General features: G+C 39.1%; 5 protein-coding genes across 9 annotated transcripts; 3 read left to right on the top strand and 2 right to left on the bottom strand.

Annotated features, from left to right (window-relative positions):
• Positions 1 to 16,015: 16,015 nt before the first annotated feature.
• Positions 16,016 to 21,756, top strand: slc10a1 (solute carrier family 10 member 1). 2 transcript variants are annotated; one of them, XM_057352375.1, is made up of 6 exons: positions 16,016 to 17,039; positions 17,244 to 17,650; positions 18,716 to 18,920; positions 19,010 to 19,188; positions 19,276 to 19,475; positions 19,720 to 21,756. In XM_057352375.1, exons 2-6 carry the CDS (start codon positions 17,274 to 17,276, stop codon positions 19,785 to 19,787), a joined length of 1,029 nt encoding a protein of 342 aa, XP_057208358.1. In that variant the 5' UTR covers positions 16,016 to 17,039; positions 17,244 to 17,273; the 3' UTR covers positions 19,788 to 21,756. The 2 variants fall into 2 exon arrangements, with proteins under 2 accessions (XP_057208358.1, XP_057208357.1); XM_057352374.1 differs by having other exon boundaries at positions 16,017 to 17,039; positions 17,239 to 17,650.
• On the bottom strand, positions 21,133 to 27,774 carry srsf5b (serine and arginine rich splicing factor 5b). The gene is made up of 8 exons (XM_057352376.1): positions 27,661 to 27,774; positions 27,288 to 27,416; positions 26,544 to 26,614; positions 26,212 to 26,373; positions 25,627 to 25,696; positions 24,160 to 24,233; positions 22,328 to 22,435; positions 21,133 to 22,244 (listed from the first exon to the last, which is right to left on the bottom strand). Exons 2-8 carry the CDS (start codon positions 27,411 to 27,413, stop codon positions 21,986 to 21,988), a joined length of 870 nt encoding a protein of 289 aa, XP_057208359.1. The 5' UTR covers positions 27,414 to 27,416; positions 27,661 to 27,774; the 3' UTR covers positions 21,133 to 21,985.
• A 569-nt stretch (positions 27,775 to 28,343) lies between these two features.
• On the bottom strand, positions 28,344 to 50,895 carry susd6 (sushi domain containing 6). Of its 4 annotated transcripts, none has more exons than XM_057352465.1 (7): positions 50,642 to 50,895; positions 47,099 to 47,256; positions 35,241 to 35,432; positions 32,248 to 32,445; positions 32,031 to 32,169; positions 31,297 to 31,706; positions 28,344 to 30,427 (listed from the first exon to the last, which is right to left on the bottom strand). In XM_057352465.1, exons 2-7 carry the CDS (start codon positions 47,211 to 47,213, stop codon positions 30,402 to 30,404), a joined length of 1,080 nt encoding a protein of 359 aa, XP_057208448.1. In that variant the 5' UTR covers positions 47,214 to 47,256; positions 50,642 to 50,895; the 3' UTR covers positions 28,344 to 30,401. The 4 variants fall into 4 exon arrangements, with proteins under 4 accessions (XP_057208448.1, XP_057208450.1, XP_057208449.1 ...); XM_057352467.1 differs by having other exon boundaries at positions 31,297 to 31,703; XM_057352466.1 differs by having other exon boundaries at positions 32,248 to 32,442.
• A 333-nt stretch (positions 50,896 to 51,228) lies between these two features.
• acot20 (acyl-CoA thioesterase 20) lies at positions 51,229 to 55,146 on the top strand. Its single transcript, XM_057352464.1, has 3 exons — positions 51,229 to 51,795; positions 52,148 to 52,350; positions 52,494 to 55,146. Exons 1-3 carry the CDS (start codon positions 51,282 to 51,284, stop codon positions 53,091 to 53,093), a joined length of 1,317 nt encoding a protein of 438 aa, XP_057208447.1. The 5' UTR covers positions 51,229 to 51,281; the 3' UTR covers positions 53,094 to 55,146.
• Positions 55,147 to 59,795: 4,649 nt separating this feature from the next.
• gpr176 (G protein-coupled receptor 176) lies at positions 59,796 to 66,734 on the top strand. Its single transcript, XM_057353085.1, has 3 exons — positions 59,796 to 60,803; positions 63,628 to 63,883; positions 65,228 to 66,734. Exons 1-3 carry the CDS (start codon positions 60,569 to 60,571, stop codon positions 66,381 to 66,383), a joined length of 1,647 nt encoding a protein of 548 aa, XP_057209068.1. The 5' UTR covers positions 59,796 to 60,568; the 3' UTR covers positions 66,384 to 66,734.
• Positions 66,735 to 71,600: the final 4,866 nt, after the last annotated feature.

The following is a 71,600-nucleotide window of genomic DNA, read 5'->3' as shown; positions in this document are numbered from 1 at the left end:
GAGGTGGAGGAGGAGGAGGAGGAGGAGGAGGAGGAGGAGGAGGAGGAGGAAGCAGCTTTCCACAACCCACCTCAACAAAGAGATGGGCGACCTCAGTGAAGAGAGCTGGTGAAGGTTGAAAAAGAGAAGCTTGTAGTTCTGCGGGGAATCGAGCAAGGGCTACAAGAGGCAAACAACCTCGCTCGGGACACACTGGAGGTGATATCCACAACGATTGGTTAATCGTTTAATATAACTGTAATTGTGTTCGACTGAAGAAAGAAAGGCATTTAAACCGGATGGCATGAGAGGAAATAAAATATGGGGTAATTTTTATTTTGGAGTGAACTATTCCTTTAAACAGTAGCAAATGAGTGTAATAGAGTTACATGCATAACTGACTGGAGAATATAAAAAATAAAGGCTTAAAAAAATAGCAAAATGTCAGAAATCCACTGGCTTACCCCTCGTTGAGCTTTGGGCGATGGGCATCTGCAAAAGTAACTTCCCCGGCCTGTCTCATGAAATCCTTCAAATCCTACACACAGCACAGCAGAACTTTGATTTAACTCGGTAACGTTGATCATTGTTTTTGCACGTGCTATAAAAATCAAGTCTTAAATTGACTGTAAAAGTTGGGGTCCGAGAACCTCTCAGCTCACGTTTCAGGCCCGGTCCTTGTGTATATCAGAATATTAAACGTTACATTGAAGGTTAACCTAACAACTTGGCCACACTGATATTTTGTAGACATCTACGTTTGGTAACAAAAAAATCTGGAGGCCGAAAAAGCTTTAAAAATGTTGCCTTATTTTAAGATGTTTTGAAACAGTGACAAAAGATTCTTTAAAAAAAATCAAAAATCACCCTGGACCTCTCACATCCAAGCCATCAGCTCTTCACAATGCTGCTGTCTGGTCGGCACTAAAGAGCACTGAGCACCAAAACAACCAGACACAAAAACAGCTTCTTCGCTCAGGCCATCTACCAGTTAAATGTTTTTACACACCGTGCAATTAATAACTCTGTGCAATAATAATTAAGTGCAATATTAATTATATTCTCCAGATACACTATCTATTTTTTATACAACTTTTTCTGTAAATTATATTTCATTCATTCTGCTGTATGTAGCACATACCTTGTACTACAATAGTCTATTCTTATTTTTTACTTACATTTACTTACATACATACATAGCTTTACTCTCTATATCTTTATCTTATGTTTATTGTATTGTATTTTTTAATTGTTTATACCCATAGGCCCTTATTTAAATCATTGTGTACTGTATTCTATTGTGTTATGGTCTCTGTGTACTGTTGTTGCTGTTTCTGTGTTCTGGATGCTCCTGTCACCAAAGCAAATTCCTTGTATGTGCAAATATACTTGGCAATAAAGCTCTTTGTGATTCTGATAAAGCTCTTTGTGATTTAGATCTGGATTCTGAAAAACGCTTAACAAAGACTCCCTTTGTGTCATCGGCCAAGTGTGCTAATGTGGTAGCAAATCGCAGTGGGGAACAGGGCACCTTGTGAAGCTTTGACATTCTTGGATCCCCTTAGAGCACAGATCTAGCAGACAAAATATGTGGAACAATTGTAAAGTGGTGTGGAACCACCAGGGAGCAGGGTGGGCGAGTATACCGATTGAAGCCTCTCAAATTATCGAACCCCTCGATTGATCGAGATTCTCTCTCTCTCTCTCTCTCTCTCTCTCTCTCTCTCTCTCTCTCTCTCTCTCTCTGTCTCTCTCTTTCTGTCTCTGTCTCTCTCTCAGTTTCATTCTCTCTCATTCACTCTCTGCCTCTCTCTCTCTCTCTCTCTTTGGCTCGGCAAAGCCAAATGACTTGCAAATGACTTTGCAAACTTCTTCACTGATAAAGTGGAGACCATCAGCAGGCAATTCTCTGCTCAACGCATCCCTGATCTCTCTCTTACCTCTTGCCATACTCACCTCCCTTCTTTCTCTCCCCTTTCTGAGACTGATGTTCCAAAATTCTCCTTTTCACCTGGCCTACTACATACTACCAATCCCTCCCACCTCCTACAGTCTATCTCTTTGTCTTTACTGCATCAAGTCGCACACATTATAAACACCTCCATCACCACTGGTACTGTCCCCACCTCATTTAAACAAGCCCTGGTAACACCTTTTCTCAAGAAACCAACACTTGACCCCTCAGTGGTCAGTAACTACAGACCAATCTCACTCCTGCCTTTCCTTTCCAAGGCCCCCGAAAGGGTAGTATTTAACCAACTCTCTGCCTATCTTTCACAGCAGGACCTTCTGGACAATCAACAATCCGGCTTCGAGAAAGGACATTCTATGGAGACCGCTCTCCTGTCTGTTGGCAAAAACCTACGGTAGGCAAGGGCTAAATCCTTGTCATCTGTCCTTATTCTGCTTGATCTCTCTGCTGCATTTGACACTGTGAACCACCAGATCCTGTTGTCCACTCTCTCCAAACTGGGCATCTCTGGAACAGCACTTAACTGGTTTGACTCTTATCTCACAGGCAGATCTTTTTAAGGTATCCTGGAGAGGCAAGACATCCAGATCTCACCAGCTGACAACTGGAGTTCCTCAGGATCAGTTTCTTGCTCCTCTCCTCTTTTCTATATATGCCACCTCCCTGGGTCCATATATTAAAGGTGCAGAGAACTGGCCGTTTTTATTGTTTTATACTATTGTCCAATGTATACTTATGACGTTCGCATGTTTTTTACATTAGAATACATCAAAATCAATAAGTAATAGGCTATTTTCTACCCTGGTTTTGAGGCCGGCTGTCGGAATCCGAAGGAAGGTAATGCAGCGACTGTGTTCTTCCACAACCAGGCACTGCACAATATTTTGCGATCTTTAACAGCATGATGCTTACACTCGCTCTATCTGGTTCCGTGCAGCTTGTGTTCAGTACTGTCATGCGCGAACCAGTGGGTTCCAGGGCTCGAGAAGTAGGCGTTGATATTCTTCTGTGGAGGCGGTGTTCAACCTGTCATAGATAGGTTGTTATGACCTTGAGAAAGTCTATCGATCTGAAATTGTTTGTTTGTATTTTTGCTCTCTCTCTCTCTTTTCTCGTGAGATATATTATTGTGTTCCAGGTGGGTGTGGTCTCCTTTAACCAGTTGGTGATCATGAAAGCACCTACTACGGATATAAGGACTGCCCCAAACATTCGTCCATTGCCTTGGTGCCATTGTGCTATAGTGTCTAGTGTCTTCGAGCTTCTTGTTTCTATAGTTACTTTCGTGATTCACTTTGGGTTGTAAAAATCGGATTTGTGAGATTGTTCATACGTACAACACAACTTGTTTACACCCGTTTGTCCCAGAGAGTTATTAGCGTTAAAGCTTTAGAGTGTTTTATTATAGTAACTTAAATCCAGGATCTTTCGTATAAGAGCTTTATGATTTGGATTTTAAGATTGTTGTGTATACACTCTTTAACTTTGTAAATATTTATTGCTTAAATTATTGTACATATCATTGCCAAACTTAAGAGAGGTAGGGGGTCAGACGCCATTTTGTTTATATGCCTTTTTCACTTTGTTTATGATTAAGGGAGATAGTTAAGTTGATTTGTAATTTTGTTTTCTTACTTTCATTCTTAAAAAGGGTTATTTAGGTTCTAAAAGAAGATCATTTTGTTTATTGTTTTGGCCTTGTCTGCCCCTGAAGAGATTCCCTGTATAAATACAATTATTTATTTGGCAAAAACTCTCTGTGTCAACAGAACTTTTTTTATTTTATTTTCTGTTACGACTTACCTCTAGAGGTCATAACATAGGTGCATTCCAGGACCTGCCGTTCGCTGAGCCTCGTGTCAATAACAGTTGTTATTTCAGTAACAAGAGCGTTTTCAGGTCTGACACTTACAGGATGTTCGCTTGAATACGATTCCCTCTTATATAACAAAAGCTTGGGTTAAAATTGTGGTGCTAGTTCACTGCACCTTTAAGGCACATGGGTTCTCATACCATTTTTAAGCAAATGATACACAGCTTTATTTCTCTTTTCAGCCAGATGACCACCATCTCCGCCTGTGTCTTTGCCTGCCTTCTGGACATCTCTTCTCTGATGAAAGAGCATCAACTACAACTCAACCTCTCCAAGACAGAACTCCTGGTTATACCGGCCCACCCATCAATTGAACACCACCTTACCTTACATTCAGCACGGATCCTCAACTATAACACTCACCAAGTCTGCGAGGAACCTGGGGATGATGCTCGACGACCAGCTGAAATTCACCTCTCACATTGCAGCAACCACTCGAACTTGCAGGTATGTGCTCTACAACATCAGGAAAATAAGGCAGTTCCTGTCGGAGCATGCCTCTCAACAGCTAGTCCAAGTGGTCATATCAAGACTAGACTACTGCAATTCTCTACTGGCCGGCCATCCAACCAATGCAGTCAAGCCCTTGCAAATGATCCAGAATGCAGCTGCACATCTAGTTTTAAATCAGCCTAAAAGAACCCATGTAACACCCCTCCTGATTTCAGTTCACTGGCTGCCAGTTGCCGCCCACATCAAATTCACAAAAAGATTGTGTCATGGTTCTGCCCCACCTTGTCTTGCTTCTCTTGACCTAGTGGCAGAACCATGATAGAACCTCTTGTTTTATGTGAAGAGTGACGTTTTGTCCCTGTTGGTCTTCCACTCTCCGGTGTGGCGTCTCTGTTCCCGCCCTTTCGTCTCCTCGTTATTGTTTGTTAATTAGTTCAAGCCCCGCACCTGCTTCCTCTTGATTTGTCCCCTTTATAAGGTCCCTGTGTTTTCTGTCCTGTGCTGGATCATTGTTCTGTTGCGTCGTGTTTGTCTTTGTGGTGAGTTCTTGTTGTGTAGTTAGTTTAGTTTACAGTGGTCATGTCAAATGTTATTATTTCTAGTCTAGTTAGTCCCTGTCCGTGTTGCTATGTTTTGTTATGTTCCCCCACGTGGGTCTTTGTTTTGTATTTTTTAATTATTATTAAAATCTGTTTTGTTAACCCCTTACCCGCTGTCTGCACTTGGGTCCTCTGTCTCGTGACAGATTGGCTCAGCTTGACCAATCAGAGCATTTCGGAAGGAGGGACTTCATAGAACCAGGAATTCAACAGCCTGTTTTCTGAGAATCGAGATGACGGTATAAAAACACAGGTAAAATATGTAATATATAAAGCATTTTTTGAAAATCGACACAAGAACACCGATTGTTTAGCAAATCATAATAAAGCAGTTTCTTAAAGTGGTTTGTCTATGATTTTCTTTTTCTTCCTTTCTATGATTACAAGCCAATGAACCATGTTATATTATATTATTATAAAAGTAAACAAATAGTAAAATGACAAAAGCATTTAACAAAATAGCTATAGATCTAACTAAAATTAATATGAAAAATAAATAAAAATATAAAAAAACGATTATCAAAACATAATCAAAAACACAAAACTAATTCTGCAAACCGTAGGCGATTATGGCTGATTAAAACTCCAGAGAAAACATCAAACCATATGTTGAATTTACCTCATACCAATACTGTGTTCCTGCTGTGGGTCCTCTTTCTCCTGAAGGATATGTTGTATCAAAACCTAAAGAGGGCAATTCAGTCTGGACAATCTACAAATATTGATGATCTCAAAGCGATTCGTAGGAAGGAGCTGTCCAAAATTTCATCATAAATGCCGTGGATTGCTTGCTGATAGATTTTTTTTTGTTGGTTGAAGAGCCTTGGCATTAGGCCTGCACAATTATGACAAAAATCATAATTGTCGATTATTCACCTTGATATTGTAATTGCGAGTGCGATTATTAGTGTCGATTTTACTTTGAAGATTTGAAATGTTTTATAACTGTCTGTGACGCAGCTGCGTGCATATTCTTTCTGTAAACATGCAAAACTAAATTATTAATATATTGTAAATAACAAATAATTATGGGAGTTATGTTGTCAATTAATAATACAAAAACGAATAGCAAAAGGACACGTCAATGTATTTATTCTCTGATTCGCTACTGTATCTGGTCCCAAACCGACTGCCGAAACGCATAGAAATTGGCGCAAACGGACAGCTATAATTGAGGCTTTTGGTGACTATGTAATTGTTTCACCCGTAGGGGAGAGCGGGGTACAATGTAACGCTTTTTGGATGTAGCAATCACTCATAAAATATTTAAGCTTGATTGATCAGATTTTTACACAAGCAACATACACATCATGGCTACAAATGAACACTTAAAAGTTTGTTTTTCTTTGTTTGTTCTTGTACAGTTACAGCAAAAGTGACAGAAGTGCACATGTTACAACTTACCCCATGCGTGGGGTTCATGGTAACAGACAGAGCATTAGTTGTAACACTTGCTTGAAAATTCTGTTTCAAGCTTGATTAATCAGATTTTTACACAAGCAACATACACACATCATGGCTACAAATGAACACTTTAAGTTTGTTTCACGAGTTTGCCTCGCATATAATAACTACAGATAGGGGACGGATATTATGCTTATTTGGTGTGCTGTCCCGTGTAAAGGGCTCCGAGCTCGGTGGTTCCGCCGAACTCAGAGCGTTCACCCCTTGTCTGGGGAGAGGGCCCCGGGGCCGGTGTGTGCCCGGACTCAGGTCAATCCCCCCAAAAAGATGCAATTGGCGTGGGACAGCAAATCCCCAAAAGAGGCTGGCTTGAGGTTGATAGCCCTTTGCTAGTCTGTGAGACATAAGCGAGCACTGCTGTGGCAGTGAGGAAGGAAGATGTGGAGTGTAGAAAAGGCTCCAGTGGGAGCGACACTACTGCAGTAGTGCTGAGTAAAGAAGAAGGCTCCTGAAGGAGCGAAGGTAGGAGAAGCTGCAGCGGAGAACTGGGCTCCTTGGGAGTGAGCACTACTGCGGCAGTTTAGGAAGGAAGGTAAGGCTCTTGTGGAGCGGGGCACTACTGCGGTAGTGTGGAGTATAGAAAAGGCTCCTGCGGGAGCGACACTACTGTGGTAGTGATGAGTAAAGAAGAAGGCTCCTGAAGGAGCGAAGGTAGGAGAAGCTGCAGCGGAGGACTGGGCTCCTGGGGGAGCGAGCGCTGCTGCGGCAGTTTAGGAAGGAAGGTAAGGCTCTTGTGGAGCGGGGCACTACTGTGGCAGTGCGGAGTATAGAAAAGGCTCCTGCGGGAGCGACACTACTGCGGTAGTGCTGAGTACAGATAAGGCTCCGTGGGAGCGAGTGGGTGAGAGATACTGTTCTGCCTCTGAGGAGAGGGTTGGGCTCCTGGGGGAGCAGGTACTGCAGCGGCAGTGGAATATGGATAGAAAGGTTCTCGAGGAGCGGGGCACTACTGCGGCAGTGTGGAGTATAGAAAAGGCTCCTGCGGGAGCGACTCTACTGGGGCAGTGCTGAGTAAAGAAGAAGGCTCCTGGGGGAGCGAAGTTAGGAGAAGCTGCAGCGGCCTCGGAGAAAGAGGACTGGGCTCAGTTGGAGCAAGCGCTGCTGCAGCAGTTTAGGAAGGAAGGTAAGGCTCTTGATGAGAGGGCCACTACTGCGGCAGTGCAGAGTATAGAAAAGGCTCCTGCAGGAGTGACACTACTGCGGTAGTGTTGCATAAAGTTAGTCACCTGCAGGAGCTGTAATTACTGATGCTGTAATTCTTGTGTAGGTGATACCTAAGCTTTGCAGGTGGAGTGCAACCAGCGTGTGCATAGTACCTGACTGTATGCGTGAGCAGAGAGACGCAGAGAGTGAGCATGTCATCGTCACCCAAAACGTTCTCAAGTATGCAATAGAATGCTGGTATATCTTCAAATTGCTGAGCGCGTCTGTATGTGTCAAACACAGTTTACATAACATAACATAATATTTATGTCTGGGGTAATAAACGAGATGCAGTTGTGATCGGGTTGTGGAGACAAGAGACGAATGAGATCTTGCACTTAAAGCACTGGTCAGAAATAGGCTACTGATACATTCTGCTGTTAACATTTACTTAGATGTAACGACTGTGTGAGTTATTTTGAACAAGACGTGAGTTGGAAAGGCACGCTAGACGCTATGTAGAAAACGTACGCACGCTGAATACATGATACAGACAGGTTGTAGTTAACCAGTAGTCACTCTTGGAAGCGCCATTTTTATTTACTATTCTCCAGTAAGCTTACGGTCGTTATAACATACGTCTGCCCTGTACCGACAAAAAAAATGTAGGGAGAATGAGGGTAAGGCGTCTTGTCTATTTGTAGGAGGTTTTCTCCCGGGTTAAAAGATGATTGGTGAGATTAGTTATAGGAAGCCAGCTGGGTTAATTATCTGATTGTGAGATTGGTCATAGCAAGCCAGCCGGGTTAGTTATCTGCACGTGCTCCTCCCGAACTTTGTTAATAAAACATAATTTCTAGAAACTACTGTTCTTGTACAATTACAGCAAAAGTGACAGAAGTGCAAACGTTACAACTTACCCCATGCGTGGGGTTCATTGTAACAGACAGAGTATTAGTTGTAACACTTGCTAGAAATTTCTGTTTCAACACAAATAACTCAATATTATTCTGTCTATAAACTAAAAGTGGATATTGTTTGTACATCTGTCTATAACAGACAGATATCTGCATCTATCATCAGGGGCGTATCTAGGATATAAAACCATCAGGGGCTGAGCCAAAAACATTAGGGGCTAATGTAGGGAATTTGGATTAGGTTGGTGGGGGTATTCTTTCCAAGGAAAATATGCTTTGCATTAACCTTTTTATGCAATATAGTTGACACGATAGATGTGGAAGAACCCAATTGTAGGCAGCGTTCAGGGGTAACAACAAGAATATTTATTACAAAAAACGCAAAAACAAAGACCCACAATGGGGTATAACAACTCAACAAGAATAATAACAGGACGTAGACTAACTAACAATAAACTGGTATAAACACACTAGACATAAACTAAACTAAACACTTACTAGACTGACAAGAACTTCAAGAACAGGAACAGGAAAACAGGAATCACACTCAGGGTACGGGACACGATGATACACAAGGTAGCACTCCAACAAGCGCAATGACTGAGCCCAGGACAGAAGACACACGAGCATTATAAAGGGAGATACAAACGAGGGATAAACAAGGACCAGGTGTCGGGGATTAAACACTGAAGAGAAGCTAATGAGGAACGAAAGGGCGGGAACAAAAACGCGGACCGGAGAGAAAGTATATAAGGCCGAAAGGGTCAAAATCTCTCTACCCACATATAACCTCATGACAATGACATGACAATAGTTTATTAGCAAATGCAAAATAATCAGATAAATGTTCATTTATTCTTCTCAAGGAAAATATAAAATATGCTTTGCATGAACACATTTATGCAATACAGTATATTATCAAACACATAATCATCATTTGTAACTTTATACATCTGAACCGTCGTTTATCTCTCTCTAGCGTATGTCTCCTCTATTTCATTCTCTTGATCTCGTTGCAGGGACCAGCCTGAGGAAGTCTGTTTGTCTGCGGGGATCTTATCCTATCCTCATTGTGTGGTGGCGTGAGGTGGTCTTCACTGCATGGGTTATTTGTAGCGTGGTTAGTGTGAAGTGAATGGTTGACTGCACTGATCTATTTTGTAGTGGTGTGTGCGCACATACTGGCGTGAGACCTAGTGATCTGCGCTTTCATTTCTCCTCCTCCCAGGTCTGGTTCCTCCCGGGATTTACGTGTCATTTAACTACGCTTGATCTGTACGAGTTTTAAATGCTTTTATTATGAAGTTCCCTCTGAAGTGTCTTTTAACAAAGTGTCTCTGAATTAAAGATATATTTCATACTGATCTTAATTGTCATTGTTATAAGGTTGGTAAATAAAACTATGAACTTGAAGGTCACGCCTCTGTTGTCATTTCCAACACCAAGCTGTCGAACCTGTGTGTCCTAGGGTTGCACGGTGTACCGGTGCTACGGTAGCATCGTGATGCTGAAGCTTTAAAATACCAGCGATGCCTCTCTGTTTTTGAAATGGTAGTACCATAGGTAATGTTGCATATGCGCATTAATATTCATTTGAACACTTACATCTGCCTTTTTACGGTGTTTATCTCCTAAATGAATGTGTGTTTTGAATGACTCAGACGAGATAATGATTCAAATTAGCGTTTTGAACGAATTGGTTAAATGATTCACTAACTTAGCGGAAAATTGACACCACCTACTGGCCATCTTAGTTCTTCATTTAAAGTAAGCCTAATATTTCCCTTTATAAAGACTGCTGTATCAAGTTAAATTTGTCCCACATTTGAATTAGTTCCCACGTGAAAAATGATCTAGTGTACTTTAGTATTTACAGTAAACTACTAAAACTCATAGACACTAGTGTTTTTGAGTCTTACCATAGTAAATATTTAAGTATACTACAGTATTTGCTACAATTTATCCAATTACTACAGTTAATACGACAAAATATTCTAGTGCAAAGTATAATACAGTTTACTATAGTAAATACAAAATGTTTCATCTAAGGCCCAATCCCAATTCTATTTTCTACCCCTTCGCCTACCCAAAAATAAAAAAATTGTCATAAAAATCTTTATTAATGGCAAAAATTAGCTTTGCTCGAGTGAGCAGCCATGTTGGAAATTAAGTGAGGTCCCGAAAAATCTTTGTTTGAAGGGCTATCTGGCCCTTCCCCTTCCCCATACCCCTCCAACCAAAAGGAGAATTGAAACAAATTGAGTTGTGTAGGGGTAAGGGGTAGAATTGGGATTGGGCCTTAGTCTTGTGATTTTTTGTATAGATTTGAATTATGAACATGGCACAGCATCGTGGTACTACTTGGTATCGAGATACTTCAGCATGGTATAGTATAAAAGGCATGTTTATGGTACAGTGACAACCCTAGTGTGTCCTATTAAGAGTTTCTAATTTATGTCTGTGGGTGATTGACCCCGGAGGCATAGTCGGTTATTTTGGCCTGTTACTGGGCCCGGTTACACATTGTTTAACTGGAGAAGAGATGGGAGCTGGATGCACTATGGGAAGAAGGCAGCAGTTCTACGCTTGGGACAATTTATATGCATAGTGATCTTCAAGTTGTTAATCCACAAAATGCTGCGCAAATAGGCTGTGATTTATTTACTATGCTGATTCAAGAGTTAAGTATTTACAATAAATTGGAGCATAAAGCCTTGTCTTACACCCTGTCTACACCGGACGCGATTCTACAGACCGGCATTTGACAAAGGTTGCCATATTATACCTTTAAGGAGTGAGCCTGACGTCAATAAAAAGACACGATTGTGCTGTCATTATGATGACATAAACTGATATAGGAATAACTAAAATAAATTGGCTAATAAAGAATAGTTCAATTTAACACCTTTATTTGCTGTGTTTTACACAACGGAAGTGTTGTAATCAGGTTGTTTACCTCTCTAAGGTGCCAGTTAATCTGACAGATCATGACTAGTGTATATACACTCACCTAAAGGATTATTAGGAACACCTGTTCAATTTCTCATTAATGCAATTATCTAATCAACCAATCACATGGCAGTTGCTTCAATGCATTTAGGGGTGTGGTCCTGGTCAAGACAATCTCCTGAACTCCAAACTGAATGTCAGAATGGGAAAGAAAGGTGATTTAAGCAATTTTGAGCGTGGCATGGTTGTTGGTGCCAGACGGGCCGGTCTGAGTATTTCACAATCTGCTCAGTTACTGGGATTTTCACGCACAACCATTTCTAGGGTTTACAAAGAATGGTGTGAAAAGGGAAAAACATCCAGTATGCGGCAGTCCTGTGGGCGAAAATGCCTTGTTGATGCTAGAGGTCAGAGGAGAATGGGCCGACTGATTCAAGCTGATAGAAGAGCAACTTTGACTGAAATAACCACTCGTTACAACCGAGGTATGCAGCAAAGCATTTGTGAAGCCACAACACGCACAACCTTGAGGCAGATGGGCTACAACAGCAGAAGACCCCACCGGGTACCACTCATCTCCACTACAAATAGGAAAAAGAGGCTACAATTTGCACGAGCTCACCAAAATTGGACAGTTGAAGACTGGAAAAATGTTGCCTGGTCTGATGAGTCTCGATTTCTGTTGAGACATTCAAATGGTAGAGTCAGAATTTGGCGTAAACAGAATGAGAACATGGATCCATCATGCCTTGTTACCACTGTGCAGGCTGGTGGTGGTGGTGTAATGGTGTGGGGGATGTTTTCTTGGCACACTTTAGGCCCCTTAGTGCCAATTGGGCATCGTTTAAATGCCACGGCCTACCTGAGCATTGTTTCTGACCATGTCCATCCCTTTATGACCACCATGTACCCATCCTCTAATGGCTACTTCCAGCAGGATAATGCACCATGTCACAAAGCTCGAATCATTTCAAATTGGTTTCTTGAACATGACAATGAGTTCACTGTACTAGAATGGCCCCCACAGTCACCAGATCTCAACCCGATAGAACATCTTTGGGATGTGGTGGAACGGGAGCTTCGTGCCCTGGATGTGCATCCCACAAATCTCCATCAACTGCAAGATGCTATCCTATCAATATGGGCCAACATTTCTAAAGAATGCTTTCAGCACCTTGTTGAATCAATGCCACGTAGAATTAAGGCAGTTCTGAAGGCGAAAGGGGGTCAAACACCGTATTAGTATGGTGTTCCTAATAATCCTTTAGGTGAGTGTATATATATACTGTATATATGTATTGTGGCACTATGAGAGCCCGAGGATCGTTTATTGGTGTCGTTCTTCAGAAAAATACAACGTGAGAGTTTCTCCAGTAAGCAGGTTCGGTTAATGATCAACATAAAAGGTCCTTGAATTACAACTTAAGTCTCTTCAGCATCAAAAAAGGTCAACTTAAAGTTCTCTACTGCCACACGACTGCTCTTCTTTCACACCAAACAATGGGTGCATATCAATTCTTATTTGTGCATCCTCCTTTCCTTTCCTCGCGTCTTAGCTCCACCCCTTCAGGATGCGAGGGAACGGAACAAAGAAAAGAAGCAAGGACCGAGGAATTAAAAGAAGTGAAATGGCATATCCTCGCTCCCTTTAGCGTCACTTCAAAGCGTCGTCAATTAATGATGACTGTACACATTGCACATTGAAAATATAAAAAATAAAAAGTTAAATACATACTTTAGGCAGATTTCATAATCTCCACTACAATAAAATAAGTTAAAAACATGCTTAAAAGTGGTCAGAAATGTATATAAGGTTTATCAAATATATGTTATACATAAATATTAATTATATTAATATATTAACTTTATGAATATTGACTATACTGTCTATAGGGATACATTTACAAAAAAGCGTAATTATCACATTTATGCATGTTTGAATATGATCTAAAGATGTAACGATGTGCAGGGGGAGGAGAATAATGCGCGCATCAGGTTTAGTGGATAAAACACTACCGCAAAGGAAACACGTGTATCCTCGCTCATGACTCCTCAGAAAGCCTCCTCTCTCCTCGATCCTCGCCTCCTCACAGTGCAATTAGAGAATTGAGACGTCCTTAAAGATGGCTGAGCTCGATCAGTTTCCGGGTCATAGGATGGAGGACGGAGGAGCGAACGAGGAGGCATATTGAGAAGCACCCCCTGTCTCTCGTTAGTTGCAACTGTCCTCTCCTTTTAGCAGTCTGGGCTTTGTAGTTCTTAACAGGCGGCCATCTTGCCTCCCAGCTTTCGATGTGGCGACCTGGGAGTTGTAGTTCTTTCCCAGAAGGCCCCTTGTTCCAGCCATTTTAGGGGAATGTATTTTCCCTCTAACACACACCCTCTCATGATGCCACAGTATATTGGCCTATGTCGTCTTCTGAAATAACTCTTTTACCTGTGCTGTGCTATTTTGTGCTTTTAAAAACAGGGTTTTGTGATTTTTGGAATAAGGTTATAAATATTTGACTAAATTTGAACTTTATGAATGTTGCTGCAGTGTTGTGCACTCGTTGCATCGAGGAGGATGTGGTTGGCATACAAAGTGCGGACCCGTCTGGTCACCCCTCGGAGAAAAAAACCAAGACCCGCAAATCCGTGGCCACAGTTTTGTAATTCGTTCCCACAGTTTACAAAACCGTGCTCTCGGATTAATAAACTGTACCCACGAGTTTACAATCCGTGCTCATAAAGTTGGCATAAAGTTCACAATCACTGGCATAAAGTTGGTTTGACATTAAACGTTCGTGAATTTAGGGACCATCTCTAAAGTACACATTAAAATACCCTTTTCCAACTTCAAAAGCATTTAAAGGGAATGATTTATAGCCACAAAACTAACTGTACAGTGTTCGTGTGTGTGTCAGCTATTATGCACAACTTTTAGATTATTGAGTATTACAATAAACCATCAAATAATATGCACATATTCCTATACGAATTGCTATTGAGCTTTAAATAATGGTATATTTGTGTATGAGACCATTATACACATAGGAATGTTTGCATGTGATTTGAAAGTTTATTTGAATACATATCAATAATATAAAAGGTGTGCATTCTATCTAACACACACATGAACACTTTTAGTTAGTCAGGGATGTCATTCCCTTTAAATGCTATTGAGCTTTAAAATTTGTATATTTTTATATGAGCCCATACAGCAGTGAAACCCATAGGAATATTTGCATTTGATTTAACGGTTTATCAGAATCAGAAAGAGCTTTATTGCCAAGTATGTTTGCACATACAAGGAATTTGCTTTGGTGACAGGAGCATCCAGAACACAGAAACAGCAACAACCTTACACAGAGACCATAACACAATAGAATACAGTACACAGTGATTTAAATAAGGGCCTATGGGTATACAAAATTAAGAAATACAATACAATAAACATAAGATAAAGATATAGAGAGTAAAGCTATGTATGTATGTAAATATGTACAAGTAAAAAATAAGAATAGACTATTGTAGTACAAGGTATGTGCTATATACAGCAGAATGAATGAAATATAATTTACAGAAAAAGTTGTATAAAAATAGATTTATCTGGAGAATATAATTAATATTGCACTTAATTATTATTGCACAGAGTTATTAATTGCACGGTGTGTAAAAACATTTAACTGTTCAAGAGGTAGATGGCCTGAGGGAAGAAGCTGTTTTTGTGTCTGGTTGTTTTGGTGCTCAGTGATCTGTAGCGCCGACCAGACGGCACTCACTAAATCCTTGGTGTTTCGAGTCAGACGTGATCACCCAAACGTGTTTTTTCGTCGATTTTAACAATCATAGGTAGTTTAGATGGTTAGAGTAAGGTTAGGGTTAGGGTTAGGGTGTGGGTTAGGGTAAAGGTTTCGTAAGACTTGAAACACCAAAGATTTAGTCAAAACCAACAAGCCACGCCCACGGATCTGACTCGAAACACCAAGGATTAAGTGAGTGCCCCGACAAGACGGCAGCATTGTGAAGAGATGATGGCTTGGATGTGAGAGGTCCAGGGTGATTTTCTGAGCCCTTTTCCTCACTCTGGATGTATAGAGTTCTTGGAGGGTGGGCAGGGGAGCACCAATGATCTTCTCAGCAGTCCGAACCGTCCTCTGTAGTCTTCTGATGTCTGACTTTGTGGCTGAGCCAAACCAGACAGTGATGGATGTGCAGAGGACAGACTCAATGACAGCTGAGTAAAACTGTTTTAACAGAGTTTGTGGTAGGTTGAACTTCTTCAGCTGATGTAAGAAGTACAACCTTTGCTGGGCTTTTTTTAGCAATGGAGCCAATGTGATTGTCCCAGTTCAGGTTCTGAGAGATGGTGGTGCCCAGGAACCTGAATAACTCCACTGCTGCCACAGTGCTGTATTATAATAAATATAAACAATCTAAAAGGTGTGCATTATATCTGACACACACATGAACACTGTACAGTTAGTCTTGTGGGTATAAGTCATTCCCTTTAAATGCCATTGAAGTTGGAAACATGTATTATAATGTGTATATAACTTTAGAGACGGTCCCTAAATTCACGAATAGCGAATGTTTAATGTCAAACCAACTTTATGCCAGTGAAACGCGTCAATGAACGCATGCTTTATATGCGACACGCTCGTGTGTAAACACATTAGGACAATTTATATATAAAACAGTATACAATATTCGTTAATGTTCCTGTAGGAAGGAGCTTGTTCTGTTGACAGACAGAGGCTTCAATTCCGCGAGTAGGCTTGCAAAACTGTGCGAACGGATTGCGAAAGCGTGGGCACAGATTATGAATTTGTGGGTACAGATTTCAAAAACTGAGGCGACGGTTTACAAAACCGAGAGCACGGATTGTAAACTCGTTTATTAAACAGTTTATTAATCCGAGAGCACGGTTTTGTAAACTGAAGGAACGAATTACAAAACTGTGGACACGGATTTGCGGGTCTTGGTTTTTTTTCTCCGAGGGGTGACCAGAAAGGCTCCGTAGCAAAGACCAACAATCTTGCAAAAATGCAAAACTCTGAGTCAAACTGCCATGTGTGCAGTGATTTAACAAAACAATGCTGACTGCACTGGTCGATGAATTGCTTATCAAACGGTATACAGATTCGCATTTGAGCTTGTTAAACCATTGGAGGTCTTGCACTCAAACAAAGATGTGTTTGTTTTAAAGACACATTCCGAGAACATGATGCTTCTGGAAAGCTTAAATAGGGACTTTTTAACCTTGTTTTTGTAGACTTATTGCAAATTTTGCATTTTGGATGTATTTGATACAGGGAAAACAGTCCTAATCAGCTCAGTTAGAAAAATACATTCACAAAGTGGGAACGTTTTTCAAAGTGTGCCAGAAACCTTTGGACTAGACAATTATTTTTAAGTAAAATATATTTTTTAATCTCTCATCAACACTACGTTGTGTGTAGTGCAATCTACACATCAGCTAAAAGCAGGTATGTGAATATTTGTATGTAAAGTGATTCCACATGATCAAAGTGAAGTAGTAAAATAGCTAGCACTGGCTTGGATCATAAAGGGTTAAGGGGAAACAAACAAGATAAAAAGTGTCCCGCAACTGCAGTACACATAGAAAACCACTATTTTCTCTCACTTGCTCTCATAAGCATTCTTGCCTTCAGAGAATATCCCACGCCATTCACTAACAGCTTCAGGTAAGTTTGATATTCATGACAATGAAGAAACTTATATTACTTTAATATGCTTAAAATGTTACATTTTTATGGTATTTTTAATGACATATTGTAAAAAAAACATGTGTTTATGTTTTATTGTTTATATACTTTGTAGTTTATTACTGACTTTAAAGTAATCTTTATGGTTATTTATAGCTAATCTTTTTCTGTCTTACAGTTTAGGACAATTTTGAAACAAATCCTCATGTAAAAATGTTCTCGATCAACACAACCACTGAATACAACTTAACAGTTTTTGACAACACCACCAGCCGATACGACAATGCATTTGTTGAAAAGATGAATCATGTCATCAGTTTGAGCTTAATCGTTGTGACCTTCATCGCCATGATGTCTCTTGGTTGCACAATGGAGGTGTCCAAAATCAAGAAATATCTCATCAAACCCAAAGGGGTGGCGATTGCAGCCGTGGCTCAGTATGGAATAATGCCCCTAACAGCTTTCTGTTTGGCAAAACTGTTACAATTAGGTCCTTTAGAAAGCATCACCGTGTTAATTTGTGGATGCTGCCCAGGGGGAAACCTATCAAACTTCTTTGCTCTTGCGCTCCAGGGAGACATAAATCTCAGGTAATTCTTGAAACTAGAAATAGTAAAATAATTACTTTTATATTGTGTTTATATTGTGACATTCTCTGACTCTACTTGAAGAATAACGAGTAAAAGGGGACAAGAACAGAACATGAATCAATTCTTACGCATTGAAAATCAATAATGCTAATTATTAACATGTTGATCTTAACATGTCATGTCCTGTATGATTTAAGTAACACTGAAATAAATATTTTTTATCCTTATGAGGAAATCAAATGAGTTTATGAAGCAGGATTCTTGAATTGGTTGAAAACCTTGATACTTTCAATACAAACACTGGTAAGAATTTATCATTGAATGTGCTGTTTGGTCTTTTTCGATGAGTGCTCCTGAAACTTTGGAATTTTTAAACTGTGAAAAACAAATTCAAAGTACTGCAATAAGTAATCAAACATAATTGCAAACAAAACCACCCATCCCATAGGCAAAACCTGCAGGGAGCAAACACCAAAAACCTTTTTTTAGCAATTTAATCAGCAAACATTTAATTGCAAACAAAACCACCCATCCCATAGGCAAAACCTGCAGGGAGCAAAGACCAAAAACGTTTTGAGCAATTTAATGAGAAACATTTGCTACCTTTTTATTAACTGATATATCAAATAATCTTTAACACCTATTAACTACCAAAGTTCAGCAACCAGAGACCATCAGACTCAAGCCTTGTCAACACCTTATAGGCATGACCCGGTTGTCTGTTTGAATGAATGGGATCCTACTGACAACTTCATGAAATAATGCATGAAACCAAACCATAATATTAATTAATGGACATTTGAAAATGGTTTATTGGGCTGTGGAAGTGGACCAAATATTGAAAAGCACAAATTTAGAAAGTTTCGTGCTCATATTGCACAGGGACACAAACACAAAAAACAAGCAACAGCATTATGTGATTATATGCAAAACACTACATGTTAGATTAAGATCACCTCTATCTCAGATGTGTGATTTTGTTTGCAAAACCAAAAGCCAATTCTTTTAAATGCTGACATTTCTTACCATGACATCTAACAAATTCGCATTGTTCCTCTTTCTCAGTATTGTGATGACAACCTGTTCCACCGTTATGGGCTTGGGTTTGATGCCCCTCATGATCTACCTGTACTGCCAGGGTTTCTCCAATCTGGAAAGAGCTGTTCCTTACACTAGCATCATTATATCTATGATTTTAATCCTGGTGCCTTGCGGTGTTGGCATACTGATAAACTACCACTTTCCCAAATATTCAAAAATTATAACCAAGGTGGAAAATCCAAGACTTTGAACATAGATAGTGTCACATATAAACGTCTGTTCTGCATCTTTAAGCATGGTCCTGTTTTATGTTTCTAGGTTGGGATTTCTGTCATGCTGATCTTATTTGTTGTCATTGGTGTTGTGGCTGGTGTGATTGATGGAAACAGAGTTTTTCGGGTGACAGCTCCTCCACTTTTAGCCACAGCTGCACTGATGCCAATGATCGGATACATATGTGGGTACATCCTCTCGACTCTGTTCAAGATGAACGCATCGTATGTATTGTTTTCTGCCACGCTGTTATAAAATCAAATACAAAACTGACATTAGACACATTTTTAATATGTCTGCTTTGCCCACAGTTGCAGACGGACTATTGCTATCGAGACAGGTTGTCAGAACATCCAGCTGTGTACCACAATCTTAAAGGTGGCCTTCCCTGCCGAGGTCATTGGTCAGCTGTATCTCTTTCCCGTCGTGTACATTGTGTTCCAGGTAGTCGAGGCGCTTTTCTTGGTAGTCCTGTTCAGATGCCACCAGATGCTGAGACCATCTGACCAAGGTAAATGGACTCCATGAACATTATTGTTTTATCTATCGTGATATGATGAATTATATGATAATATGGTCATTTTATATTTTATTTGTATCAGTTTATCAGTTGATCTACCATGTGTGATTTATCTTACCGGATATCAATAACATTTACAATTCACATGATTGGCTGTTCTTTTTAAATGCCACATAAGTATAATACGTAAAATTTCTAAAATGTGTAATTTTTTTTCTTTCTCATTTCTACACAGAAACCGAAATGTACAAAGCAGTAAAAGGAGCAGCTGAAGAAACTAATGCAGCTCATATGATCACATAGGGTCATTATCATTAAATTGAAAAGATTTGATGAATTTCAGAACAAATATGATCAAAACAAGAAGTATTTTACAGCTATATGCTTTAGAAATGTGTAGGGGTCATTTTATTGTTAATAGTGAAGTGACCTATTAGTCAGATATGGTGACGCATACCCGAAATGTGACCTCTGCATTTAACCTATCCAGAGAGTAGTGAACACACGTACACCCGGAGCAGTGGGCAGCTATCACTGCAGTGCCCAGGGAACAAGTAGGGTTAAGGTGCCTAATAAGGTGTTAATTTGACCTTTTTAACACTGGCGATTTTACTGTGTACAATTGTGTGCTTATAATGTTGCATGATTAAAATGTTACAGATTTGTTTTTGGTGATAACATAACTAAAATACACTGGAATCAAACCGTTTGAATGGTCATGGTTTTGTGAAACCAAATATTAAACTTGCGACAAAAGTCAACCTTTATTGCATCTCATTCCAGATGTACACACACCTGACACTTTAATCAATCAACCATGATTCATTGTATTTTTAGGAGTGGCGTAATCAGGTTTTAGTAACCTGCTTCATCATAATGCTTAGAATATTAATGATAAAACATTACAATGAAACTAGATGCCTACGGGTTTATGCAAAGGTCACATCAGAGAAATATCACAAAAAGTTGTATAATATTCAAATAAGCCCTAGTTCAAGTTGGTGAAAACATCATCAGTTTAGGGAGGCTAACTCGTTTTTTATTTTTGAATGATTTTAATGTTATAAAATAGATTCAAATCTAGCATGGTAACGGTTGAAATAATTAATTCATTACCATTTAAATAATTGCCATTCAGATGGAATGAAGTGACACCCGCTAAAGGGATAGTTCATCCAAAAATAATAATTCTGTCATCATTTACTTATCCTCTTGTCATTTCTGCAGAGCACAAAAGAAGATATTTTGAAGAATGTTGGTAACCGAACACTGGCGGTACCCATTGACTTCTATTGTATGGACACAAAACCAATGTAAGTGAGTGGGTACCGCCGTTATTCAGGTACCAACATTCTTCAAAATACCTTTTGTGTTCAGCAGAAGAAATTTATAGATTTAAAATGAGTAAATGATGACAGAACTTTTTTTAATAACTGTGACAAATTCATTAACAAAAATTATTTTCAGGTAATATGAACATCACTTTACATGCATTTAAACGTGTAGACACAACTGGATGTTGATTCAAAATTCCACATAAAATGAAATGAGAGCAATTTCAGCATGTGATGGCTTAAACCACAGCATATTATAATCTTATTCACGAAACGTGTGGTGCAGAAAATTTACTCGCATCTAAATTCAACATTTAATTGTGCATATTCAATCAGAATATATGAAAAGGGTTGTTTATGATACAAGAGTTTTCACAAATATCAAAATGTGTACTCATGCAGCAACAGTTGATAAGTGAGATTATATCTTGTGCATTCATGTTACAAACAATTCTCGGGTAGGATAACAAAAGTGAAAGAAAAACAAATGAATGCTTCTGAACATGCACTTAGCTAACCTGAATGGCATAAACTGTAAAATGACAAAGATGTTAAGTGCCAGTCAATGTACTGGAAATGGCTGTCATCACTTTGTGTTTGCATGGTAACAGTTGTAAAAAATGACTAAATGTACACTAAATGTAAATACATGAATGTGCTCAACCTAGTAGCTCTTCTGTCACCAGAAATTGACATTTTGGGCCATGAAGTTTGATGTTAACAATGTTCAGAAACACACTTTTATTTATTCCAAAATCCCCAAATAAACAACATAAATTTCAGCCAAGCTTACTTGAAACAATCCAAAACCACATTTACCAGCTTACCCATAAATATGTTTAGACAATTTAAAGGACCTCACTCAGTAATGAAAAATAACAAACAACCCATTTCAACCATTTAAACACAACTTTTAGAGAAAAGAAAAGAAAAAACAAGACAGCTGTACATTTTAGAGTGGTGACAAACACCATCTGTCAAATGCCTTAAAATTTTCAACAGAGCCTGTTTTGTGAACTTCCACCTAATTCTATCATGGAGAGAGGCTGACCCTCAACCTTTAGGACTTAAATGGACCATAGATCGGACAATATGGCTGCAATAACCTTTTCCAATCTCTCGCAGAGCTTAATCTAACATATCTCTAAGCTCAAAGCACATCACCGCCTAATGTCGACTGTCGGTGGAAGGGGAACGAGACGGTGGTGGCCGCGGCACCGGAGTGGGTGGCGATGCAGATTCGGCACGTGATCCACCCTTGACTTCTTTGGGCCGCACAGGAGAAGTGCTGGGGGATCGGGAGCGACTTCTGGAGCGATTACGTGATTTGGGACTGTGTGATCGGGAGCGACTACGGGATCGCGATGGGGAGCGTCCACGAGAACGAGAGCGGGATGAGCTGTTTGAACGGGAGCGACTCCTGGATCTGCAGGATGAGAAAAGCACATTCAAGTCAAAAAATGTTAACATTTATGGTTTAAGTGTCGATCACAATAACAAGTTACATACTTCTTCTTGGTTGCCTCAACAAGCTTGATTTTCCTGCCGTTGATCTCCTTCCCAGATAACTTCTCCAGAGCATTTTTTAGATCACTATGGGAAGCAAACTCGACCACACTAAAGAGTAAGATAAATTTATTAAAAAACATTACACAGCCTAGAACCTGATTCAACGCATCAATCAATGACATATGAATTCATGCTTTATGCGTTTTAGTCATTTCTTATGACATAACGAATAAAATAATTAACTTAAGATAGAAATTATACATTTATATGTTACATAATATGTTGAAACTTTTTTATTCTGTGTTGATGTTTCTATTTAAAGGGGTCATATGACACGGCTAAAACGAATATTATCGTTTGTTTTAGATTTAATGCATTGTGTGTACACGATTTAAGGTTCAAAAACGCTGTATTTTCCACATACCGTGCATGTTTGTATCTCATATTTGCCCCGCCTCTCTGAAACACGTGGATTTTTTACAAAGCTCATCGCTCTGAAAAGCGAGGTGTGCTATGATTGGTCAGTTAACCAGTGCGCAGTGATTGGTCAAATACTGCAAGCGTGCGGCGGAAATGTAACGTCTCTTACCATAATTGGAACATTACTTGCATACACATTTGGGCGGTCTTTGTCAAATCATACCACGAACTGACGTAGATTTGTGGGGGTGTGGTAGGTCTTTTTCAGGTATGTCTGAGTGAGCATTCGCTTCTAGATAGAATGCATCTTTTGATCCGACACTTTAATTTTTGTATAATACATGCATGGGCAACTTATAACGCACCAAAGACACAGAAAAACACGTATTCGTGCCATATGACCCCTCTTTAAGCTATTTAAACCACAGGTTCTCAACAGGGATCTGACCCAGTTCTGGGTGTCTGCCAATTTTGTTTGATCTCAAACTAAGTTATATAAAAACACAAGTAAGTGATTAATCAACATACAAGCACCTTTAACACAAAAAGTAAAATGTAATGTAAAAGACTATAGTTGAATGAACCTGATCAACCCCATGCCATCTAGATGTCTTCTGAAGTGAAACAATATGTTTGTGAGAGAAAATGTTAAATATTTTAAACTTATTAAGCAATCGTTGTGTCCCATACCTATATGTATGTGTGTGTGACCTAAAATTAGCAGACAGCCCTGCATGGTATGTTCAAATATGCCACTACATTGAAACTAATTTGTTGTCGTGACTTATCATATACGTGTTTCTTCATGTTGCGTGTTTTCCCAATTGAATTTTTTCATTTCAGAAGACATTTTTAACCCTATAAAGTTGTGTACATGATTTTTATAATATATGAATGGATGTGGTTCTTAAAATTTCAACCTCAGCCCCCATTTGATGACATCACAATAAGATAAAAAGAACCAGTGACCAGTTGCATAAAATGCTTAGACTAGTCTTTCCAGTTAGTCATTTATATTTTTTTCTTCAAGATTGGTCATAACTTCTATGAATCAGTGACATAAAAAGGTAGAATGGTCTAATCTGACAAGTAAGACGTATTAGTCCTAACTAGTTGCTAGTCAGTGAGACTAGTCAGTTAAGACACAGTCTTAACTTAGCGGCTAAGTTTATGAAACTGGCCCCAGGATATTGTTTAATATAACTGTAATTGTGTTCGACTGAAGAAAGAAAGGCATTTAAACCAGATGGCATGAGAGGAAATAAAATATGGGGTAATTTTTATTTTGGAGTGAACTATTCCTTTAAACAGTAGCAAATGAGTGTAATAGAGTTACATGCATAACTGACTGGAGAATATAAAAAATAAAGGCTTAAACAAATTGTCTAAATGTCAGAAATCCACTGGCTTACCCCTCATTGAGCTTTGGGCGATGGGCATCTGCAAAAGTAACTTCCCCGGCCTGTCTCATGAAATCCTTCAAATCCTACACACAGCACAGCAGAACTTTGATTTAACTCGGTAACGTTGATCATTGTTTTTGCACGTGCTATAAAAATCAAGTCTTAAATTGACTGTAAAAGTTGGGGTCCGAGAACCTCTCAGCTCACGTTTCAGGCCCGGTCCTTGTGTATATCAGAATATTAAACGTTACATTGAAGGTTAACCTAACAACTTGGCCACACTGATCAATTTGAACTGATAAGATATCTACGTTTGGTAACAAAAAAATCAGGAGGCTGAAAAAGCTTTGAAAATGTTGCCTTATTTAAGATGTTTTGAAACAGTGACAAAAGATTCTTTAGATCTGGATTCTGAAAAACGCTTAACAAAGACTCCCTTTGTGTCATCGGCCAAGTGTGCTAATGTGGTAGCAAATCGCAGTGGGGAACAGGGCACCTTGTGAAGCTTTGACATTCTTGGATCCCCTTAGAGCACAGATCTAGCAGACAAAATACGTGGAACAGCTTGTAAAGAGCCCCACTTCCAGTAAATTGTACATTTAAATGTGTTCACATTAGAGAGATGCATTCTTACCACAGTGACAACAAGTGAAAACAGAATATGTGTGGCGGAGCTTCTCTCCATACTCTATTCGTGCCCCCCCTCAAGGGCACTGAGAGTGAACAGGGAGGAAGAGATTAGACTAATACCTGGGAACGTACCCATCGGTCTGAGGCCATAACCTGGAGATTTTATCCTCGGCCACGTGTGTGGAACCACCAGAGAGCAGGGTGGGCGAGTATACCGATTGAAGCCTCTCAAATTATCGAACCCCTCGATTGATCGAGATTCGCTCTCTTTCACTCTCTTTCTCTTTCTGTCTCTGTCCCTCTCTCAGTTTCGTTCTCTCTCATTCACTCTCTGCCTCTCTCTCTCTCTTTTGGCTCGGCACCGTCACAAATCGGGCTTTGTAGCGGCCGCCGTCGCTCCTAGAGCGAGAGGAGAGCTTTCATGCGATCAGCGGAGGTCAACTAGGCGTGGGACACAGGGGGAGTGGCTTAACCAGAGAGAGGGACCCTGTAGGGCTTAACTCCACCATTAGCGAGCTCTTCCATACGACACAACAGTCAGGCTGGCAAATAGAGGGGTGAACAATTGGTTAAAACAGAGGCAAAGTGACTCAACCGTAGTCTTTCCTCTTCTCTAGTTCATTTGCAAAAAATATATTTTACCTTAAACTTGCAAATAATTTCAGAATGATGCTTGGTGTGCCTTTTTGTCATTGGTTTACATTTAAAGCTAGTTTTGGCATAATAACAAATTTACATAACTAGATTATCAATGAAGAAATCCTCTTGTTTTTGGCATTCGCCATGCTTGGGAAAATAGCTTACTGTCTCACCAAATATGAAAAGAAATTGCGAAACATTACTCACCTGCCAGCTGACTCGAGAGGACAAATTCTCCACGATGAGACGGTTCTCAGTGCGCATTGGGGGAGGATTCCTGATGGGTGACAGAATTTAGAGGAAACTAGTTTTTTTACGTTTTTGGTAAGATATATTTATATTTTCATATATATAAAAAGATAAAAGCACATACTGATTATATCTCAACAGTTTTTTGCCTTACCTGCTCCTTTACACAGTCAATTCAAATGTATATAGTGATTTTCACAGTTTTGCATTGTTGCAAAGTAACTTTATATAGAATTAGTAACAAATACATGGTATTGTTGAAATTTTCTCAATAAAATGTATATTTACAAAACTCAAATTATCCACGCTTGTATTCATAGTGCTAGTAAGCACAATATGTGTCCAAGTTCAAGCAGCTCACAACAAATATTACTTTTTATTACATTTTTGCTTTGACACTCTAGCTGTAGTAAAGTTTAGTTATACAATCCTATTTACACAAACACGGTTTGTTTAATATTTACTCAGGGCACATGTGATTCAACGTTTGCATGCAATTTTAAAAAGAGTAGGAAAGTGTACTGAACAAAGATCGAGACCTACCTTCGGCTGTCCTGAGAGCCACGACTGTACCGGCCAGGGAAACGTCCTCCTCCTCCTCCTCCTCCTCCTCCTCCACCACCACCACCACCACCACCACCACTACTACTACCACCACGACCCCGCCCCCCACGTAGACGGACACGGGCATGTTCAATGGTCACCCTGCAAACAAAACAACAGATCCCTGATACACGTGTTTGATGCGTAACTACTAGTTACCCGTTTACACTTATCAAGTTATGCTGCATGAGTATTTTGAATCCCATGCCAGTGCACCAAACAAATATCTGTACTATGATAACAAAAATATACAATGATTAAACATAGCCTACCTCTCATTGCAGAGCTCTTTTCCATCAAGGTCATAGACAGCATCTTCGGCGTCTCTCGGATCGTCAAATTCCTTTAAAAAGACAATATTAAAATGTGGTTGTGTCTTAAATTCAGAAAACAACCCATCTAGATATGATTTTTGTATAGACATGCGTAAAGGAGAATGTGAAGCTGACGTCACGCCGCCATCTTGGGAGGATAATACTCCACTACTATTAATGTTTTGAAATGTACCGTTACTTGTATTGCTTGATATATGGAGAAATCGAAAGTGAAAGAACCATGGGCTTTCCTGAACGACTCCGCGTAATGCTATTACAGTTTTTAACACAGCAAGACCGACCTAGCATAGTTATATTTCCTAATCAAACAAGAAAAACAAAACACTGCATTGAACGCACTAGCAGCCATCCTCCCAAGATGGCGCAACATTCAACGTGGCGTGACGTCGATAAACAAGCTCTATATGTACACAGATGGCCGAACAAGCTGTATAGGTAGGCAGCTTACTACTAGACATTTATTCGCCGCTGCGCAACCGATCATCGATAGACACCAAGTACCGCGATAACTGGTTTTTCGACTCGCTCTCGCGGTTCTTTGATGACATAGGTGGATCGGTTTGCGCAGCGCCTCATGAAGTCGAACAAAGCTTAGTTATCGAGGGTAGGGATACACACAGCCAATAGTTAACTTACAAATGATCATCAAATTATTTAAAAAAAATAAATGTTTAAACTTACCACAAAACCAAAGCCTCGTTTCAGGTCAATGTCTCTGATTTTTCCGTAACCCTTGAAGAAACGCTCGACGTCCTTCTCTCGAGCGGAGGGGTTTAACCGACCGATGAAAATACGACAACCGCTCATCGTCTTGAAAAACAAACGTTAAACTATCAGGATTTAAAATAACTGTCAATTCGCAACAGCCAACGCATTTCTGCATCAGTAAGCAACAGAGGCCCTTACGAAACACATCCAGGGAGAGCGAATTACATTGACAATGGCTACACGAAACGTACGACCGTTTTCACAAGATATTATAAAAACACATTTCCGGTTTATAAACGAACTGTTTCACACCTATAAATAGATATATAGATAGATACAAACAAACCTCTGTATAATGTTTCTCTGGTGAAGATTTCACGTCTACGCAAACAACAGCCTCGCTCAAAATGGAGTCATTCAGAATAAGAGCGGGGGTTGAGCGCTGATCTGAGATCAGCTCTCAGATTTTGATAGGCACATCGTTTAAGTTTAAAAAAAATTATAATACGAGTATGTAGATAATATAGTTAATGCAATTAATTTTGACAATGATTAAAAGTCAAATTTAAGGTTTCACGTGGCAAAATGCAATTTTAACACATTTTTAAATTTTGTGTCTTGTGAGCGTTGCCATTTATTTTATTTTTACTTATTTAATTTAAATGAGGTCTTTATGTACATTTTTATCATGCTATTAAAATATATACGTTCATACTGTGTACGCTCTAAGAATATTAACCTTGGTTTTATTATAGTAAAAGTGTTTTTTTTGTCAGATTGATTACCGATTGTATTACTCATTTTACTACAAATATCACGGTTATTGTGCTGAGACCATACGCAATTTGTGGTTACTGTGGTTTTGCTACAAATAAAACCAAAAACCCAACTAAAAACCATCACGGTAATTTGCGTAGGTCGCATGTGCGTTCATACCGAGATTCATCGCTAGATGTCGATAAAGTAAAGGATTCAAATGAACTACCGATAAAAATGCCCTTTAACCTCAACAATAAATGATTCACAGTGTGCACTTCAAATGAAAGCTTTAATTAGAAATAGTTATATACACACTGTAGAATTAAATTAAACTTTATACAAATATTAAAATACTATCTTCACACCCACAGCAATGTACAGAAGAAAAAAAGTGTAATGGGGGCTGGGTGGATGAGTCAAATTATATTACGCTTTAATGCAGAAAACACCGTACAACAGTGTTTCAATATCACTTCCTTGCTTAAAAAACATCCTTTGAGTGATTTTGGTAAAAGGAAATAAAAACAAAAACATAATTTCACGTTCACTGATAAGCTTCTAGCAGAAGCGAGAGCTGCCAGTCTTACAACTGAACCTAGACAATATTTATGCATAGAAAACGAAAAGTAAGGCCATATAGACACTGAAGACAAATTACCAAAAAAAAAACCCAGTGAAACCGAAGAAACGTAATTACAAAGTGAGCAGTGTATGAAATGTACAAGTTTTTAAGGCAGCAGTAATATTTTGCCTTCAATCTGCATGACAAATGTAGATCTAATTAAAAAAACGAGCCAGAAGAACAAAACTGAGGATCTGCAGATCGGCAAACCGCCCTCTCTCTCCAAAGTCAGACACATAAAATATACATGTATTTGATGCATGATGACACACATTTGGGTGTCACGTCAACAAAAGGGGATATACACATAATGTGGCTGGGTGTAAGGGAAGTGAATCATAAATAAACCAACTCAAAGGAAACGTTCATTGGTTTTGTCAAATGTCTTCTTGTCAAAAGAACACACTGAGTGACGAGGAGGCCATTTTCTGGAACTGCATTTATATAACAGACGTCTGTACTAGGACATTAAGTATGTATATATGTGTATGTGTACCTGTTTAGAAAAATTGCTATACAATGCATTTAATCAATGCACCACCTATCTGATCTGACAGATTTAATCTATTTTTCTCAATACCAATTTATTAAGATCATTTAGTAAATTCTATCTTTGATAGTCATCGATTCAACCTTCGAACTGTAGCTACAGTAACTATTACGCAAACGCAAATGTTGGATTTGCATAAAGTCTTTTATGGGGGTAAGGTAAAAAATTATATAACCAATGTACAGCCCAGTAAATAACCTCAGTCCACACCCATCAAGAACATTGAAGTTAAGGGAAAAAAAATGTTTTCTTGTGCGTGCAACACATAAACATGAGAGAGAGTAGCTCATACTTTGAAACGTGGGGGGAAAGTGAGGTTGGGTTATTTCTCTTTATGAGAAAAGACTTTCAGGGGCATGACCTCACAGCCACTTCACAAAATGTATCTCTCTCACTTTAGACGAACAGAGATGTAGACAACGAACATCCATTCTATTTAAATAACGTCTCGATTAGAAAATGGAGGTATTGAAAACGTTTCTTACTTTGGAGAAAAGAAGCCTGGATGACACTTAAGCCCTCTTCAAATCACAACAACCACAGTCACACAGGCATCAGAAACACACGCACACAGAGCACAGCACGGACAATTCTTGACAAATAAAAAGGTTTTTAAGTACAGTACAATGTAAATCAGTTCAACCCTGCCTCGCATAAGGGATCAAGCGTTGAGATGGTGTGTGCCGGTGCTATGCGTCATGCTTCGGCTGTGCCGTGCTCCTGTGCGTATGCGCGTACAACGAAACAGAAATTGCACAGAACATGCAGCATCAGCGAGAAAGGGGTGTGGCTTAGCGAATGCTAGCTGAACCCTCCCCTTCACAAAGGTGATCACAGTCATTGACGGAGCAGAGGTCCACGAATCGTTTTGTAATCTGAATGCATTCATCTTTTATTGGTGAGTTTTTGCCATTACACGTTGAAATTAAGAGCGTTTGCGCATCTCTTTACAGGTCATCTGGTCTGAGGTTGTTCCCGGGAAGCCAGACTCCGCAGAGGTCACGCAGCTTGCAGACTCCAGGGCAGGCGGTATGTTGGCAGAGGGACAGCTGACGGACGTCTTGTTTTACTGCTCTGGGGTAAGAGTTTGGCGAGAAGCTTTAGGGGTTAAGATCCCGGTCAGCAATGACAGAGAGAGGGGGGATTGCTTGCAAACTCAAGCCTCTTTTAGCAATGGAATATCTGCAGAAAAAACAAGAAGGCATGAGGTCTGGTAAATGCAAAATAGGCACAGAAATAAAAAATTGACATGATACTTACACACTAAAGCCATGAACACACTTGACGTCTTTTTTGACAAGCAAAAGTTGACGAGCGCTTTTTAGTAAAAAGAAAAGCTGGCAGCGTTTGTGCTTGAAGGCAGCTCAGCACACAAGATTCATATAGGCAGAGTAACGGAAATCTATTTGAATTATAAACAGAGATCGTCTTTGCAAAAACCAGCTATATATTTTAAAACTACAGTACTAATTTCTCGCTAGAAATGCAATCGAAAGTTATTAAAGGTGAATATAAAAATATGTTCAAAGCAGCGCTTTGGCCGCCATTTTATTTTTTTGAGCTTGATCCTGCTCGACCAATCACCTCCCTCACATGTTGTTATGGAACCGCCACACTACTCGCTTGTCATTGGTTAGCTGTGAAAAGGAGCTTGACGTAGGGCGTTTTTTTCAGAAAAGTTTAACTTTTTTCAACTTAAAAAGACGTTTTTTGAAAACACGCTTTACTCCATAGGATTATAATGTAAAACAGACGCTAGCAGCTTCGAAAAAGAAGTCAGGTCTGAACACGGCCTAAGTAGTTAAAAATTCTGAACCTACTTATGAAACGCTTCTATACAGCATTCTTCTCATTTCTTTGTCATTTTAAATGATTTTATATACGGTATAACACTCCCCCAAACAGACAGCCCCACCCCTAAAACCCACATCACTCATGCTCAAACAAACAGAAATGTTTTGCTAGCGCTACAGCACCACAATGTTTACACTTTTCACGGAATTCAAAAGTGGTGAGCCGTCACTTTAAATGTGGATTTCGACCTGACTCACCATCGCTGTAGTCTTCAGCTGAAGCGACTGAAAGCAGGCTGTGCTGATCGCTGCTCTCGCTGCTCTGTCTGCGGTTGAGGCGTGTGGCTGCGCCGGGCTGCTCAGCGGCCCAGGAAGAAGAGGATTCTGAGGAAGAGGGCATCTGGTGAACCAATACGGTCTCTGCGTGACTCGAGGATGCAGCCGTCGAAGCAGAGGTAAAACCGTATCCTGCCTGAGCCTGTTCAAGAGATGTGCTCAAACTGTCAGCCTGGGGGCCCTCCGACAGCACGATCTGAACACGGGACTCGGTGGGCGGTGCGGAATTGCCATCAGCGCCGTATACGGCTTCTTCGTAAGATGGCAGCGTTACCTGAACGCCCTCCACCATGATGGAAGCAGGCTGTCCTGACACACCCTGTTCCCGGCTGCTTTGGAAGACAGACAAAGAGAAAGAGAGAGAAAGAGATTAAATCCTGACCTGTGGCTTACATCACAGGGAAACGATTACGCAACTGCAAGTTACTGGAACAAGAGCGCCGTAGGGAAGGTGCCATATTTGTTCATGTCCAGCTGTTGGAATTAGGATTGACTTTATCTTTGTGTGCTGCTAAATTTAGTACGCTGCCAAACACATGAATAAACACTAAGAGACTAAGGCCTGAGAACATTAAAAGCCCATTATGTTTCTGACGTTCACAAAAAACAAGTTTGACATGATCAAATTCCTAACAAATTACAGAACTGCTTCTCACCGGCTGTGATGGAAGGACTTGAGTTTTGGTTGCAGTAACACAAACAGAACCACCAGCAGCAGAATGAGAGCCACAGAGCTGGCGGTGGAGGCCACGATAGACAGAGCTGGCATGGGCAGAGTGGAGTGCTGCTCCTCCCCTAAAAGATGAAACAGTGGTTCAAACTGATCTCTCTTTCACATGGACAGATGAATTGGGATCAACCTGTGTGACGTACCTTGTACGGGGTGACAGCTGATTTGCATGGACGACTTCCACTCTCCGTTGTCGCAGGTTCTGAACTGGTAGCCTCCTTTGAGAATGTAACCCTCGTCGCAGAAGTACTCGATCACGGTGCCCTGGGTCAGTCTGTGGCAGGGTGAGGGGTGGCAGTTATAACCTCCGTTCTCTGGTTCACTGGGTGGTTGACAAACTGCTGGGGAAAAAAAATTGTTATACATAGTACACATACATAAAAAATTGGTATGTGCCAAATAGATAAAAACGTTAAAACATACAGTGCTGTGTTTGTCATGGTGTAATGTAATTATAAGACAGGAATTCTGAGATCCTGCTATCATTGCTATGGCAACGACCATAACGCAAAACAGACCATTGTGTGGCACTGTTTGTTACAGCTAAATATTTAACAATGAAGATAAGTCTCTCTTATGCTATTTTATATAATAAATATAAATATTGATCATATAAAACAATGTAATATTAACAGTTTGTTTTTTAAATTTTGCTATGTCACACCATAGGACACATGTACGATTTATTTGTCAACTACCCAATTACAATTCCAACACAACATTTCATCGAAGCTTAAAGTGATAGTTCACCCAAAAATGAAAAATTCTGTCCTCATTTACTTAGGGATATGCACGAATGTTTGAATATTTGATCTGCGTTAATTATTCAAAAATTTAAAATGCTATTCGAATATTTGTATTTTTATAAGAATCAAAAAACTACGTTACCACAGGGTTAGAATTGTCTTGTCTTATTTAACGCTTCTTCACTTCATCTGTAATGACTTTATAATATACAGAAAATATAAAAAATTATTTGTATGTGTTCCTAAATCTTTGTTCAGTCAGATCGCATCATCGCAAGCTGGTTTAAATATTTTAAGTTCACACACGGATCGCGTGTTATGCTCGGCTCACATCACCATATTAAAATGTTTTAAAAACGTGAGCCACAGAATCCGTTAAGATTACTTATATATAAGTTGGTATAAAAATACCAACGTAATATTAAATGATTAGATGACTCATTTATTTATTACCATAACTTGTTCGGAGCGGTTGTTCCTTCGTTAGAAATATATTAGGCTAACTAATGCTGATTTCAACAACTTGAAACATTAAAATGTACATTTCACTGCAACTAATGTTAATAAGTTTGGCCTTAGCATAAGACTGGTACATTTTTCCATACCTAAAGCCTATATATTCCTCCTAAGAACTTCAAGTAGGGTCGCCGCCTGTAAAATTTTTTGTTTGTTTGTTTGTTTTAAAATGCGCTGTAATTCCTTAGTTAGGCCACTTTAGTTGATTTTAATTATTGATGCAAATGCAATGCAAAGCTAAACAAGACAGACACTGACCATGAACGACTAAGAAAATATTTATATGCGGTGGTGATCACCAGGATTAGTAATTCTTCCTCAGATGACAGTCGTAATAAACAGGACAACAAGCACTACAATGGCTCCGTCTTTGTTTTTAGGATCAATTAACAGTCGGCATGGAGGTATCAAGCCTGTTTACTTTATATATTATTAACATTATAAACAATAAAGCCAGGTATTCTTGTCAGGTCTGGGTTTTGTTACCGGGAGTTAGAGAAGAGCAGTGCGTTTTCTCCGCTGCCGTATCAAAATCTGACTCCCCGTGAGATTACGACTCTCCTGTTTTCCCCTACGAAGGTTAGGGTTAGGTGTGGGGGCGGGCTTTAGAGATAGGGACCAATCACAAAGCAGCATCCTAAGTGAATGAACCAATCAGAAGTAGGGGAGTCAAAATCTCATGGGGAGTCGAAATTCGGTACAAAACAGGCTTGTTGAACAGACTTTCACAAGAGTAAAATAGACCTATAGGCTAATTATAAATTTGTAAACATTCAGGATGCGCGCGCATCTTGGTTGCAGAAAAACCCAGAAGAGATAGCCTTTATAACGACTAGAGAATTACACGGATACGGTATATAAAATAGTTAGACTTAGAAAGATTATAGAAAACCTTACCTGAAATAAAATAAACACAGATCCGGATGATTTCGTCAGTCCAGCCTGTTCGTTTAATACCTTGTTTATCTTAAAATGGCATATTAAATGACGGTATTCCATAGGAAATAATACCATCATTTTTGTAGGGCTGTGTATTGGCAAGTGCCTCCCGATACGATACATATCACGATAGATGGGTCACGATACAATATATTGCATGTATTTCGATACGATACACATTTGCGATACATTGCAATACTTTAAATAAAAAACATAAAAAGTAGAGCTAGAAATACAACATGCTGTCCACCACCTGGGGTTTTCTGCAAGGATAAGTGTAAAAACATCCCTTACCTCTGCAGAGTGGCCATGATGTGCGATGCATGGACCTTTAGATCAGAGGTTTGGGTTCTCAAACTGTGGATTGTGCCCCTCAAGTGGGTAGCACAGGGGAATAAGGTAGCTCACGCAAGTCACTTGGCTGTTGTGGTGCATTACAGTTAAAACACTGAACATGGGCAGTATAAAACCTCTGGTTCATCCGTGCTGTAAATGCGCTGTTGTCACATCCGTGAAAGCACAATAAATGTCATTGTTACTTTTCTTAATAAACTTTTAGTCTAATGCACTGCAGTAGCCAAGTGACCCATGCCCATCCCTACATTTACTCATCCTCTCGTCATTTTAGTACTGTATGACTTTCTTTCTCCCACAGAACACAAAAGAAGATATTTTGAAGAATGTTGTTAACTGGCCCCCATTCACTTGCATTGGTTTTGTTTCCATACAATAGAAATGAATGGGGTCCAGTGCTGTTCAGTTACCAACTTTCTTCAAAATATCTTCTGTCTTTTGTGTTCTGCAGAAGAAGAAAAAGTCATACAGGTTTGAAATGTCAAGAGGGTGAGTAAATGATGACAGAATATTCATTTCTGAGTTAACTATCACTTTAATGAGATGTGAGAAGGGTTGAAATAAAACCGAACAGACCGTACCGTCATTTTTGAGACAGCGGGGCGGCTCAGTGGACCAGTGGCCTGATACGGTGCAGGTAATAATGCTATAGCCATCCAGCATGTACCCCGGATCACAGCTGTACTGCAGCAGCGTGCCCACAGAGAAAGAGCCGCGGTTAGTTTCCGTCAGGTTCCCGTGGCCATGAGGCACGACTGGGGGTCTGGGACAGCCTGGGGGGACAGGAGAAGAAGAGAGGTTAGAATAAAACCTCAACTAAATCACATTTGCTTTGTGTGGTATGCATGCATCATTCATTTCACCATACTTAAAATTTTCCTTGCGGATGGCTACTGCTTGACATCTAGCCAACAATTGTTTAAGAAAGTTTGGGACAGCAAATTCAATAAACAAAAAAACTTCAGGCCACATGAACTCAGAAGCAAATCCAAGTCCGTTAATACGGATCTTGGATCTCAAAGTAAAGGCAAATGAATGTTAGAAAGCTTTCCATTACTGTGGTCTCGATATGCTCAGTCCAAACCCAGGGTTGATTCCAAAAATGCGAGCTGCTCTCCAAAGGCAATATATATTCATACACAAGCAGCAACGAGAAGGCATTATACTATAATAAGTGTTAATATGCAAATACTGTTCACGTCCACAAGTTATTCTTATGACTACAGTCTGGGTTCACAAACCGTGTTTACACAAAACCACATACCAGACACTTTTTAGAGGGTCTCTGGTTTTCACCTGAGTTCAGAAAGAAGTATCTTGGCATCAAACCGTACTAAAACTGCTACAAGTAGATTCTCCTCATCATGCAGCGGTCTGGTATTCTATTTCTCCTCAAGTTCACATAAACACAGCACACGTAATGTCCAGCTCTGCTTTCTGCCCTCAAGCTTAATATCAAAGTCAAGAGTTTCTATTTCCCTCTCGTCTTTCCCTTTGCACTCAAAGGAGAAAAAAAATCCTGACTGCTCCTGAGCCGAAGCTTCATTCACACAACAGATCACGCAAAGCATGTAAACACATCTATCTCTGCACATTACATTAATCTAGCACAAAGACAAAAATGACAAACAAACAGGGTCTGTTTTGGATAGACCCCTATATCACTATCTCTTCTAATCGGACCTTTTAATGTGCTCTTAAACCGAGATCAGCCGATTACAGACTCATCTGATCTGATCGGACACCAGAGACTCATTCATGGTATGAATCACAGATGCAAAATCCCTTACATTTAACTTGAAGACAAAGAAAACAACAATACAGATGTACCTCATGTACTCCAGGCTGTGTGGCGTGTTTTTGTTTTCAAAACATGTAACAAGCATTACATTGTAATTGAATTATTGAATATATTGCTGTTGGGGTTTTATAAAGTGATTTCAACACAGTTTCGCTTCATTAACTCATCATCAGGCCATCATATATGTATGTAACATGATTTCTTTAGTCATTTTTAATATTAACATTTATTAGTTGGATGTTTGGGGGAACTATTCCTTTAAGCCTGTGTGTTGTATTTGAGTAAAATCACTGTTGCTCATGGCCTTAAAGGTAGAGTGGTTGATATGGAAAGGTGCTAACTTTAGCCTGCTAGCACTGAAATTATAATCCCACCCTCTATGCGATTCCCCGTCCAAAGCCACGCCTCCTCCAAACACACGAATGTATGATGTCTACGTGAACAGGGTGCGCAGTGGTATGCAAAGTACGTTGGCTAAAAATGTACACATGACCAGTCACAGCATTCGGCCAGAACGTTTTAATTGGGCGAACGTTTTTTGGTCCTACGCCTTTCACAGACGATATATAATTATATTTTTATAATTATAAAGAGATTTCCAACCAGCATGACAAAAAATGTCTCTGGACAGGATCACCTATTCTGCCTTTAAGAGGTTTACTACTTTTTTACCCACTTCTTGATTCCAAAGAATATAACAATATATAATAGTATATAACTGTATAATAGTATCACAAAACAGATCAGAAGCAAACCCTACACATTAAAAATACATCAAGTCAACTTCCTTGTTTTGCCTCAGGTCTGAATGAACTGGATGTTCAAATATTTTTCTTCCTCGTCATTTCATACGTCATTAAAGGCGGTGTCTATCATAGACAAGAATCACAGTTATGCGTAGGACACATTCATGAGGGTTGACAAGAGCCTTATGACCACATCAGTATCACTGTACAATAAGATTGTATTTGTTAACATTAAATGCATTAACAAATATAAACTACCAATGAGCAATATAGTTTTTCAGCATTTATTGATCTTTGTTAATGTTAGTTAATGTCAACAGTTATTTATGTTAGTTCACTGTGCATTAACTAATGTAAAAAGATTTAGATTTTTGATTGTAAAAATGCATTTAAAGGTCCAATGTGTAATTTTTTGGAGGATCTATTGAAATAAATGCAATATATTATACATAACTATGTCTTCAGAGGTTAATAAAGACTTGTAATATGCCCTTTTCACATGACGTCACGTATCTTCCGTTCTGCCGCGAAGCAGTGTATCATTACTTCCGCTAGCACTCCAGTTCATAAGGTGGCGGTAATGTACCTATAAGCTGGTTTGCCAACTGCCAGTAAAACTCAAGAAGAAGAAGCGCCGCTAGCACCTCAGAATGGAGTTTACCAAGTCCCTTGCACATCTGCCACAAATACGGCTAGATGATGTACAATGTCTTGCAAACAAATTTCCGCTAACGACAAGATCAAAGCTAGAGAAAGGATACAAATTCTTCGTTGAACAGTACATGTTTGATTATGAAGGTAAGTGTTTTGTTTTCTTTTTGTGTTAGCGAGGTGCTAGGATAAGTACTTGAATACGTGTTCTGTCAGTTTTTTTTCACTGTTGTTAAATTCCAGCGCGACGGCAAAACAGAAGTTCTTCTTCTTCTTCTTGTTGTTTGTTACAAGACGGATGTTATGATACACTGCTTTGCGAAAAGGCGGAAGTTAAGTGACGTCATTATGAAAAGGGCCTATTGTACAACTACAACAACCTCACTAGTGTTACCACAACATCTAGAGCAGATACACAAACAAAACAGCTGGCCTAAGATTTTCGAGGCATGGGATAGGCTGGGTGTCACGGAACAAAACATGAAAAAATAAGTCCTTTATCATTAGTGTGGTACATATCTAGGCAGCAAACATCACATGTTGAATTCCAAACAACCTGTTTGACTGGCAGAGGTTTTATAAGAAACTGGATTAATTAACTTTGAATGGCAGATCACATTTCTCACAGAGTGTCCCATTGAAACTTGCAGATAACATCAACATGTTCCTTGACCTACTCTGAAAAGTATCACTAATCTGTATAAAATATGAGTAATGATACCAAAGGCACCATTTCAAGTCAGATTCCAACAAAACAGTAAATGTCAATACTTTTCATCTGAACAGCCTTCAACCTCCATCTGCCCACAAAAAAATTCTAATTATGCATCATTACAAATGGCTCTGGTGTAAAGCGGATCACATTACTGGTCACTGTAGTGGGCAGCTGGTCAGTGAGACTCAATCTCAGCGGTCCATGTGAGGATTAGAACAAGACACTACCTCGTAAATATGTTTTTATTTAAGATCTCATTACATGGGCTGATGTTTTTTCCACTTTGTTGTTTTCCCAGTCTCTCTTAATTCTAATCCCTAAAGCAAGCTGTTAAATATATAAATATATAAAAAAAGACAGAATGCATTTTATATAATATATTTGCCACACAGCCCACTGGGCTATTTGGCCAACATATTTATTATCATTAATAAATGTAGTTCACTGTTGGTTTTGCATTTTGCTGTAATACGTTGGCACTGTTGGTCATTTACCACCCAGCCCTAGAGGAAGGGGGCATCTGGGAACATCGCTCCCAGACGTGCACCTCATGGAGTGATTCATTCATAACGGATGTTTTGTTCATTGATGTCCCAGTACAGTTACCAGCAAAGGCCATTTCACGAACCTCCTGAGAAATCCAGCGGTGTTAAACCGCCACATTTATTGCACCACGAGTTTGACGTTGTTGATGAAACAAGCACACCGCAACTGCAGATATGAAATCCACCCATGACACAACATGTCTTGAACGGCTCTTGAGGGGCTAATAACAGTGTGCGGTTTCCTTCTTGTAAGAGAATGCCGCATGAGAGGGAGAAGGCCGCAAGTTACTCGTGTCTCATGTTTCTGTGTATATAACACAATGTAGATGAATCTCCCTCCTGGCAGATGAAGGGAGGGCTGAGTCGATGTCTGCAATTGTATGTGTGTGTTTACAGTTCCCACATGTGTTTTGAAGCTGATTTACAGAGTTAAAGGGAAACTCGGCAGGGGCGTCGCATATCTGAGACGGAAAAGCTGAGTAAGAGAGATAAAGCGCGATCGCTGCTGAGCAGGAAGCAGTGCTTGGACTTCGGTGAAAGGGTGGCATTCCTGCAGGGACAGAGGAGAGGGGAGCACTGCAGGTTTCCACACGCACATGTCTAATAACACAGAAGCGCAGGAACAGGTAGACCTGGCTCCTACAGCAAAACGAGCCCAGACAAGAGATCTATGCAACTAATCTATGCTGAATTAACCCATAAATATAACTCTGATGTACCTCAACTAGGGATGCTCATTTCGGTTAATTTCCCTAACCGAGATCGACGCTCGTTATCAGAAAATTAACCATTAACTGGTAAGATTTTAATATTAAATTAAAATACATGCTGCGTATCATGTGTAAGGCTGCGTCCTCCGGAGGTCACGTTTGTCAGCCGCATACGCCTTCGCATGCAACATCTGGAGGACGCAGACTTATATTTATTTTAACAAATAGATCAACAAAGGCACCTGCATTCATGTATTATCACATTTTCACGAACCTGCAGCGTTTTGGACAATGGAGAAAAACTAAAATAATATAAATCCAAAGCATAAAATAAACAGGCAAAAAAATAACTTAAATAATTAGCAAATTATGACAAAACGAAAAAAACAGAAGAACCGGCAAAGTTTATTTCCGTCAGAAAGTTTTTCAATTCAAAGCTTGGATAGTTTTTATCTAATAAAGTAACATGTTTACATGTTGTGGGGACAGTCTGGAGCCTGTTGATAGTTAGAACCGCGGCAGAAAACACCCTTTCAGATGGCACGGATGTCCCGGGAATGTATGTAGACGCCTCGGGAAGCGCATTTCATTTGCTTTCCACCAGCCAGGATTCAAATCCAAAAAAGGCACTTGGCCACATAAATGTTAGCTAAACAGATATAAATCCGATTTGCTATAGCCGCGCAAAAATACAAACATTATTTATTCCTTATTCATATTTCACATTCGGATTTTTACGTCATGTCTAAAAGACGCCAGGGAAACCATGGGGTCGCGTTGTTTTCTCCTCCTTTCCAAAGCGCACAGGAGGCTGCCGACGCTAAGCATCATGAGATAAGTTTATTTAAAGGATAAATTGATTGCTAGCAGCTATTGCTGATTGCTAGCAGCTATTGCGATTAGCTTTGCTGAGCTTCATTTCACTGCGGTGTAGACACGCCGGGAAGAGAACGTCACAGCACGTTGTGAGCGCGATTGTTGCGCATCTACATTTAAAACAACTTGAGCTTGAGCAAGGCTGCCAGTGACACACTCCATTTGGAAGAGTAAAGCCCGGACAAATGTGGCCTCAACAATCAGATGAATTACACATGTATGATTTAGTAGTTATTTAAAAAAGTATTATTAAATTATTATAAAAAAATATTATCAATATTATTTAACTTATAAAAAAACATACCTTTTAAATTGTTTAATTGATAGTATTAATTGGTCAAAATTTTCACTATCGTGAACATCCCTAACCTCAACAGATAGATTGATTTAGTAGGGAAAGTAAAAAGTGTTATTATTTACTTCCCTTATGGTGTTCAAAAACTATTCGCTGTTATGCAATTTGGGAGGTTGGCATTCCACCATGAAGTGTCACTGTATAAAAAACATACAGATTTTAAAACATGACGCACGCTGAACTGAATCCATGTTACTCACATGAGCACTTCAGATCAACTGAAGCACCATTAACGGCATAGTTCACACCCAAAAATAAAAATGTGGCCAACATTACCAGCATTTACCAACATTTCCCATAACGTCAAACTCCTAAATGACTCCTTCTGTGGAACACAAAAGAAGATATTTTGAGAAATGTCACAGTGGATTTGTGTTCATACAATGGAAGTCAATGTTGTTTAGTTACCAATGTTCTTCAAAATATCTTCTTTTGTGTTCTGAAGAAAAAGTCAGTCATACAGCTTTGGAATGGCATGAGGGTGACTTTAAATTGATTGACACTTTACTTATTTACTGCCATTGACCTCTTACAAGCAGTTTTGTTTTTAAAAATGACAGTATAGAACATTTTAAAAGATGTAAACACTGGTGCAGAAGCACTGCCTGTTTTAGTTTTTTTTTTAATTTCACATATATAACAGTGCCATTTAACGTTTAGATTCAGTTCTAAATGTTCTGTTGGTTGCATATTGTTCTAACGTTTCTGTATGGTTGTTTAAAACTGAAACAGTAAATGCTTCTGGACCAGTGTTGTTTTCGTCCCGCAAAATGATCTACACTCTACAAACAAAAACAAGATCTAATAAAAAAATCTAATTAAAAATATTAAATGCTAGAACAACTGACAGTGACAATCAATAAAGACATTTAATAACAAACAATATTTCCCCAGTATTGGCCAAAATTCCATATTACTGGGTCCCCATATGTGTAGCATCTTTGTATTAGTTTGAGAGCACGTTGTTCCAGGGCATGAACCCATCAGACCCTCATAGCCGTCACACACGCTCAGCAGATAGCCCCTAAATGTGCCCTGTCTTCTGAGGACCGGAACAAAAGCATTAAACTAAGTTCCACGTGTCCTTTATAATGGCTTTTTACAGCCCGAGGTCGGCAGCTGACTGATTTAAGCAGCTCGTCTCCCCAAACAAAAATCGACTGGGTTGGAAAACTGGCAGAAGACAAGAGAAAAGTGTCTATTGTTTCTTTCGCCTTTGTCACAGGAGGAGAGAGGCAGATGGGTGTTTGTACTGGCCCGGGTCGCTCACCCTCTATTAAGACAGCTGTGAGGCACGAGTAACTCCTTTTCTAGTTTACAGAGAGAGAAAAGGAGAGAGATAGAATGAGAGCGGTACGCCTGGGCTCCTGCTGTGCCTGCTATCAACGGCTGGCTTTAGACACAGTGCTCTTGTGTTTGGATCTGCTGTGCCTGTGGCTCACTCACTCACTCCAGGAATGCGCTCTGTCCACAGCTAATGACAGACTGGAGTCTCTGTGGTGAACACCAGCAGTCAGAGCGAAAGCTGCTGCCAGCCGGCCGCATGAAACCTTGGCCTTCTGATGCCGCGCGGCAGCTGCACTCAGAGGTGCTGACATCCATTGTGCCAGCTAATGGCTATTAGCGACTTGAGCGAGAAAAGGGCATCTGTTTAAATGGGACTGGGAGATCTAGAGGGTCGATAGCCAACGGCCATCCAACACGGCCTATGCGGACATATGGTGCAGTAGGTTCTGGGATGGTTTTAAACTGGGGGATTGTTGGCTATCTTAAAAGAAAAGAAAGGGTGGAGTTAATACTGCGTGTTTATGTGAATAGTTTCACTTTTAAATTCTCATGGCAGCGGTTGAAAACAGTCACATCACGAGCTAGACTTCAGGGAGCGGTTCTCGACATGGAAATAAAAAACAGATACTGAAAAGCAGACATGCTATCTCAGGGCAGCTTCCTTAATATTTACACTAGTCTAAAAAAGAAACAGTACACTTAAGGGACAGTTCATCAAAAATGGAATTTTTTTGTCATAAATTATTCCCTACCCACCAAGTTGTTCCAAATCTGTATGAATTTCCTTGTTCTGTTAAACACAAAGAAAGATATTTGGAATAATGTTAGCAACTGACAGTTCTGGGACATTATTGACTATCATATCGGAAAAATAAAATGGTAGTCAAAGGTGCCCCAGAACAGTTTGCTTTCCTAAATTCTTCAAAATATCTAATTTTGTGTGTTCAACAGAACAAAAAAATTATACAATATTTTTCCCCACTATAAGTCAATGATGTCTCAGAAATGTCAGTTACTAATATTCTTCCAAACATGGTCTTCGTGTTCAACAGAACAAAGACATTTACACAGATTTGGAGTAACTTGAGGGTGAGTAAATGACAGAATTTTCATTTTTGGGTGAACTATCCCTTAAAAAATTGTGTCATCATTTTTTGGGGGAACTCTACTTTTACTTTTATGTCTATATTCCAAATGTATGCAACTGTTACTCATTTAAAGAGTTACATAACTGTCAAATCAAGGTCAGATGAGGACCTGTCTGTTTGTTAGTCACATTTTTACTTCCTTAGAGTGCCATTCTGTAAATGAGTAACTCTTTTGTTTGATCAGTTCCTCTGTCTATTTAATACTGGCTTATACATAAATAATGTAGAATTTAGAACTGAATCACCACGAGAACCCACGTTGCTAGAATATCGCCATAAAGGTGACAAAAAAGATGAAAATAGTTTTTTATAAGACTCAGTGGGCTATGATTTACAATGTATGTGTATGAATAATTGATATGTTATATAGTTACAGTAGCAAACACTAACATATGATAAAAAAAGAAGGTGAGACATATAGAAAAAGAGAAAGCAAGAAACTGAGAGAAATTGTTATTTATAGATTCTCATTATAAAAAGCTACTTCACCAAAATCCTATTTCGTATTACAGCCATTTTCTAGTTATGAGAAAGTACACATTAACCTTTAAACTCTCAATTGCTGCCATCTGTGTTTGAACGCAAATACAAGGGTGTGGAGGGTGTGCTGGGAAAACGAAACAAAGCCACTCCTTTAAGAAATAGTACTAAAATCTATCCATGCTACTAGCTGTATTATGGTCTGGAGTGAAGTCTGCAGCAGCGAAATCCCTAGAGCACCCTTCTGAAATAAAAATAAAATGACCCTTCAGTCATACACCAGAAAAGGCCACAAGACTGCAAAACACACATAGTACAGAACATAACACATTCTAAACACTGTATTTTATCACCATTAAAACAAGACGTTTGACCACTAACTTGACCCAACATGAACCAGAATGATTTGTCATAGCTGTAGCGAAAACATCCCACTAACTTGACTCCCACACAAACATTTAAAAGATCTGATAAAAAAATCAAACGCACAAGATTTTTGCTAAACATAAGCATTAGCAATTATGTAAATAGAATCATTTTCAACAATACATTATGCTGTATTTGAAGTTATGTATAATAGTCTCTGAACTGCAAAATACTTGTAGAGCTAAGGCAGTCTGATGAAAACCACAGAACACTAGGTGCTCAAAACAAGACAAGCATCAGCCTCCTCAAGTTCTCAACATAAATGTGGTTGTAGCTGTTGAGGCAATCGGTAGTTGTCAGGCAGTCTGTTGCCCTGACTTGTTGAGTTTCACCTGGCCTTCTCTTACAGTTGGGTTTCAACCTAGAGAGACACGGGCACCGCATTACAGCAAAAAACTCCACGAATGCCTAAAGAACTACCACATGAAACTGTGAGGGGAACAACAAAACATGTACTTTCAATTGGAGAGGAGAAGTAGGAACTTTCCCGTTTTACACTTTTGTTCCAGAAAACGAACAATCACACTGACTTATAAAGTAGATATAAGTTATTTACAACAGAATTTTAGATCTCTTTAGAATCACACATACAAAAGATATGGCCGAGTGCATATATTTGTTTTACATATGCACTATATATACATACATACTGTAAATCAAGAAACATTCTTGTCACATTCACATGCAATCAAATAATTTCACGTACAACACGTGTTCTTTTTGCAGAACTTTCTCAATCCCACACGAACCACATCCTGGTACAAAAGAACGGCATTTTTTATCTCACTTCATGTACCAGGTAGTACCGCTTATTAGGGTTACACGGTGTAACGGTGCTACGGTAGCATCGCGATGCTAAAGCTTCAAAATTCCCGCAATGCCGCTCTGTTTTTTAAACAGTAGTATCGTGGTGCCGTAACTGTTGCATATGCGCATTAACGTTCATTTGAACACTTTCAAACGGTATAGAGATATTTCATAAGGTATAGTATCGTAAGATATGTTTATGGTACCGTGACAACACTACCGCTTATATGTACTTCAGTCAAAACGAAACAATGTGTTCTTGAGCTTAAAATATCCTTTTAATTCTGCTCCGATTCATCAGATGACATCACCTCATTCACTTATATTCAAGGTGTCATTTTTTGAGTGCCGTGCTGAAGTGAGAAGTAACACCAGCTAACATAAAACCATATGGAAGTAGTATTTCAGGGTAAGAAGTGAGTAACGTGGGAAATTCCTCCAGCTCACGACGTTAGTGCAGTGACTTCAGCTGTGTGCCTTTAGGGAGCTTCTTGTCGTTCTCACACACTGAAAAGGCCCACAATAACATCAGCCACTAAGCATGGAGAGGTTTTGTGTTGCTTTCCTGTGCTACTTCCTTTTGTTTACTTTCAGTTAATAAGGGGTATGCAATGGCCAATGCAAAAATATAGCACCAACGTTTGTCAGGTTGTGTCTAGATCTTGATAGACCAACAAACTATACCGCTAGTTAGGTGAGACCTCCTGTTCATCCAAACCATTTTAAAATTAGTTAGAAAACAGTCATTATTCTGTCTGGTGCTATCAGTGGCACAGAAAAGATACACTTCACCTTGTAGAATCACAAGATTAACAGAATGAAAATGGGGAAAAACAGAAAAATGACGCAATATCCTTCACAGATTTTCATCTCACGACCTTGAAAAAGCATCCCTTCTGTCCGCTGTTCAGAATGTGGGAGGGACGAACACGTAGCCTTTATCCGATGTACCACATTCATGCCAAACACGTGTGCACACGTCTCCACCACAGGCATCACTTGGGACATTTCAGTCCCTGGTTTGACCTTGCGGTGCAATCGAATCGATGTGAATGTGTAGCCACATGGTATCGGCAGTTAAGCCGAATCTCAATATCCCTCAACGATCCCCATATCGTTTACGATGTATTTAGTAGTTCACATATTACATAATCTTAAATGACACTCACATGTTGTTATAAAGAGGAAGTAGTGCAGATGTCATGTGGTTTTAGGAACACACAGTAAGAACACAGAATTAATCATTTTTTACCCAAGTTACAAGGCCACGCGTACACGCTGCGGTCTTCAAAAAACCAACTGGCTGTCAATGTGGACATCCGTCTCTGTTCTCAGACTAAATACACTATATAGAGTTGGATATAGAGCTATGTTGGTATTAGATGAGACTGTCAGACACCGGGGCAACTGCCGTACACACGCCCTCTGTGGCGAGAGAGAAGAGTGCCCATCCCCCACATATATCACCTCACAGATGCTCTACTGAAAACAAAGAAACGTTGCTCATTTCATTCCATCCGGTTGCTTAAGTCTAACGGTAGATTCTGTTATCAGTGCAATGAGAATAATGCCAACAAAAGACATTGTTCATGCACAGAAAACTTTTGTGTTGTAGCTTAAAAATAAATAAAACTGACCCCGATATATAGACAGTCTGCAACTGTGCAGAACTGGTTTAATATAACAAACGAACAGCAATGCCCGGCATTTTCAATTGGGAATCCAAAAAAGCAACCTACACTACAGATTTCACATTATGTTAAACAAAATCGATGATATTGTGAGCACTTTAACAACCAACGTGGTGAATATGAGAGAATATCAGTGCTAAAAGAGTATCAAAATGGACTGCGGTGGAAGTTATGGATATGGAGGTTTCTGTGAATAATTACCTGAAGCTTGACCTGCAGGGAGCATACCAAGGAGGAGGAGGAGCAGCAGGGATGTGGCGGCCACCCTGTGAGCGAGCGAGGCTCTCGTCTCACACGCTACCATTCCATTGAACATCTTTCAGTCCTGCTTGTGCAGCAAGAGTCCACTCCGGCTGAACCTGGTGACACAAAACACACTTATTACTAAATGGAGCCAATTAGATTGTATTAAACTCATTATTCACCCTCATGTTTAAAACCTGTGTATGACTCCTTCATCTGTGGAACACAAAAGAAGATCTTTTGAGAAATGTCTCAATGGTTTTGTGTCTATACAATGGAAGTCAATGATGGTCAGTGTTGTTTGGTTACCAACATCTTCGAAGTATCTTCTTTTGTGTTCTGAAGAAAAAAGTCATACAGGTTTGGAATGACATGAGGGTGAGTAAATGAGAGAATTTTTATTTTTCCAAGAACCCACGAATGATCTTAGAACAGAGAATCTAAATTGCTGTCACAGACTGGTTTGTAATGACAAGCAACAAAGTACAGATGCTGTTAAGTATCTATGCGGCATATGGCATGTTGTTTACATTATATACAAAAGCCAACTAACACAACGGCGAGTCCGTTAGAATCAGAATACTTTGCACTCAGGGAAAAAATGAATCCACAACCATTACATAAATGAGAGCAGGTGCAACTTGTAAGAAGCAGCCATTTGTCAGCATTCCCCAGAAGACATATACAGGCGTGTGTGTTGGCTAGGCCAAAATATACATAACTGGATGTGCAGAACAAGCTCAAAGGCACCCAGTCACGGGGTGCTTGTGTCCCAGGAACAAACAGGATGCTGAGGATACAGCCACGGCCCCCACGTGAGGCCAATCTGCCATCGCCACACCTTTCCTTTACTGACTACAGAGAAGCACCAGGTCAGGCTGAAAGCACTAGGAGTGTGACGTACATCTCACTGGCAGAGAAGAGCCCGCCTGCTGCCTCATGTACTAAACAGACTGCCGCAGAAGAACAATCTGCAACAAACTACTCAGTGCCAACAGAATCCCAGAATGCAAATAAGGCTGCGTTTGGTAAAAGTGACTGATCACTTAGGTGTTGTACAGATGGCAGGACCACAGTAAGAACACACGACTGCTAGCTGCTGGATTTTTTAATTGAGACAAATGACAGATTTTTCAATGAAGGTGAACCACAACTCAAACAAGTATAAACTTCAAAGTATACCAAAGAAATTTCAAGTTGTATGAAATGTAGTGGCATCTAGCCATGAGGTTGGGAATTGCAACCAACAGCTCATTCCACCCCTCCCTTTTGAAGCACTACGGTGGCTGACACGGGATTAAGATGTCGCCACATGTTCGCTTCTTTGCCTGATAGCATTTACGAAACGTGCTTTGTAAAGCATTTTGTCCGTTTAGGGCTACTGTAGAAACAACATGGTGAATTCCACGCAACGGGACCCACGGTGTATATAGATATAAATAGCTCATTCCAAGGTAATAAAAACATAACGCTTCATTATGTAAGGTTTTTATACACCTCTAAAGACATAGGTATGTATATTATATTGCATTTCTGTCAATAGATCCTCCAAAAAATTACACATGGGACCTTTAAAAGTAACTGGCAAATGTACATACATGGAAGAAATCTTATAGAGAGACTAAAAACATGGTATCATCCAGAAGCCAGGATCTCGTCACACCAGTCATATTTCCTTTGAAGTGAAAGTAGAAATACTGCCATAACCAGGCCAGGTGCCAAAACAAACGTGGCACTACAGTTCCTGCCATCATGTTCCTCTTTATCATACCAAAGCTGCCTTTGAGTTCTTGAGAAAAAGGGTTAGGCAAGAAATAGTCAAATGAAGAACCCATCTAGTCGCCTGAAGAGAAAGAAAGAGTGAGAAAGGCAGGGAGAAAGCAATATATAGCTGGGAACAGTGTGGTGAGGACAGTCTAGTCTGCATGACAGAAAAGAAAGAGTCTTTTGTTGAGCACATTATGATGAGTTAAAGCTCACAGTTTCTTTATCTACACCTCTACACAAACAGTCCTGTGAGAAAGAGGTGGATCCACAGGGAACCAAAGGGGGGTTTGTAATGGGAAGTTGTCATGTCATTACATTTATGCATTTGGCAGATGCTTTTATCCACAGCAACTTACAGTGCATTCAAGTTATATGGAGTAGAACCTTTAAACTATGATATTGTCAAACGCTTAATAAAGTGTGTTGCATTACAACTAGCAAAAACATAACAACAACCATCATGTGGTGTTCTAAATGACAGATACAAACAAATTATAAAGCAGTTAGCTGTAGGCAGATGACACTAATCTTGTTATCGGGCCGAGAAATAGCAGTGACATTACACGTCACTGAGGTAACGAGCATTAGACTCAACACACTCAACGCTCTCCCAAATAAACAACCGAAGAACGCCACTTAAATAACATCTTTAAATAAAAAAAGCTGACAGTTATTTAGAGTAAGACATATACACTATGTTTGTGTGCTGAGGGATATGGCAGTGTATTATGACCGAAATAAGCCCCGTATCTTCGGGCTTAAGTCACACGCGCTGACACGTGCAACTATTTCCGAGAGCAGAGCGAGAACAACAAAGAGAACAGAGTGTGTCCTTCCATCAAACTACTGTACAGAATATGAACACTATATTAAGACGATAAACGAGAGGGGAAAGTGTTTATTTATACTCTACTCTTGGTTGTGAATACAAAGGTTTGACTGAACTTGAAAAAAGTTTTTTAAAGTAAACGCTGTGCTTTTTTGCGCGTATATGCGCTTGCATTTCACTTTTTCCGACAGGCCATTTTGGCAACACAACAAAATACGGACTATATTTTGTTATTAATAACTTACATGTTATCATAAGCTACACCTACACGGTAATGATAAGAAACTGCCTGACGCAAATACAAAAGACGACTTAAGATATTTGATATGCATGTTGCTGCCACATACAGATAACGTTAATACTGTAGCAGATTTACAGCAAATATGCAGCCAGGCAAAGCGTTAAACTAGTACAACGATAATATTCAGTGACTAATATAAATACGACAGATAATAAAATACTTTAATCAGTCGTGTATGGCTTATGCTTAAAGCTAACAACAGGCTTTGTCCGCATCGCCCGATACCGGATACTTTTGTACGACACTTTAATAACCAACCATTTTACACATAAATATCGTCACTTCAAATCATAAGGATTGTAATCATCGTGATCAACAAACACACTTTGTGATATAGTATGATTGGAACAGTGTTTTTGATTGGATTAGGATTCACTAGCGAACTGTATGCCTTAAAACAGTCTTCCATATAAATATTTAAGTCTAATAACTCACCAAACTATTGTTGCTTCTGTAACGTTATTTGAGTATAAAAGGTATATCTATCGATATAGATATAATCTATCGATATATGCTAGCCATGGATTCTAAACACTCCGTGCGGCTAACCCCGTTAGCACAGCTAACCAACGTTAACCTTCACAGCGCTGAGAAAAGATCTTACCAGTGAATGCCCTCCTCTTTCAAAACCAGTATCGGGTCACCATGAAGCTGTTTCGAATGGATGGAAATCCCAGGACTACTGCGAACGCGGTATGGGTATAAAATATATTCAGAGATTTCGACGGCCCTTTTGATCCGACCATACGAGAAAGGCTTGAGCAGCAGCCAGCGGAGCCAGATCGAAGTACCTCCCAACCATAGAGCTCTGAGCTCCACCAGCGGCCTCGCTCTCACACCGTCTCCATGACGACAGTGCCGAACTGTACGAGAAAGGGGCGGGGCTTACTAGATCTGCTGGTTCATGAGAAAATCAGCTGGCAGGAGGAGGGGTGTGATTCTACACAGATGGTCTTGTTTAAAATATTTATTCAATTATTTATGTCAGCGCATTACTACTTAAATAAGGTTACAATGTCTTGTTACACAACACGTATGCCTATAAGTGTTTCTTCATTTGTTTTCTTTCAAACCTCCATAACCCTTTTATTTTTAGATGTCCCATTTATCACATTGTTTTGGAAAAAAAGGAAGAAAATCAATAAACAACATTCAGTAAAAAAAAAAACTATAACATTATCTTCCTAAAACTAGAGGGCAGCACTGGTGCAGCGAGCGCATTGTATCACACACACACAGACAAAATGAGTTCAATGCTCAAGTACATATCCAGACCTTTCGCGAGAAAAACTTCTGCAAAAATGCATTACACCACTGGGGTAAACATTAGACTTTTGCCCAGTTACAAATGCTCGTTTGAAGATCCAGTGCACGTGACCGTAAATGGATTAAATCCGCAACAACGCGTGAAACTGCGCTCAAAAGTCACGGATGACAATGGCCTTGTTTTCCAGGCTTCGGCCACCTACGAGGCGGACGACAATTGTCAGGTTGACCTCAGCCGCCACCCCTCGCTTGGTGGCAGCTTTACCGGTGTCGAACCAATGGGCTTATTCTGGGCATTGAAAGCTGATACGGAAGCCTGCAAGTTCGCAAAAACAGACGTGACGCGTCCTGCTCTTGTTGACATTGAGGTTTTGAGCAACGATAAAGTCATCGCTCAAGCGACGAACGAGAGACACTGCATGGCCAATGGTGTCCGGAGAGTTCCTGTCACAGAAGGCAGGATCAGAGGAACTTTGTTTCTGCCACCCGCCGGTCAGTTGTGTTTCTGTAGTGAATAGTTTCAACGCACTGCGTGTATTTTTTTGTATGTTGAACAATGTATTAGGTCGATTTCAACAGTTTATTATTTTGCCGTTCTCAGACTTAACAGTGTATTGGTCAATGAATGACTTGAACCACTGAATTGATGTCCTTTAGTCGTATTCTGCGTCTTAAAGCGCCCCTCTGTGGCGAAACGGGGAAGGTGCAAGTGGCGTATTCTGTATTGTATTTAATACTGTAACGTTCTGTTGTTAGGCACAAGGCTCAAAATGCTGGGGTTTTATTCAGGAATGCCTGTTAAAATGCAAATAAAGGTCATAATGCTTATATGTTTGATTTTCAGGTACAGGACCATTTCCTGGGATTCTGGATACATATGTTTTCAGAGGATTCCCTTTTGAGTTGAGAGCTGCTCTTTTGGCAAAACAAGGGTTTGCGGTGCTTGCCTTGGCCTTCCAGGGTTACCAAGATTTACCCAAAAGGGCTGAAAAATTTCACCTGGAGTATTTTGAAGAGGGTATAACATTTTTGCGACAACAGCCTGAGGTCAGTATGTACAACCATTGGAAGCTGTAAAGCCTATTATTATATGAAATCAGTGATACAAAACCCAATCCCAATCTAAATTTACATTACATTTAAATAATCTACGTCAGTCAATTCCTGCACTTCTTTCTCTTTATTCACAGGTCAAAGGCCAAAAAATAGGCCTAATTTCCATCTCAAAAAGTGGAGATCTCGCTTTGTCAATGGCAGCTTTTCTGCCTGGTATATCGGCTACTGTTTGGATCAACGGATGTAATGCCAATACTTTGGTCCCTGTGTACTACAAAGACATGTGCCTTCCACCCCTGCTGTTTGACATTGCAAAAGCAAAAATAACACCATCAGGCATGCTAGATATTGGGGATGTTATGCATGACCCCATGTCCAAAGAAGGGCTCCCTAGTGTTATACCCATTGAGTGCAACACCGGTAACTTCATGTTCATAATGTCAAAAGCTGACAGAAATTGGCAAAGTGCGTATTATGCGAGGCTAGCATGCGACAGATTGAAAGCACATGGGAAAAATAACTATGAGCTGGTGGCATATGAAAAGGCTGGTCACTTCATTGAGTTGCCCTATATGCCATTTTGTGTCGCAAACTTTCATGGTGTCGCAAGCAAAGTGGTTTACTTTGGTGGGGAGCCTAAGGCCCATTCCGAGGCACAGTTGGATGCATGGCCAAAGATTTTGAATTTTTTTAGAAAACACTTAGGAGCTACTAATCAAAGATCTATGCTTTGAAAGCAGGGGTATATATATGACACTAAAGGGAGATCAAGACCTGCACCCTTGTTCTATTAAGATTCTGATTGTATTTTTCTAATATATTAAGTCATTAAGAATTAATCAAGCCAGTGTTTGATTATGTATCATTTGCTTCTAATCACTGGTTTTATTATTTATACAAAGTAGTATGCGTTATCTTTGGATATTATTCATACTACCTTTTCATATTTGTACACTAAACTAAATCTCATAGAGATTTGTTAAAATACAAATTGGTGTTAGCTTCAGTGCTCAAATTGAAGGGGGCCTGGGGGGATCCGGGACCCCCCATAAGGTATTAGGGACCCCCATAAGAAGTAAAAAATAGACTTAGGGGTACCCTCAGATATTTTTATTTGAGTAAAAATGATAATGACAAATGTGATTAAATTCATGCAATGGATATGGTAAATTTTGTGAATTAATTATTTACAATAATTTATATTAAATTTGTTTATGGGCTAGTTGTCATGTCTCTTTAAATTTTCAATGCCCCGCCCCAGGTCTATAGACTGCTAAGCGCAGGACATAGTTGACATGACTGCTTGATTGGAGTCGCTCCGGTGAAGCTAACTTCAGCTAAAAGATGGAGAATAATAAACCTCCACTCGCAGTCGGGAAGAGGAAGCTTCTACTTTTTTGAGGGGTCATTTTCTCTCTCTATATATCTTTCCACTATATTTATCAACTCCATGTCGGGGCTTTTGTATTCCTTGCGTAAATTATTATTAGGCCTGGTTCAGGGGTGCTAGATATCGATGAAGATGAGTGACAGCTTTTTAGTTATTATAAAGGGAGTGCTCGTTGTGCGGTTTCTGTGCTATATATAATCCATTCAGAAATGTATAAAACTTGTTTTTCATGCTGCTAAGACCAATGGCCACATACACACTGCAAAGTTTCGGGAATTACATCGGCATTCACTCTTGAAATAGCTATGATTGACATATTGATAGCCATAGTTAGTTCCTGAATAAAGCAGACTTTTGGACTGAAATGGTTGAATAGTCTGCTGACTGACAGACTCACTCATATCAGTCCCTTGCTGCCACCTACTGAACTATGTAAACTGCACTGAAATCGTTGAAAAATCCCCACAACACTAACACACAGACTGACAGCCGGTCTTGTCACAATTTATATTTTTAATATCGAATAAACTAGTTTCTTGCATTTAAACAAGTCTTTTGGAACAAACATTATTATCACAAAGTGTCAATCATCCAGTTGTTTTTAGGGAAAATAGTAAATACATAATGCTAGAATTATTCTGTTGGACGTACACTACTGTTCAAAAGTCATTTCTGTTCACCAAGCCTGCATTGATTTGATCCAAAATACAGTAAAAGAAGCCTGTTTTTAATAAATAGTATATAGTTATGCATATTATGATCAAATATATTGTGTATTTTGTATAAATTGTATATTGCGAGACTAACCCCCACCCCCACCAAAAAAAAATCTTATGGTGGGGACCCCCAACATCAATTCGAGCACTGGTTAGCTTCCTTCCTGTTTTTGCATTCATTCACTCACTTAAGGTCCATTTTGTTGTACAGCCTCGAGTCTCCTTTTCACAGCAGCCTTGAGGATCTCTTCAATCTTAATAGAGTGAAAATGTGGGTTATTTCTTGAATCTTTTTGATTTATCAACATGTTTCTTCTACATGAAAGCTGATGAGATCCTCTCTTCACACACCCTCAGCGGTACTTACAGCAGATATTTTAAAGAGGACTTTGACATCGACACACTCCATCGGCCATTGCGTTTAACCTGGACCGGTTAGAGGAGGCTCTTCCTGTTGATTAACTGGAATAGATTCATTGTTTATATAGAAAGGGTTACAATCATTTGCAGTGCCATTGCCCGGTATTGATCATTGTAATTTGTGAGATGAATTTTTGAATGAGCAGGCCTGCCTTCTGCTGTTTGGAGTAGAATTGGAGAGATACAACACGAATTCTGCAATTGTTGGGACGTTTTTTTATTTTATTTGAATAAAGTGAAAATTAAAAGACTTCTAAATCACATGAGCCAATTTTTTATTTACAATTGAACATAGAGAACATAACAAGCATTTAAACTGAGAAATTTAAACATTTTATGCACAAAATGAGCTCATTTCAAATTTTATGCCTGCTACAGGTCTCAAAAAAGTTGGCACGGGGACAACAAAGGGCTGAAAAAGCAAGGCATTTTTAAAAGATTCAGCTGGGAGAACATCTAGCAACTAATTATGAACATGATTAGCTATAAAAGGGATGTCTTGAAGTAAAGATGGGCAGAGGCTCTCCAATCTGTGAAAGCGTGCCTAAAAAGATTGTGGAATACTTTAAAAACAACGATGCTTAATGTCAAATTGCAAAGGCTTTGGAAATCTCATCATCTACAATGCATAACATCATCAAACGATACAGAGAAGAAATCTCTGAGTGTGCGTAAGGTAAAAAAGGCCGAAGACCTTTGTTGGATGCCTGTGGTCTTCAGGCCCTCAGATGACACTGCATCACTCATCGGCATGATTCTGTATATATAAGGGCCCAGGAATACTTCCAGAAACCACTGTCTTCCAGAAACCAACGGTGACACGATCCCCCATGTGTTGGTGTGCATTCGGGTTTGGTTTAGGTCCCCACCGGGATATAAAAACATGTCCAAACACACACATCACGTGACTGATTTCCTAGAACATCACCATGCAGTTGAGCTGCTCGACAAAATAAAATATAACATTGTGAGGGCAGAGAAGACTACAGAACGGCGATGGCGTGTGCCAAGAAACAAGCAAATCTTTAATTTTGGCAGAAGACGATGAAAGGTAACTTTAGTGCGCGAGTACACGGAGACGAAAATGTAACGTTACACCTATAACTCATGATATAAAAATCCGGATTATCACAACAAGCATGCACAGTTTTTCGTGATTCTGCTATTGCGGCATAATCTTAATCAAAGTCAATGCAAAGATAGCAAAAATGAATTTTATCAATGTGTGATGCATTATTTTTACGAGGATAATCAGATGTTGTCTGTCGCTCATGTGAGGTCAGTGAGTGGTCATGTGTGAACCTTTCTTACTTGCTGCTGCCTCACAGTGCCAGGACCGGGCGAAGCAATAATATCCTTATTATGTGACCGCGTAGTGGAGCAATACTGTTTTTTATCCCTTGTAAAAAAAACATCATCCTTTAGCAAATGCTTCCCGTCAGCGCGCTAATCTTGTCTTTCAGGCTTATTGCTTGAATGGTAAAATACACATATAATTATGTCAAAATGTCTGTAGAGTTTTTTTTAAACACAATCGGGTATGAAGTAAACAAACAGTTTTTGTGACGTGTATTACTGGATCCGCCACAAGTCTGTGCCAGCAGCTCAGTCACACCAGCAGTTATTAGGCCACTGGCTGTTTATGTTTACTTAAAAATTTACTTCAAAACCTTTCATTTTTTATTTAGACTATATTAGGTTAAACCTTATCAATTATAGTTATTACGTATTTCTATTCATATAAATACTTTTAGTATTTAAGTAATTAAGTTGTAAAAAAACAACTACACAATTTACAAACAAGGAAAAATCCTTGAATGAAATCCTACAGGGACTGAAATAATTTCATGCATTATTATCGCCCAGCTCATAAACGTGAAAGCACTAACGCATTACAAACATTACCATATGCTTTTTTTGCTCAAGTCAACTCTCGAAGATACTCTCTGATGATTCCACCATCAAAAAAATGAACAGGAAAAATACATGGATGAAAGAATCATAAAGAACTTTGAAAAGTCCACAAGAGAATGAAATAGACACAAGTAACTATACATAGATAATGGGTCAGATGTATAAAGTTGCATATGATTATTTTGTGTTTGATAATATATTGCATAAATGTGTTCATGCAAAGCATATTTTCCTTGAGAAGACAAATTTTAAATTTATGTGATTATTTTGTGTTTGCTAATGAACTATATTGCATAAAAAAGTTCATGCAAAGCATATTTTCCTTGAAGAAATACCCCTTACAACCTAATCCAAATTCCCTACATTAGCCCCTAATGTTTTAGGCTCAGCTCCTGATGGTTTTATATCCTAGATACGCCCCTGGTAAACACCTCTGCTGTGCTCTGCAGATGCCAACTAAAGCTATATCATGCAAAAAGGAAGCCATATGTGAACATGATCCAGAAGCGCCTTGCGTCCTGTGGGCCAAAGATCATTTAAAATGGACTGTTTCAAAGCGGGAAAGTGTTTTATGGTCAGACATAGACTAGTCCAAATTTGACATTCTTGTTGGAAATCACGGATGCTGTGTCCTCCAGGCTAAAGAGAAGGGAGACCTTCCAGTGTGTTATCAGTGTTCGGTTCAAAAGCCAGCATCTCTGATGGTATGGGCGTGCATAAGTGCAGCTTGCATGTTTTGGAAGGCACTATGAATGCTTAAAGGTATATAAAGGTGTTAGACGTTGTCTATTTCAGGGAAGGCCTTGTGTATTTCAGCAGGACAATTCATAACCACATACTGCAGCTAGCATCGCTTCGTAGTAGAAGAGTCCGGGTGCTGAATTGGCCTGCCTGCAATCCATATCTTTCACCTATAGAGAACATTAGGCGCATCATTAAGCGAAAAATAAGTCCACGAACTCTTCAGCAGCTGGAAACCTATATCAGGCAAGAATAGGACCCAAATTCCAGCACCAAAACTACAGAAACTCATAACCTCGTTGCCCAGATGTCTACAAACTGTTTTTAAAAGAAGAGAAGATGCTACACCATGGTAAACATGCCCCTGTGCCAACTTCTTGGATTCATCCATTTTGAAATGAGCTCATTTTGTGCATACAATTTATAAATTTCTCAGTTTTAACATTTGTTATGTTCTATTGTAAATAAAACATTGGCTCGTGTGATTTGAAAGTCTTTTAGTTTTCATTTTATTCAAATTTAAAAAAGGTCCCAACATTTCTGGAATTCGGGTTGTATAAGGTCTTACATGGTTAGTTTTAGTCTTTTACAAGTTATTAAGCCAATAATAACCTGTAATGCTAGTCTTGGTCCAAAATGCACAAGCTTCCCCAGTCAAACACTCAACTCATTCTCGCCTAAATCTTACATATGCCTTCAAACGCCACCTAGTGTACAACAATGATAATACATCAAAACCTTTACACACAACAGACAATGCAATCTACAGTAATGGTTAAATTCGCGTAATACATGTTCAATAGCACAAAAATGATGTCATAAACCATCCCCCGTTTATTGAATATACACATCACAATTAACAAGGGATATCTTGTAAAATGGAAAAAGCATTATTGTGTGGAAAAGGAAAAAGAAAAACAGACGAGGGTTGGTTGAAAGCTCCTTCCATAGGGACTATAAATAATATTTTATGTGAGCTACAGAGCTCTGTCTTCAAATGAAAAAATTCGGGTCCTGTTGGGCAATGCATGTCAGAATGCATTAGGCTATAGTGAGAGAACTCTCTTAGTACTGCTGTATATAGGGAATAATGTTGACCTATGAAATATAAAAATATTGAAAAATAAAACCTGCAGTATTATATCTAAAATAATAATAATAAAAACATTACACACAACCTTGCCAAAAATTCCTATTGTTCAAGACACATTAATAGAGTCAAATGCTTTCATACAATATAAAATGCTAATTAAATAAAACACGAATGCTTATTAAAATGTACTGTTTTGCAGATACCACATTGTACTCTCTTGTAGGTCTCTTTATTGCTGAAATATTATCAGTCTACACATGTATGTGTAAAATTGTGTTTAATATAAATTCAAACATAAATAACTTTAAATACTGGATGTCCATAAATTAAAATTTCAGTGTTAAAAAAAACATTACAGTGCTAAGGCTGCAGGATAGGACGAGCTTTTATGTATATGTCACTGTATTAGTCAGTAATAATTTACTGCTTGTGCAAAAGAAAGCTTTCTGTATAATTGTTTGTGTGGGTGTAAGCTTTAAAGAAAACAATGCTAGAATGAGTTGAATGAACAACCTTGCTTTTGTATAGTGTATGCACAGTAAAATCTGCTGTATACTTCATACAATCTGTCGAAATTCCTCATGGGATGTCTAAATTCTCCTCCAGCCACAAAGAACGCAGCACAAGAAAACATCAAGTAAACAGAAGCAGACCATGAACTAATTGAAAACAGGTCTGCTATGTGTACCTTTGCTGTTATTAAGGTTTGCAAGTTAAGCACTCTGACAGAATGGAAAGACAATCCCAATAATCTATGGATGTTTTATGGATGTAAATGTTCCTGAAGCTCAACTGGTAGCGTATTGCGGTAGCAACATAAAGGTCATGGGTTCGAATTCCAAGCAAGCAACATGCTGATGTATTGTCAGTCGCTTTGGATAAATCGTTTGCCTAATCTATAGATATAAATTTGAACCGCATAATTACGACAAATGTCATTAACTGTCATTAATATTAATGGCTAGCGCGAATAGCGTTTTAGGTGAGGGGATTTATAATAGCCTTATGACACGCGCCTTTTACTCGAATTAAATCGTGCAATCCAAAACGCGTGTTTAGAGCACGAGCTCGCCAAATAAACTAACGTTACTCATTTCAGATTAACGTTACTGGTTCGATTTCTCACGGTCGTCTCGGAGACGGGCACTGTGACGTCTTATTTCGAGCGCCCACCTTTCATTGGAATCACTTTCAATGAAGCCCGATTGTCACTAAAAACCCAGCGGGGTGCATGGGGTCGCCACAGGCTGACATGACACGAAACGTGGGATCAGTTTCTCGGGAAAATATTTTTGTCTCAGAATTCAAGCAATTCTGACTAAAACTATTGACGGAAAATGGTATCATACGGGTATGTTGTTCATTTCTCTGTAATATAGTCGCTGTGGTTTATCGAACACTTGTCTATGCTTTGTTTGGCATATAGATACGCATTGTAGTGACAGATTCCTCTCAAAATGTTAAATATTGCTTCATATCATTTGACACATTTCGCAGCACTGTAAAGAAGTTCGGTTACGCGACATGCTAATGTTTCTCAATAACATAGTCGTCATTGTCATATCGCTCCATCAGCATCAATGACATGCCCTACACAACGCGACCTGTGCTGTGAAAACCACCTTGTGTTTTACGCGATTTTGTACACCATTTAGTGAGTGACAAGACAAACAGCGCGATGCAGATTTCAAAGCAAATATGCAGCATTCACATTTGGGACATGCAATACGCAGGAAAGATCTTCGCTTGGCGCTTTCTCTCGAGCTCAAATGCAAACGTTTCACGCTTTCGGTAATTACGGGTAAGTGGGAAAAACTCGGGAGACGCGTGTGTTAGAAATGATGATGGACGCAACATCTTAACGCTCTATTCGCCACTAACGCGCACGCCGCGCAAGCACTGATCTGAAGAATCATAGCGGTGCCTTAGAAATGAATGATGATGGAAGCGGACAGCATGGAGAGCTGGGTTTCTCTCTCGGAGAACGGAAGCACACGTTTTAACGTCTCGGACCTGGGTTTCCGAAACGCATCGTCCCCGGTGGGTCTGTGGGGTGATGCTCAAGATAAAGAGGTGAAACGACTGGAGGAGATTCTCCACGCGCAAGAGAGAGCATACAGACATTTCACCATCACCATTCAAGTTTTCATTCTGATCGGCTCCCTTTTAGGTAAGTATACATACAAAACAAATAAAGGGGATTGTATTGATGTAGGCTAATTGTGTTTCTAAATGTCAAAGCATGACGACTTAAACGTTAATTGTGAATAAGAGATCAAAATCACACGTTTGCTCATTTTACCAGATGTCACAGTGTGCATGCTCAGATTAAGAGACAGATGAGAAATTGTAAACAAAGGCTGTTAATTGTTGAGAATTCATTTATGCACAGGTGCTGTAATTAGTCATGGTACAGCAAATTTTTTCCCTTTTCAGTATATAAGACTATAAATCTGTTGTTTTCGCATTTTTGGGATGTCATTTCAGATTGTTTTAAGAATGTGCTTTTGACACTGTATAAACAAAAAAAAAAATCCAAATTTCACATATTGCATTGATGTGCATCCCAATGATGCTTCCAAGAAAATGTGTCAGGATGACAGTACTAATTCTTTCAAATTGCACCACCATGATTATCACACCCCGAACCAAATCACTATGTGTTGCCAGGACATTCATGTTTACTGGTGATAACTGATCACAGAGACGTGTTCGCTCAATCCATATGACATGTTCTTAAAGAATGTCTTTAGGGCCTGACAGCTCATCACTCTAAACAGTGATGCCTGGGGTAAAAACACTTTTCTTTCCCTTGGTATATAGCTAGAACTGTAGATGACGACCCATAATTGTATCTCCTCAAACACAATGTATTCAAAGCACACCAATCAATAAAAAGTGAATGAATAGAAATAGAATATTGGCTAGTTTAAAAGCGATAAATTCATTGTTGAGAAACAAACGAGGTTAAGATTTATGTATTGATTTTAGTAGATTTAGTGATTTCTCTGAACTAATTCTGAAGTATGAGGCAAGTTTCAAGACTCAAACAAAGGAGCCACCACATGACCGATAAGCCAACGGAAACCTTGGAATAAATACTGGGAATCTGATGTCCGGCCACCGCTTTGGATCAAGGCTCAGTAGACTATTGAAACACATTCAAATGCATGTATTTAGATATTACATATTTTTGGGACGTGGACATATCCAGTGGTATGACATGCATCATGAAGAAATGTATTAACTACCCACATACACATAACTTTTCACATATAAAAACATAAGATATTTGCTACATTCTTTACTTATGATAGTTAGAAGATTCATCTAAATTGTTGTTTGGAGATGGCAGACATGAACAGCCGCTACAATACAGTTCAATACAAATCTCTTTAACACCTTTGAAGCGAACAGGTTCCATTGGCTGTTCCCCTTTTCAATATCCAAACAGGTTAAAAGACTTGGGCGATCCACTAATGGAACCCCTTTAATGTCTAAATGTTAGCCACAAAAATACTGGAGACCTATGTGAACAACTGGACAATTGTCCAACACTGTAAGCGTGCACTCCGATGCCACTGGGGTAATAACACAAAGCCAGCAACAGATGGATGTTTCTGTGCTTTGCTATTTCATGTGCATGGTAATGGGAAAAGATGAAAGCCAGACGCACCTCCCGAAAGCGTGTCAGGTATAATAACGTGCTGGCTGGAGAGCACCTATCCCCTAAGTGCTCTGTTCACATCAACGTCTAGGGAGAGAAACGTCTCAAATTCCATTTCAGCTCAGGCCATGTGAATTCCATGATATCCTTGCAAAGCAAATTCTTTAATGCAAATAATTTAGTAGATTTCTACTTGGAAAGTAGGAGTCCTTTTTGGTTGGCTACATGCAAAATGGTTTTGCAAGATCTTTAGCGATTTATCTAGTATGAGGAATGTCAGCTACCTGTAGTGATGCTTTTGAAACACTTAGCAATGAGAGTGGTTATAGCCGCCAGCAGTGGCATACTGAACTGACATACACTTGGACAGCCTTTATCGGACATAGATCATTATAAAACATCATGCCAAGTGCTTAAGGATGTGATGTGACTGTGAAGTAGCCAAGAAGGGTTTCACATTTAAACGAAATGGAGTTTTTCAGTTACTGCGTCTCACTGTGCTCTCACACTGAGACAGATCATTCAGACAAACAGCTCAATCACAACTGAACCATCAGCTATAAGTGCTGCAAGCCTGGACATCTGTTTCTTAAATTGATCACAGAGCGAAAATAAAAAGCCACACAGTGATATTAGAAACTATTTCAAATAAATGGATATGCATGACTATTTATGTGTGTTTATATAACACGATTTTTGTTCTATTCTGAGAACTACTGACAACATTTCTCCAAAATTCCAAATGAAAACAATCGTTTTTCTATTAGCAAATAAAAGAATTAGAAAACTGAAATGGTCAAAATAACAAAAAAAGATGCCATTTTTGCAGATCTTGAATACAGGAAAACAAGTTCATATTCATGTTTAAACAAATCAATATTAATGGTCATTTTTACACCAACACTTTGGACACTTTTATTTAAAACATCACAAAAATCTGTTTACAAGGGCCAGAAACACTTAATACAACTAGAGAAGACATTAATTCTCTCTATTTTTTTGCAGAACTTAATTTCTCACAGATGTGTCTTTATGACTTCAGCTCTCTGTTGGAGGTTGTGATTTCTTAAGAGGTGTAAAGGCTTGTTTGTCTTTCAGAATAACATGAGATTGATGCTGTTGTGCCATTTAGAAGTCAAAGAGAATGTGACTTGTGTGTTTCCCCCCTCACATTAGCTTGCAACCCTCAGGTATCCATTGCCATGGGAACTAAGATGGAGGCTATTCATGGCCGTCCCATTCTTAAATGAATTCATTAGTGTCCCTTTTGTTGCTTGACCCATGCTGGCGAATCTTTAACCTTATCTCTTTCTCTCCTCACCCACAGGCAATGCTGCAGTGCTATGGTGCACCTGTTACACCAACGTTTTCAAGTCTGTCACAAACCTCTTCATCAAAAACCTGGCCTGCTCTGGCATATGTGCTGGGTTGGTGTGCATCCCCTTCGACATAGCTGTGAGTGCCATGAGCCCCCTGTGCTGTCTGTGGGTCCACACGCTCCTACTCTGCAAAGCTGTAAAATTCCTACACAGGCTTTTCTGCTCGGTCACTGTGCTGAACTTCGCTGTCATCGCCCTGGACAGGTAAGCAGATCTTTCTAACGAATTCATCTTTTGCTCAATGCTAATGGGGCAACGTTTCAAATTGACCTCAATCAAACAATTAGCAGTCTCAGACAAACAATAACAGAATTAGGCAGTTACTGATCGCTTCAAAAAATGGGGAAAAACCTCTTAGCGTGCTGTTCAGAACCACAGTTCTACTCAACCCCTGGGCACCCGCTGTTTCGCAAGCTACTGCTTCCATAGCAACATACGCTGGCAGAACCCTTTATCAATTCATTGAATAATTTATCTTGCTTTGCACAGAAGCCGTTCTTGCCATCAAAAATGTTCACTTGAAGAACACATGCAGACACACTCTACCGGCACACATTGCATCACATGTACAAAGAATATTAACATGATGATATTCATGTCACATACAATGGAACATTACCATGCTCCATTAACATGATAGCCATATCTCACAGTGTTATTTTGATAACCATTTTTCAATCTTTCTTTTCTGAAGTTATTAATTTTTTATATATTTGTTTGTTTGTTTTTATATACAGAGAAAGATACCTTTTTGCTATAAAAGATTTGCTTTTAAGAAGACATCGAGGTTATGTAAGTGACCAAAACCCGGAGGAAGTTTTTATTGCTCAGAGGTTGAGTTCTCTGTTGTGTTTCATTTCAAGTCAACTTTGTCTCAGATGTTTCTCCTAAAATTGCTCAGAAGAAATAAAAATAGAAACAAATAAAATATTGTAAAACAAATAAATAATGAAAAACAATTAATAAAAATTTAAAGTATCAACTTTGTCCTCAGAAGAAATAAAAAAACAAATACATATTTTTAATATATTTTTTACAAAAATAAAATAATGAAAAATAATTAAAACTATTGTTAAAATAAAGACATTTTTAATCAGTCATTTGAATAAAAAAAGAATTAATAAAAATGATAAATTAATTAATTAAAATATTTATGAATATATGAATGAATATCATTTTTTAATAATTTATAAAATAATTAAGACTATGGGCCTATAAAATAAATGTAGATTGTACTGTAGTAAAATATCTGAATTTGGGGAAGTGTTGATGACAAATGCAAATCTGAGTTCAATGTATGTGACATTACTAAAATCTTATCTGAAACTCTAATGGAGACATTTGTAAGATTTTGGGTCTTTTTCTCAAATGAAATATCTGAGAAACTTAGGCAAAGGTTTCCATTTGCTCTCCATTTAATCTTTTTTAGGCATTTAATCAAGTTTCTATTAAAGAGACCTCATGTGATTTTTCTTTCTTATGGAAATGTAAACAAAGCTGAATCTGAATGAACATACTAACATTACTTTCCCTCTCATCAAATTCCAGGTACTACTCTGCTTTATATCCGCTGGAGAGAAAGATATCAAATGCCAAATCCATGAATCTGGTCCTCTACATCTGGGCGCATGCAGTAGTTGCCAGTGTCCCTGTATTTGCCATCAGCAACGTGGCTGATATCTATGCCACCTCTTCTTGCTCCGACAGCCAGTCGCTGGGACATCTGGTTTACATGGTCACTTACAACATCACCACACTTATTTTACCACTAGCAGTGGTGTTTATAGCCATGGTCTTAATACGACGCGCACTGAGCACCAGCCAGAAGAAGAAAGTTATCATAGCTGCGTTGCGGACCCCTCAAAACAGCATTTCTATCCCGTATGTGTCTCAGCGTGAGGCTGAACTCCACGTCACTCTGTTGTCCATCGTGCTTGTATTTGTGCTCTGTAGTGCCCCCTACGCTGCCCTGGTGGTATATCGTGCAGTTCTGGGGGCCGCAAAAACCTCATCTTGGTTACAGTTAACTGCTCTGTGGCTGCCAAAGGTCTCTCTCCTTACCAACCCACTGTTTCTCCTCACTGTAAACCGCTCGGTGCGCCGCTCTCTTCTCGACATGCTGGCACGCCTCCACCGTCGCTATAGCCGAAGGAACATGGTCAGCTCCGGGGGTCTGGGAGAAGTCGGGGCGCTGGGGGGTGAGACCGTGGCTCGCTCAGGTAGTCAGCTACTGGAGATGTTCAACATCGGCCAACAGCAGATCTTCAGGCCGAATGAGGACGAAGAAGATGAGAATGAAATTTCCTCAGTGGCCAACTTTCAGCCCAAAGATGAAGTACAGAGCGCAACCGGCAGGGCAGGAGGGGTGCCGGGAGAGTTACGTAAACAACAGTCCGTGGATGGGGTTCGAGAGGAGGGTTTGACGTTACCAAAACATTCCCCTGTTCAGTCTTGTGCCTACTCCTCTTCCCAAGTCGCCCCTGCGACGCCCACAGACCCGGACGATACGACCCAGTTTGGTTTTGGCCCGTTTGAGCTGCCTCCACAATGGCTGCCTGAAACCAGGAACAGTAAGAAAAGATTACTGCCTCCATTGGGGAATACACCGGAGGAGCTGATCCAGACCAAGCAGCCCAGAGTGAGACCTGAAAGACGCATTAGTAGAAACAATAAAGTTAGTACCTTTCCTAATGTAGACGCATGAAAAGTACATGATTGAACATTTTTTTTGGACCAAATTTTGGACGTGACAAGCCGTGAAGAAACACAGTCTCTGCTTTATATTTGAAGAGATCATTTTTAGTATTTTTGGGTACAGAGAAACAGTAGGATTTTTTCTTGCTTTCATCTGTTTGGGTTTATTAATAGACTGCCAAACAACTAAACTGACAGATTATTAGCCCTTCACAGGAAATGCTAGAAACAACCATACAGTAGGCATGAATTATAACATTTAATATCGCAATGGTGAATAAAATGAATCCCACGTTCATGCTGTGTTGAATGTGTTTTTAGCAGTTTTTTTTATATATATAAAGGTAGTATGTGGGTTGAATAAATGATGCACTTTAAATATTCAATTTCCTGTCAGTAGTGTAATGGACAATATTTGTGTAATGAAAGAATATAACGCTTTTTGAAAAAAACTATATGTGTCAGTAAGGATGAAGTCTTGATTTATCTGTTTGCACAGAAGTATAAAAGGCTTTAAATCTTGACATCTTAACTGGAGAGTGAAAAAGGCTGTTTGTATTTGCACGGTGCACAAAACAGCCAGAGCGTTCTTAAATGGCAACATTACCACAGATTCACAAGCAGTTATTACGTTGCGTGCATCACAGTATTAATCCGATCAATCTTTTTGACCCACAAATATACAAATGTGAACATTAACCCAGAGTTTACAAATATACAGTGGGAAACTGACATGAATACCATGGATTAATGGATTAAACCCAGGGTAAAGAATGAACAGTGAACATGGGACAAGATGATGTTTACTCACTGTTAAGAATGACCTCAGGTTAGAAGTTTGTGAAAGACTGTTATTCTAATGGAAGTGTAATGGGTGAGCTTTGATCATATTCTCACTAATCTGTGATGATTAGATTGTATCCCCATCAGAAACATCACAGCTGCTAAATCTTAAGATTTGCAAATGAGGATCTGGTATGTTGGGAAACAGGATGCATTTATCATTTAACATCTATTTGAAAGCCCTATTTCAGTTTAATCATTTGGTCAGTTGTCTTTGAGATACTGATGTTGGCAGAAGTCTACAGCTCTCTTGTCAGGGAGCATTGAGGTCATTTGAAGAGTAGGTGTTAAATGTTGTAGCTAACAGGATTTTGATTTGTTAGGGTTTTATTGTTTTAATATTTCTTTATACTACTAAGTTTTCATTATGTACTTTCTTGAAAAACCTAGTACTTTCTCAGTTTATTTATACATATTTTACTGGTCTCTTATACATTTACAAGTTATTTGGAAGATTAAGTTATATCTGCCCAGTGTACGTACAGTAAATCAATATGGATTTAATGACATATTATTAATGACAAAACATTATTTATAACAATATACCTTCCAAAAATAAGAATACTCAGCCTACATAGTGCTTCGAAAAGGAGGGGTGGAGTGAGATGTTAGATTCCACTAAAATTACACAATGGTCCTATTGTAAGTATTATCCTACTTTAAATGGAAGAGTAGCAAACTTTGAGTACACAAATTAGTTTACAACTGCATTTTTCTATGAAGTACATACATTATGAGAAAAATAAAAGTAGACTGAAAGTATACTTTTTCATTTGTAAAAGACGTATATAGCACGTCTTGAATCAACATCTTTTTTTTGTAAGGGATTCCAAAACTATTTAGTGAAATTGGTTCATTAAATCTTGTGAGTGACGTATTTTCTAAATTGAGTATATAAGTATGTCTGTCCTCACTAAATGCTTACATAAAAAAAACATTGTTTTTCTGTCGAGTGTAAAGCCAAAGATTAAGCTCTTGCATGTGACTGCAGCTGAAGAAGAAAAGTCAGTTGTTACTAAATAGTGTTTTTCCCATATACCAGTTTTAGTTTCATAAAATCTAATGTCTTGATGGATTTTGAAATACTTCCTTTTTGTTTAATGTGTTTTCCAACCTCCCTCATCCATCTGTTTTAACAGAAAAAAATATGCTTTTAATTATAAAAACAAATTTGTAAGACATACCATAGTCAAGTAATGACATTTCCACATTGCCTCCTTACATTTGCGGTATTAACCTGTTTTGATGCCCCTTGTGTCACTTGTGACAAATGTAAATTCTTTGTTATGGTCAGTGAATTTAAACCGCTGGAAAGGGATCTCTAGTTCTCTACACCACAGCCGGTTTGTGCAATTACGGCTTGACAGTGCTTTGTGCGTGAATATACAAAAAGGTCAAGCAACATTTTTTTGAATGTTATGTGGAAAGTGACTTTCCTGCATTTAATTGGTACTTTTAACATTTACTTCCTCCTTTTTTTTTTTTTTAGCATTTTCTAAACATTAGTCAGTTGTCTTATAAAAGCAGGGGTCCACTCTCAAGTTTTAGCTCAACTAAATCTCTCAAAACTGGAGGCACAGGTTTATTTGATTAGAGGGGTTGCCTAGCAACAGACAACCCAGTTGATTTAAAGCCCCCGACATGCATAAAAGCCGACTTGATTGGAAGAGATGTTTCTGGCTTTTTGTTGCATTCAGCCAAAGGGTTTCATTAACCATCTTGAATAACATTGTCTCTGATTTCAACCTGATGTAAAACCTGAGCATCTCCTCAAGAGGCTGGTGAACCTTTGGTATATTCTGGGGTATAATTTGTGCTTCTATTTGTGCATACAACAGTTTCATATACAAACACTCAAAATCTTATTCAATGTATGTTCTAAAATTACAAGGTTATAGTTTATACCTGTGGAAATGCTTTTGTATTTATGTTGTTCATGGACTGGTTACTAATACCCGATTATAGCAAACCAGTTTATGCAAAGTAGTTTATATTTATATGCTTATGAAAATCCCTTCCATAATGCATGGCTGGTTGCTTTAATCAACCAAGCATATCAAAGTCCAAAGCTCACTGCTGTCAACCATATATTTTTTGTATAAGAATGACTTTGTCATGAACGTGGATGGTGAGGACACGGAGACAAGGACAGAGGACCCAAGTGCAGACAGCGGGTAAGGGGTTAACAGGACTTTTAATAAATAATACACCAAACTCAAAACAAAGACCCACGTGGGGGTAAACATAACAAAACAGAAACAAGAACAAGATTAACTAAACTGACAAGACTAAACTAATAACACATCACAAAGGACTACTTCAAACTAGACTAACAAGACAAAAACTCACCCACACGCAACCAGAGGTGTAAAGAGTACCTGAAAACCATACTTAAGTAAAAGTACAGATACCGTGCAGTGAAAATGACTCCATTACAAGTTACAAGTCACCAATTCCAAAACGACTTCAGTAAAAGTCTTCGAGTATCTGATTTTAACAGTACTTGAGTATTTTACTCATACTGAATGTAGGCTCAAAGCAGCACTATAGTCCTCAACACTTAAGAGACACACGTCAGTGAAAAACTAGAAACAGATGATTCGTGAGGAGAGCAATCGCATTTATTTTCTTAAATCATAATAAGACTGAACACCTCAAAATGCAACAAATCATGGCCGACACCATAACCTACGTCATTACAAACACCCAAGTCTCATTTAAGCTCAAGTGCTCATAAGTAAACCAAAGTCCTTCAAAAAGGTCTCTTCAATATAACGGATAAATAAAGTAATGTTAAGTAAAATCAAAAAGTCAAAGCCTTTTTGCACTGGACATGCTGGTTTGGGCCTCATGGCCAGCTGCAGTCATGTCCTCATTTCACATACACTGTTAGCCCTTACCTGCCATTTCTACAGTCATATACTGTATTGGCAACACTGTTGCCTGATAGTTACTATAGGTGTTTTACAGTAAACTACTGCAATGGCTGTTTGAAGATTCATTATAAAGAATCTATTAACGCACTTAAGTCACACAGTCTTAGATGAACACGTGTAAATAACAGATGAACACAATAAATCTGTCAAGATTTCACCAGAGGAGAATTAAACACAAACATCAATAACATCTTCACATATTACAGACAACACTTTCACTTTATTTCTGTCATCTCTGTAAGATCTTTTTGGGGCGGTTTCCCGGACAGGGCTTAGCCTAAACCAGGACTAGGCCTTAGTTAAATTAGGATATTTAAGGCGTTTTTAAAAACATGCTTTACAAACAAACATTACAGTGTGCATCTTGAGACAAAACAATCGCACTGATATATTTTAAGATATGCAAGTGCAAGTTGTTTTCGATCAAGATGCCACTCATTTTTAAAGTAGTCTGGGATTAGGCTAAAACCCCGTCCGGGAAACCAGCCCATTGAGATTTAACTCTAGTTCATAGTGGTTCAATTATGTTTTAAGTCACCATTATGGCGATCAGTGTTTGCTTTGGTTGGACTCTTTGACTTTCTTGTAGCTTTAAAATGTACACTTATACAATAACACTGAAAGGGACTTTACAGGAACCGCAACTTTATGTTTGCTTAGTAACTGAAGATACATCTGAAAGAATTCAATCATTAAATAATAATAATATAGCATTTAAGATTTATTAGATATGTTTGGTAAAGTGATCACATGTTATAATGGAAAGATCTCTGTCAGAAAATCTTTCTTTGCAATTGAGACACAGTTAGACACTTGACATACAAACCTCATCAATGGTGACAAACAATCATGAATGAGTTTTGTACTATGTACCCAGCATGCATTGCAGCATGAAGCTGTTCAGTTGATTGTCACCATTGTTGAGATTCATATGTGATTGTTCATTTCTCTGTGTCCGACTCATTCTATAGGTTAATATTTTGTCTATATACTGTAGTGTGAGAGCACTTTTGAAAATTGAAATACTATACATTCTCTTTACTGGTTTACATCACTTCATGGCAATAGTCCCACCACATGGTCAAATTTTGAGCAAACATGTTTAGAGCACATTTAGGAAGAGTTAGTTTTAAAAATAAGAGCTTTTGTAGATGTGTGACCTACAGTAACTAGCTGGCAACAGTGTTGCCAATATATTACTGTAGAAATAGCGGGTAAGGGCTAACCGTGTGTAAACCGCCAGCGATTGACATCTACCTGATACTGCACTCATATTCATATAAAGAAGCCATGTTGACAAGTTTTTGTAAGTTAGGCAAAATCCACAAGATTGTAGTACCTTCATTGCCCTGTAAATGGCAATATTAATTATAAGATAGGTGCATGCAAAATGTAATGTGTAATTGCATTAGTCATTACAAATGTAGTGGAGTAAAGAGTACATATAC

This window comes from Triplophysa rosa, linkage group LG15, assembly GCF_024868665.1.
Source record: "Triplophysa rosa linkage group LG15, Trosa_1v2, whole genome shotgun sequence".
In the NCBI taxonomy this organism is placed as follows: Eukaryota; Metazoa; Chordata; class Actinopteri; order Cypriniformes; family Nemacheilidae; genus Triplophysa; species Triplophysa rosa.
Note: the sequence above shows the minus strand (reverse complement) of the source record. Positions and strands in the feature narration are given on the sequence as shown.

What these genes read in the sequence shown, in the direction of transcription:
- slc10a1 (XM_057352375.1), top strand. Translation starts at nt 17,274, where the DNA reads ATGTTCTCGATCAACACAACCACTGAATACAACTTAACAGTTTTTGAC. An exon ending in ATTCAAAAATTATAACCAAG is followed by an intron (nt 18,921 to 19,009) that starts GTGGAAAATCCA and finishes TTATGTTTCTAG; the next exon opens with GTTGGGATTTCTGTCATGCT. An exon ending in GCTGAGACCATCTGACCAAG is followed by an intron (nt 19,476 to 19,719) that starts GTAAATGGACTC and finishes ATTTCTACACAG; the next exon opens with AAACCGAAATGTACAAAGCA.
- srsf5b (XM_057352376.1), bottom strand. Translation starts at nt 27,413, where the DNA reads ATGAGCGGTTGTCGTATTTTCATCGGTCGGTTAAACCCCTCCGCTCGA. An exon ending in AAAGAGCTCTGCAATGAGAG is followed by an intron (nt 26,374 to 26,543) that starts GTAGGCTATGTT and finishes TTTTGTTTGCAG; the next exon opens with GGTGACCATTGAACATGCCC. An exon ending in CGCCCAAAGCTCAATGAGGG is followed by an intron (nt 22,436 to 24,159) that starts GTAAGCCAGTGG and finishes CTTACTCTTTAG; the next exon opens with TGTGGTCGAGTTTGCTTCCC.
- susd6 (XM_057352465.1), bottom strand. Translation starts at nt 47,213, where the DNA reads ATGTTCAATGGAATGGTAGCGTGTGAGACGAGAGCCTCGCTCGCTCAC. An exon ending in CAGCTGTCACCCCGTACAAG is followed by an intron (nt 32,170 to 32,247) that starts GTACGTCACACA and finishes TTCATCTTTTAG; the next exon opens with GGGAGGAGCAGCACTCCACT. An exon ending in AAGTCCTTCCATCACAGCCG is followed by an intron (nt 31,707 to 32,030) that starts GTGAGAAGCAGT and finishes TGTCTTCCAAAG; the next exon opens with CAGCCGGGAACAGGGTGTGT.
- acot20 (XM_057352464.1), top strand. Translation starts at nt 51,282, where the DNA reads ATGAGTTCAATGCTCAAGTACATATCCAGACCTTTCGCGAGAAAAACT. An exon ending in TTTGTTTCTGCCACCCGCCG is followed by an intron (nt 51,796 to 52,147) that starts GTCAGTTGTGTT and finishes TTTGATTTTCAG; the next exon opens with GTACAGGACCATTTCCTGGG. An exon ending in TTTTGCGACAACAGCCTGAG is followed by an intron (nt 52,351 to 52,493) that starts GTCAGTATGTAC and finishes CTTTATTCACAG; the next exon opens with GTCAAAGGCCAAAAAATAGG.
- gpr176 (XM_057353085.1), top strand. Translation starts at nt 60,569, where the DNA reads ATGATGATGGAAGCGGACAGCATGGAGAGCTGGGTTTCTCTCTCGGAG. An exon ending in TCTGATCGGCTCCCTTTTAG is followed by an intron (nt 60,804 to 63,627) that starts GTAAGTATACAT and finishes CCTCACCCACAG; the next exon opens with GCAATGCTGCAGTGCTATGG. An exon ending in GCTGTCATCGCCCTGGACAG is followed by an intron (nt 63,884 to 65,227) that starts GTAAGCAGATCT and finishes ATCAAATTCCAG; the next exon opens with GTACTACTCTGCTTTATATC.